This window comes from Labrus mixtus, chromosome 7, assembly GCF_963584025.1.
Source record: "Labrus mixtus chromosome 7, fLabMix1.1, whole genome shotgun sequence".
Lineage (NCBI taxonomy): Eukaryota > Metazoa > Chordata > Actinopteri > Labriformes > Labridae > Labrus > Labrus mixtus.
In genome coordinates this window covers 15,509,781-15,561,010 of record NC_083618.1, presented here as the reverse complement: position 1 = coordinate 15,561,010, position 51,230 = coordinate 15,509,781, and the positions used below count along the sequence as shown (strand labels likewise).

At 39.3% G+C, this 51,230-nt stretch overlaps 2 protein-coding genes across 3 annotated transcripts; one reads left to right on the top strand and one right to left on the bottom strand.

Moving 5' to 3' along the window:
- Nucleotides 1-11,217: 11,217 nt before the first annotated feature.
- LOC132977330 (cytochrome c oxidase subunit NDUFA4) lies at nt 11,218-17,795 on the top strand. 2 transcript variants are annotated; one of them, XM_061041861.1, is made up of 5 exons: nt 11,218-11,412; nt 15,040-15,125; nt 16,530-16,593; nt 17,003-17,077; nt 17,541-17,795. In XM_061041861.1, the coding sequence occupies exons 1-5, from the start codon at nt 11,371-11,373 to the stop codon at nt 17,595-17,597; spliced, it is 324 nt and encodes a 107-aa protein (XP_060897844.1). In that variant the 5' UTR covers nt 11,218-11,370; the 3' UTR covers nt 17,598-17,795. The 2 variants fall into 2 exon arrangements, with proteins under 2 accessions (XP_060897844.1, XP_060897845.1); XM_061041862.1 differs by lacking the exon at nt 17,003-17,077 and having other exon boundaries at nt 17,541-17,793.
- An 8,795-nt stretch (nt 17,796-26,590) lies between these two features.
- On the bottom strand, nt 26,591-50,650 carry shmt2 (serine hydroxymethyltransferase 2 (mitochondrial)). Its single transcript, XM_061043256.1, has 12 exons — nt 50,492-50,650; nt 42,156-42,347; nt 38,934-39,013; nt 37,552-37,752; nt 37,275-37,356; nt 35,125-35,247; nt 32,953-33,092; nt 32,497-32,659; nt 31,882-31,981; nt 30,446-30,601; nt 28,734-28,841; nt 26,591-28,321 (listed from the first exon to the last, which is right to left on the bottom strand). Exons 1-12 carry the CDS (start codon nt 50,522-50,524, stop codon nt 28,194-28,196), a joined length of 1,506 nt encoding a protein of 501 aa, XP_060899239.1. The 5' UTR covers nt 50,525-50,650; the 3' UTR covers nt 26,591-28,193.
- Between the last annotated feature and the right edge of the window lie 580 nt (nt 50,651-51,230).

Below are 51,230 nucleotides of genomic sequence, written 5' to 3'. Positions count from 1 at the left end.
CGTTTTCAAGTGGAATTTGCCTTTAATAAGCGTTGGCAGCACATTTATTTTTTCATCTATAACAAATGTCTTTTTAGATTAAAGGTTGCAAAGATGTCTGCCAAATAAAGCTCAACATTTCCCTCTAAAATGCAGTAATATCTAAAGTGTACAGTAGTGTCAAACTTCACAATTAAAGTGAACAAGTACCTTCAGTTGATGATCTTATTTATTTCTGTCTTTAACAACTGGTTTTAGTTTAGATGAGAAGAAATAAGCATTAAGAGAATACTGGACACCACTTTTCCTCTTAGAAAACCTGACATAACAGCAATGTCAATAACAACAATAAAGATGAATGATTTGAGCTCTGTCTGCCATCACACACTGATGTATGGAGGATCCTCAGGCCACCGCTGGTTGATGAGGGAAGAAACAAAGTTGCTTTGTCATGGAGAGAAATATTAACTACAAGTGAACAGGGGGCATGGAGACATCGATTTTACAATTCAGGACTCAATCAAAGAGAATTATGGATGGCAATAGTACTGCTGTGATTTGCCTGTGCTGCTCATTAAGCTTAACATCCATAGAGTATGTCTCCACCGCAGGCGATGTAGGAATAAGATTTACAGAGGCAGGTTAAACACAGTTCAATACTTAAGGGAGGTGAAGTCACATGACGGCTTATAAAGGTGGGTTAGCTGGAAGAAGAAGGGAAGGAAAGGAAGAGGAAGCAGAAGGAGGAAGTGGAACAGTTAAAAAAAAAAGGAGGAAAGAGGAAAAAGGAGAGGAGGATGCACACATAAAGAGAGGCGGAAAGGAAGGGAACAAGAGAGAGAAATGCCATTATTACAGCCAGGGCAGATAAACTGTGCATCAAAGTGTAGCGTTTATTGAAAAACCATTTTTATGTGTGCTTTGAGGGCATGAAAATGAGAGCCCTATGTTAAAACACATCAATACAACGCTGCAGCGGCCAATGTATTTTCCCCCCTTTTTTCTTTTTTTTAACTCCCTAAGATTCCCAATCAGATCTTAAGGCTCCCTGCAGGCTTTTATGCCAGCCACAAATGGTGCGACTGCCAGCCTGACAAGCACGCAATCACTCAGAGTGACGAGGAAAGAAAAAAATAAAAGGAAGAAAAAAAAACACACACAGCCTCTCTCCTACTCAGCCTCCTATCTCAAAGGCCCTTTTAATAAGCCCATGAAAAAGAGCAAGTAATCCTTTGTAATGATTTCATTAAATGCCCTCATCACACCTGGAGATAATTCCATTATGATTGTGGCAATAAAATGAGGTTTTCATCAAGACGGGCAGACAGAGGGAGGAAAAGCTATTATTCCTCTCATATTCAGATATGACGTCCCCTCTAATATTATGATATGAGGCTATTTGGCAGAATTTATGACACTCAAGTCAATCCATAATGCTTGTGGAGAGTTTCCCCACTGATAATACCAGACACTTCCTACGTGCGGTGTGCTGCGTCCATGGATGAGGAAGTATCTGTGGAGGTAGATTTCACAAACTTTTATGAAGACTTCTGTTTTTCTTGGATCCTTCTGTTCGAAGAAAGTGAAAGGTTTTATACTGGGATACCTCTTCTCAACCCCCTCCACATTGTACACATTCAGATTTGCCTTTCCTTATAACAGCTAAAGCAGGTGTGACATTCCTGCTAGCAAGGAATTTGCAAGCAAATAATGTACCTGCAGAAGTGTGCAAAGGTGTTTGTTTTTTTTTCAAGAATATTAAAACTTGCTGTTCAAAACATAACTTCTGACTTGCAATGGATTGCAGCATTCTTACCAAGGAGATGAAGTCACCATTTCTAAACACACTGGAAAAAAAAGACTTGAATGGTTGTTTTCCTCTTAGAAGCAAAGCAGATTACACAACTCTTGTTTTGTTTGATATGTGTTATTTTTGGAGGAAAACAGCGGTCTGTGACTGAGCACAGAAAACCTTTTGGAACTGCTGGAAAAAGGATCCTTTACTGTAAATTATATAGTTTGGTTCTTCACTAAGAGTGTCAACTTTTAAAGAGCCCATATTATGCCCTTTTTGGGGTTCGTATATTTAATCTATGTACCTACTTTTGTACGTTCACAATAGCTAAAGTTCCTTGCTCCCTCTACGCTCTGAGTCCGTCAGCTACACTCTGCTGAGCCCACACTGTTAGACCCCACGTGGGCCAAGTCTGCTCTGATTGGTCTGCCGATCCGCTCTGTCGTTATTGGTCAGTTGCTCAGCACGCTTCTTGGAAATTTCAACATGAGCTGCAGGGCTTGCCACAACGAGCCAATGGGCTTAGATCAGTGATCTCACACTGACAATGACGTTGGACTGACAAATTTTTATCAAGGGGGGCTAGAACCGAGCGTTACATGCAGCTAATGCTACAGCTAACAGGAGGACGTAGGAGAAGCCGCGTTTCCGCGGACTTTGAATTTTTGCACATAGATGTGCCTAAACATGCACAGGACACATGGAAAACACACTAAAGGGCATATAAAACCAGAAAAAGCATAATATAGGACCTTTAAATAAACATTTATAGTCCAAAAGCCATCAAGCTACCAAGCTGTGGTAGTAGAGCAATAAAAAAAATGCAATAAATCACAAGGGAATTTAAAATCGTTCTCCTTACGCTCTTAATGGTCAGACATCATCTTATCTTAAAGAGCTGATATTTTTTTTTTACTCTTCGAGGACATTACGCTCCCAGAATGCAGGCCTGCTCGTGGTACCTACAGTCTCTAAATGTACTATGTGAGGTAGAGCCTTGGGTTATGAGGGTTCCTCTCCTTTGGTATCATCTACCAGTCAGGGTCCGGGAGGCAGACACTCTCTTTAATACTTTTAGGAAGAGACTTAAAACATTCCTTTTTCATAAAGCTTATAGTTAGGGCTGGCGCAGGTTTCGGACCAGCTCCTAGTTATGCTGCTATACAGTAGGCTTAGACTACGAATTTCCTCTCGCGGGATCAATAAAGTATAAATTATTATTATTATTGTTATTATTATTATTATTACCACCAGGGGAACAGGCACCTATCTCTCCCTCTCCCTGTGCATTCACATCATATTACTGCATGTCGCTATCTGTAAATCTTAGACAACTGCAGCTGATCCAGAACGCTGCTGCTAGAGTCCTCACCAAAACCAAGAAAATGGATCACATTAGTCCAGTTCTGAGGTCTTTACACTGGCTCCCAGTCTGTCAGAAAATAGATTTTAAAATCCTGCTGCTGGTTTATAAAGCGCTTAATGGTTTAGGGCCAAAATACATTAGTGACCTCCTGATTAATTACGAACCATCCAGAACGTTCAGGTCGTCTGGGACAGGTCTGCTCTCTGTCCCCAGAGTCAGAACCAAACATGGAGAAGCAGCGTTCAGTTTTCTATGCTCCTTATATCTGGAACAAACTCCCAGAAAACTGCAGGTCTGCTGAAACTCTCAGCTCTTTTAAATCGAGGTTGAAGAAAGGCGGCTGTTTACAGCTGTCTTTAATGAAACAGCTTTAATAGATTTTAAACATTAACTCTGCACTGTAATTATTATTTTATTTTTTTAACTCTTTTAATTTCTTTACTTTAATTATTATTTTTTTTTAATTTAAATTAATTTCATTTTAATTATTTTTATTTTAACATATTTTCAGATTTAATAATTTCAGTGATTTTTAAATTTTCTATTTGAATGTTTCTTTTCTTTCCTTTCCTCATGATGCTTTTGTCTTGTGTGAAGCACTTTGAATTGCCTTGTTGTGGAAATGTGCTATATAAATAAACTTGCCTTGCCTTAGATACTAACCACATATTTTCCTGGGAGCTCCTGAGCTCTCAGGTCTTGTAGGTTCTTCTGGATTGTTGGTGGGGACGGCCTGCTGCTATGGACCACTGCTTTTTGTAAAGTGTCTCGAGATAACATTTGTTATGAATTGGAGCTATACAAAAAAAAATTATTGATAAACCCTTATATACTACTGTAAATAAACATGGATATTGTGAAGTATCCAGGTATTCCAGCTGTATTTCTGTCTGGTCCTGGATCAAAACCATCCTAGAAAATAAGGTCTAACCTACAAAACATTATAGAGTCAGAGATAAAGAGAAAAGCAGAGCAGGAGGAGAGAGAGAGAGTGCCATTACAAAGTGTACCAAAACAGAACTCCAGCACATCTACTGTTCTGCCGGCTGGCAGTGTGTGGAGGTAAAGTATAGGGCTTTCTCTAAAGAACTTATATTACTGTTACAACAATTCCAGTATTGCAAAGAAAATGTGACAAAGGAGGAATGGGGAGGATACTGTGTGCTTGTCTGGAGGAATTGGGAGCTGTGTGTGTTTTTTGGCATTCATGTCACAGCCCTTTTAAAAAATGCATCAAAGCAATTGCAGAGCTCGTGGGACTGTGTTTGGGCACACAAAGTCGTGACCATCATCCAAACCTCAGTGGTGAGGATGGAAGGGAGTGGAGGGTTACAGACGCGCTACTGTGCCACTTAATAATAAAAACAAGTGCCCTGCCAGACCATGCTAACACAGATGCCTGTAATTTCTGTTGATGTGCATGTTGCTAGATGTAAAATGTGTGTATGTGTGTGTGTTGATCTGTGTGTGTGAGTGTGAGCATGTGCCGCTGTGTACAGAAACAATTTGTCGTCAGCGGTGCTTGGTGTTTTTTATTCCTCTCGAAAAACTTGGAAACAGATTGTGTTGTTTTTCATGCTTACACTCACACATGGTTATTAGCCGAAATTCCGTCTGCTTTAAGAAGAACTCTCTCTTCCACCTTCTGCTCGGAGAAATCGCAAATAAGGACGGCCACAGCATGACTATGACTTTTATTTATTTCTTTTACATGTGCACTGATGGTTAGGAATTGAAATGAAATCACTTGCAGATGGATAATTCCCCACAGAGACCGCACTCTTCACTCGTCTTCTGCTTCGTGATTCTTGGCCAAGACTTGGAAAAAAAAGTTAATTTCTAAGATTGTTTAAAGCAGCAAAGCTTATGCTGCTACTACTACAGCTACTATTATTATGCCTGCTCTCGTTTAGGTAAGCCGGCCTAATCAGACATTTTGACTGCATGCAGGACTGCAAGTATCTATATTTCATATATTTTCATGATTGATATGATAACTGTTTTTAATCATCCTGCTGGATTGTTTTTTTTAAAATCAAATTAATTAAATGTATCCCCCCTTACCCAATAAGTGCCTGACAATCCCTTTCAACTTTACAATTATATATTAGAATGAAATGAACCTTTATCCATTTATGATCTAGAAAATGTTGGATCTTTTGTATGAAAATGAATACAAACAAGTATCAATCGTCAAGTTGCTGCTAATTCCTTATGAATTACTCAACCAAACAATCGACTTATCTTGAAAGCTCTAAAGATATTTTGTTAATAAAGACAACATAAATAAACAACTTTAAGGGTTTATCACCTTTAAAGATGAAAATCTTTATTTGGTTATTAATGAATTAGGGCCAAGATGTAGTCAGCAGGAAGTAGAAAAAACAAATAAAAAAATGTGTCAGTCATCCTCAGATTGTTACCTCAATGAGCTTTCTGCATAGTTTCCTCCCCTGTGTGTTTTTTTTTAATTAGCAGCTGAATAGCCAACACCAGTGACAAGCTAAAGTTCGCTGATAATATCAGCCATGCTGGTGTATCGGCTTTAATTATAATGAACTAGTTCTTGCAGGACAATATGTCATGTCAAGCCAGCAGCCAATCACAACCATCACACCCCCTGCTCTGCTGATCTATTTAAAGACTCACTTTGCAACAACAGAGTGTGTATCGTATTTTTAATAAAGCCACAAGCTACTGCTCTGTTTATATAAATGATGTGGACTGAGTTCTGTTCTAAATCAACCTGAGCATTTTATACTTCTCTATACATGTTAGTAACATTCAAGTTCAAGAGCCAGAGATGTTAATGTTACTCTCACTCTCAAGTAGGTCATTGATTCCTACTGAGCCTCAATAAACGATGAAAAGAAAATCAAAAAGTGTTTTTGGCAAAGGGCCAGTTTGGCATGCAGGAAATAGTTTCAGTTGCATTTTTGTGACATACATATTGTGCATCTGTCTAGCTACAGATGAGGTAACAGTGCGTCATATATGTTTCAATCAAAAAAACACAAGTTATAGTAGCTTCCCATGTTGCCCTGGAGTTGTTGTTTTCATTGCTAAATAATTAAATGTGGTGATTTGAGCAGAAATAATGTTCACAAATGAGGTAATGGTGGTAATTACTTTTACTTATTTCTATTAATCTCCTTTATTCGCCTTATATTATTTTATTAGAATTAAACTGATTTTTCAACTGCAAGTCATTGCTTTGGGTGTGAAGATCGTTGTGAATATTTTAAGTTAAAGCAACAATAATATGCAACTTTTCCATGTTACAGTTAGCCTGTCTTTGTACTGTTTGATGGCTGAGACTAAGAGACAACAGAGGACGGTGACAGATGAAGCTAAGAGGAGAAAAAAGAGAGAGTGATGGAGCAAGAAGTCGAGTGTACATCTCTGCAGATATCATTCATAACATGTAACGTTGGGCTGTTTTATCAGTGTCATCATGGTCGCATGTTTAGTAGGTGCAGAAATTAATCTAACTAAAGTAATGTCTCAGGCTTGCATACAAACAAAGAAATAAAGAAATCCATCTTACATCAAGAGTTGTCTCTACAACAGGCTGTAGACTCTAGCAGTCATATTTGCCTACTGAGGAGACTGTCGTGACTGCATCTTTGTGGATAAATGAGTGAGTGTGACATCTTTTGTTTCTTTTGTTCATTTGTTCTGATGTTTTTATTTTGTTGTAAAGTAAAATGAAAGGGAGAGCAACAGCTGGAAGATATATTTTTGTTGAGAGGTGGCCTGATACACTTACCTGTATGATGTCTTTATCATCATATATTTGTTATACATCTGTGTGTGAAGTGATTTGTGCACATCTGGACTATGTATGACCTCCCTGATAAAAAAAAAATTATAAAAAAAAAAAATCTTGTAATATTACTGTACCTCGTCTGTCGACATGGGTCTTTGGCTTTTCACAACACCGCCTCTCTGCTTGTCAGAAAATGCACATCGTCTGTGAGGGGGAGTAGGGGGGAGGCAGAACAGCACTTTTTTATAACAGTGCAGTTGCACTCAGACCAAAATCCTACATATTGTTGTTTTACTGTGTACACAACTCAACTAATTCAGTAACCCAGATCTTAAAGTTTTATTTAGTTATATAAACCGTGTATTTGGATTTACTATTCCTAAGGAGACAACAAGTGTATGATCTTTAAGACTTAAGCGTAATTAGTCTGTACTGATTATATTGCAGCTTTGGGAAATGTAACACCTGAGTGAAATAAAGAAACACCACACAGTGTATAATTTCACATCTTTTTCATCAGTGGCAAGACAAAAGTAAAAATACTCCTTTGGGTGAAAATGTAAGGTGCAACTGTTCCACACTAAATTCACAGAGTGCTAAAAACATTTGGCCTCATTCACTAATGTGCGTAGAAATGTTCTCACTGCACATAAATTAAGTGCATACGCAAAATCACCTTTGGATTCATGACGGATTATAATATGTCATGCATTTAGTTAAATGAGTTATGCTAACATTTTCTGAGAAAGCTGGTCAATAATTTGTGTGTACACATGGTCAGAGGAAGTTCTATTTTGGTTCACAGAGGAAGAATAATTCAAGTAAAAACATATTGATGAATCCCAGATTTGTGTGGCAAACGTTCGTACGAACGGTTTAAGAACAGATTCATGCGTATGCACTGTTTGTGAATGAGGCCCATTGACTCTTTTCTTGAAGTTAGTGCAGGTAAAGACCCGAATTCTCTTATTGATTTCCAAGCAAGTTAATCAATTGAAAAAATAAACTTTGAAATCTTTTAATCTTTAAGATAAGTTGCCACTTCAGAAGAAAGCTATTCCTCATATTTGTATATTCAGTTCACACACATGTAGCAGAGTTGTAATTGTGTGTAGGATTCAATAGTTGAACCTGTGGTCATATGTCCTATATCTGAGGTGGAAATAGAGGTTGAAGTTCAAAATAAACACCCAAGAGTCAATCTCTGTACAATCACGAGCCAAAATTCCAAGAGACGGAAATCTGTATCACAGTCATCTATTATTCTGAAGCTATCCTGTTGGGATCACATGTCGGGTCACCACGTACATGTTAGCGGTGGCACTGTGAGCTTAGAGAACACTGCTTTACTCCCAGGATGTTTCAAAGTCATGTCACCAAAGGATCTTGGGACTGTTCACCACTCTCGAGGGAATGAAAGGAAAGCTTGTTGAAAATGTATGGGAGTCCTGAGTTTGTGTGTCCGGTCATGGGGCGGATTTCTGGGATATCAGGTATCGTGACCTAACTATAGGGAAGTGTGTAGTTATCCACATGAGTATACTTGCACTAGTGTTTGACTGTCTGTGTAACAGGAGCAAGAGAGGGACTGAAAATATCATTTTTTGTTAAATGCTCATTTAAGCTGCTCCAAGTGTACCTAAAGATGAAGAGTATACATGTGGTGCAGATTAGGGGTGGGGTCAGGACAAGGGATGGCCCAGCCTACTGTATCCGTTTTTACACTGAAAATCTCATTAAAAGCCACTCTGCCTCTTAGCTACATCACCAGAGGTAAGCAGATTTGGATGTTGCACTCTGCCTCTTCTTTTTAAACCCTCTGTCTGTGATCTTTTAGTGGGAACAATGGAAGAGATTACTGGGGGAGTGGGGGAGCATGTATTGACTTTTTCTCTCTCCTCTTTCATCTTAATGCATCTCATTCCCCCTCATCCGCTTTTGTTGAACACCTTTCCTTCCCCATCAACCTCCATCAATCTCTATCCTTGCTGGAGAAAAATGGCATCCATTACCTTTGTCATGTAGTACACAGAACTAGAATTATTTACACTGACATACATGAGGGAAAGCAAGTAAGGTTGCCCTTATGACTACAGAATGACGGTACTGAGGCATTTTCAGTCCCAAATATCAGACAGTTTTCACATTGCAAACAGAATGTAAAAGTTTGGGGAAACGTGTGCACATCCTGAACAATACAAACTGTGAAAACCGAGCCTCTACACATGGCTGAAGGATGGTTATCCTCTTTACTCTGAAGCATTCATCCCACAGGCTGCTGCTGGAGATAACGGTGTGTTTAGTGTTTGGATAGATAAATGTGGCTCATACCGAAGGTACTATAGCGGCCCTTTAAATGTCGTACCACTTAAATTATTTTAAGACAATTCACAAGAGAATCGTTTGGCTTCTCATTTTTAAATGACTTTGTGATGACTTTAAGAGTTTATCATCTCTAGGTTTAAAACACATTTGTGCAGTTGTATCCAAGAAGGCTGCTACGTTAGCTAAAAGCTATTGTTAGCATGTCCACAACACTACAATGTAAAGCAGTTTAGTTTTTCACAAATGTCAGACATGTAGTTATGACCCACGGTAGTTTGAAATGCTCTTTCTAATATAAAATAACTGGGATTCTCTTTAGAGAAATGAACTTCTTTTATCAAGGCTTCTCTTATTCTCGACAATCCAAAGTGCCCTGAGCTTGAATGCGCCTCAGATTTTGACAATTTTATAAAAGCAACATCATCTTTTCTCCAAGAAGCATGCCATATCGGCTCAGCTGATCCTGGCGATTCCTAAGGAGCCTGTGCAAAGTCTGCAAACACAATACCATCCATGTTACCTAATGACACCAGTATCTCCAAAGGTCTCAAACCCTTAACATTGGAGTACTCTAAACATTTGGGGCAAGTGTTTCCTTAAGTAGCCTGAAGGACAGGGTCTGTTTGGATTTTGAGATACTGGTATTTCTATATTTCAGAAGAAACTGAGCAGATTCAATAAATACTTTTCTTGTGATTCCGAGGTAGCGATCTTATTAATTCAGAAAAAACGAGAAGATTATTAATTTCTCAAGTAAATGCTATTTCATTTAATTTGGAATAATAATAAAAATAATAAAAACACTTGTGATTTTCTATATAATCATAGTAATCCTTTATCAGATCTAGCATTATGCCAATGCTACCAATTGCTGATGTGAAATTTCACACAATACACTATTTTAAAGTAAAACTAGAAGGAACATCATCTGGCATCGTCTACATAATTTAGTTTCGATCCACATGGTACATATTTTGATGGATATGTTTAACTTTAACACTGAGGGGGTTATGATTAGGATCCTTTATCATCTAGTTTTCTACCAAATTCCATGCCAATACTTACATGTGCTGTTGAGACATTTCACAAAATCAAAATTTAGAAGAAGACCACAAGAGTCAGAAGATCACCCTTGAATGTCAACATACAAAGTTCATGGCAATCTGTCCACTAATTGTTGAGCCATTTCAGTCCGGATCAAAGTGACATGTGGACTGATTTGCCGTCCCTGGAGCGATAACACTTTCTTTCTAAAAATGCAACCACTTTGTCTCATCCACTTAAGCATGATAAATGATGAGAACACGCAGGGCACCTTAAGTAAGGAATAGTAATGACCTCTGTTTTGCACAGCGTAGCATTTTGGTGTTAATTGCATTAGGTTGCAAAGTGCTGTTAAGGAACCTGAAAGGTCTGCAGGTGCTGCATCACTGGCTAATCAATTGCTATTATCATGTACTGTACAAAGGTCTCGACCCCAGGGACGTGTTGGACGCTGCTATTAGTTTCCTCCTATTTAGACTGAAGATGCTCTGCAGACACAGCACTGTTGAATTGCAGCTGAGGGATTATTTTAAAGATTTTAAGTGATGGTTATCTACAAAAATGGTCTTGTTGTTTAGAATCATCAATATAACATGACACAAAGGCTTCACTCTGGGTGTGAAGTCTAAATATGAAGCCATTATGGGATATTTCAAGGTTCCTCTACTGCTGCACTTTCAGGAGGAACTGTTTGAAAAATGTTAGTGTGCATCCGTTGTGGCAGCACAAAGCTGAATTTCAGCATCTACTGTTTTGTTTTAGTTGTGCAACTAAACACTTTGGGACACTGAGTACCCATTGAGCCTCAGAGGAAACATAGACTGTCCTCAACAAATGTGATTATGAGGATTAGTACTGTCTCACCCTATCTCCCCCCAATCCTCCCCGTCCCCTCTGACCCTCTCAGTCATCAGAGGGAGGGAGGGATGGAGCGGAGTGGACAGTTGGCAACAGGTTTCACTGGACAACATAATTTACTCCAGCTTACAAACAGCTCTTTCTTTATATGTGCACAGAGGTATTCATTTAATAACACTTTAGATGTCACGTTTTTCAAGTATACTCCATTGATTTCTTTGAAGAATACCAAAGATGATAAGGATGATGTTTCAACATGCAAAGAAGCATCCAGGGGTAGGTTGCATGGACTTCATTTATGTAATGTGTAATGTGAATGGATTTTGTGGTCTAGTTTTCAAAAATGTTTGTTATGTTTCCAGAGGATATAATACGAGATTGCAACTTTACTTTACTTTGTAAATTAATTTAATGTACAAACAAAACTTTTTAGAACCCCTAACCCAGACTGGCAGGTCATGAAATAATATTTTTTTAGTCAGATCAGACATTGAAAAATTATTTTAACACTTCAGGCGGACTAGCTATTGACAGTAATATAAAACTCTGTTAATTGAATGAAAACACAGAGATGGAGCTGAAAGCTTTTAAGCAAGAAAGTGGATCTTTGCGTTTTCATTTTATATACAAATTGGCAAAAAACTATAAATACTGGTTGTCTGAATCTAATACAAAAGTACCAAGCCTTCACATTATTTAATTGTATCATAGGACTGTTAATTTGCTTTGTAATGAATGAAGAAAGAAATAAAAGAAAGTCACATAAGCTGCCAGTGCTTGTTTTTCCTCTTGCCTCAGAGCTATGTGGAGGATGACCCAAATTCATGGATTGACAGAGTTGGCTTGGCAGAGCACCAGAAAAGTAATAAGGGCAGCAACAGTATTGAACTCCAGCAAGTATAAAACACCTCCTATATCGGTCAGGCTGAGTTGTAGAAGGTGAAAAACACACTTGTGTGGAGGGATATGAAGATATTCGCACCAGAGAGTAGACAGCTCCCTGCACACAGGCCTGTCCTGCTGTTTACTTAGCGTGTGTCAGTTTGTATGTGTGAGGTGTGTGATTGGGTGTGTGTGTGTGTGTGTGTGTGTGTGTGTGTATGTGTGTGTGTGTGTGTGTGTGTGTGTAGGCATGTGTCAGTCATCAAAGCTGAGTTGCTTCCAAGCTGAGTTGTTTGTGTGTGTTAAAGCTTGGCTGTTTATGGTTTCAATTAAGGAAATTGGGGGTCTGCTGTCAGGGTATAACATGTGTGTATTGTAGGTGTATGAGTGTTTATGTTAATATGTTTATGTGTGTGTATGCATTGTAAACTTTATTTTCTGAGGCTTATTTACGGAGCAATATGTAAGATATCTGACATTAAGGAAACATATAATTATGTGCTGGCTTCTCTGACAACAGTGCAGCATCAGTATGTCCTCCTTCTGAGTTAAGATACAGTACATGTCCTGAATGGTCTGTATTTGTTTTGACCAGAGAAGTAGGCGGTTTTTCTAGTCTGCACTGCTGGGGATTAGCATGCCCAGGAATTCACCTACGCCTGCCACCCGGCTTGTCATGTACCCGACACCCATGTCTCTCCCTGCGGGTGGTGGGCATTACAGGGCGGCGGCTCTATGTTGTTCCGGAGCCCCGCTTTCCCTCTCCCGGGGCGAGGGGACTGGCTCCCATTTTTCTGCTTCATATGGGGTTGTGTGAACCGCTCTTAGTCTGGTCCATTCCCCGGGACCACTTTGCCTCGGGAGAACCTACTAGGGGCTAGTGCCCCCGACAACACAGCTCCCGCAAACTCCTGCACCACGTTAAGGTGACGGTTCTTGCCAGTCTACAAGTGTTTTGTGGACTTGGAGAAGGCTTATGACCATGTCCCTCGATGGATCATGTGGGGGGTACTGCGGGAATATGGGGTCCCGGGGCTGTTTAACTGGTTCTGTCAGGATCTCAAGGAGCAGCCTGGGGAGGGGGGTTTCCAGTTTGGGGGCCTCAAAAAATGTTGACCCCGGGGTAGATCCAGACTTTGCTGGAGGGATTATATAGCCCGTGTAGCCTTGGAACGCTTCAGAATCCCCCAGGAGGAGCTGGAAAACGTTGCTATGGAGAGGGAAGTCTGCTACCCAACCTCGGATAAGCAGAAGAAAATGGATGGATGGTAGAGTAGGCGGTTTTAAGGCAACCCCCCTACAGCCGTTTTGGACGCCCCTCGGTCTGCCAGGCAAACGGCGGAGTTACAGCAATGGAAGCGGGAAAGCAAAGTGGTTCCGATACAACAGATTTAACCGACCTAAAAGGACTCAGTATTTTTCTAATAAGCTCCACAACCAGAAACGTGATAAAACTGAGATGAATATTTGAGATTCATTTGAAAAATAGAGAGAGGTTAGAACACAGAAAGGTTTCAAGACCGATGCAGAGCTGGTTAAACACTGAAGCTTCAGTGTTCGGACATGGCAACCTGCGTGCACATGGACTCTAAGCAGGAGGAGGCGGGGGGAGACAGCTCTTTCTAATGTTTCGAATTTGGACTGCAGTACCAATTTTTTCACTAGCTTTGGTTGCTGATCTCTCCAGCATGCAGCTGTAGGCTACCAGTAAGCATGATTTTGTCTTTGCTTCCTTTTTCATGTTCACAGGAAATAAATCAAGAATTCAGAGGTAAGGGGAAAAAAAACATCAATAGAAAGTACACAGGAAGTTTTTGGGGATTTGAATTTTAATTGTAAGCACCCCAGTCCGCAATCAAAAAAATGGTTAGTGGCATCCTTATTCAGAATCTTAACCAATCTGATATGAGCTGCAGCTTGCTATCAAAATGTATTTTGGCATCTGATTTTTTCAGAGTTGTCGAATAGTTGTTTTTGAGTGATATGAGTGTGTAGCAGAGGGATGAGAATTTTCTTCATCGCTCAGCAGCAGCTTTAAGATTGTGAATATCAAAGTTTTATCACAAGACGTTCTCTTAATCAACAACAAAGCAAGTGGCAACGCAATCAGACAGAAGACAGATGTCTGGATACAGCTGAGCAGTGACATCCTTCAGTTCAACCTGATCAAACTGTCATCTCTCTACAGCTTCACTGGATCTGTGTGGGCTGAGAACAGCTGTTCAGTGGTGGCATGACTCACTCTCCCCCTCTCTCTCTCTCTCTGTCTCATACACTGAGTCTCTAATAGCAAATATGTGTTGATGAATAGATGCTACGCAGTGAGAGGATTGACGCGGCTAAGCTTTGGCTGTTTAAGATGACATATCACATTATCCCCCTGTCCCCTTAATGTGCTTTTCTATTTTAATTCCTGTCATCATCACATCCCAGAACATCAAATAAAAGTGTGTCTTCATGTGTGCATGTGAGCGATTGTGCATGCTTTCAGACCTGCATGTTTGTGTGTCTCGCTTTGTGTGTGCGCGTGTGTGAGAGAGAGTGTGTGTGTGTGAGAGAGAGTGTGTGTGTGTGTGTGTGTGTGTGTGTGATGCTGTCGCTCAGTCTGACAGGTATAGTGTAGAAGAGGAGAGGCTGGCACACACACACACACACACACAAAGTCATACAGCAGCTCTTTCTTCCACCGTGTCCTTGCCCGTTCAACCCAGGCTGACAGTGAGCCGCCGCACACATGGCCTGGACCTCATGCATATGGAGGAGGGCAGGGAGAAGAAAAACAGGAATAACAACTATGTGTGTCTGTGTCTGTGTGTGTGTGTGTGTGTGTGTGTGTGTGTGTGTGGGGGGGTTCTCTCACAGGTGTATGTTCATGGTACATATCACATCCAACCACTTGATGGAATATGTTTGTTTACCTTCATGAGTCTCTGTGGTCTGGGACTAACGTATTCCACTGCTCTCTTCTCCCCCCCTCTCTCCCTTCTCTCCTCTCCTCTGCTGCTCTCTTCTTTTTCACAGTTAATCCCACAATTTTTCTTCCTGACTCTCGGCATCACAGGGGCCAGTCTTTACCTGATTCGTCTGGCAAGAGGACCTCATGTCACGTAAGATTGTCATTTGTCTACAGTTCAGAGTTATTATGGTAATCCTCCAACTTGTCAATGTTATTGTCAGATTTGACACAGTCGAATATGACGCCAAACACAAAAATGTTTTGCGACTGCAACAAACTGAACTGAACTTAATTTCTCAAAGATACATTTTCATTTGCCAAGGGTGTTGGTAGTTCATCAAGACCAGCCAAGCAGCACGCTTTTCGTTTCAGGGGCCAGAATCTCCTTGATGAACCAATCTCATATGGAGCAGAGTAGCGCTACTGGCACACTCCAGAGACGACGCATGCTGTGGATACACAATGATTGACTAGAGTGGGAACAAACAGCACTGCAGTACGCAGCGCGCACATACTATGTGGAAACTGCGGGAGACTCTTTTTAGTGAAGCAGTTTTGAATCAGGACTTACTGCCATTTTAGCACGTGTGTGAGAAGTAAGGTATACACCAAAACAAGGCTTTTATTGTGTATGAATCATCAAAGCCTTATAAGTTGATGGTCTCTTACCATTGCATACTCATTCTATATTACTGATTGAGAACATAAATTCAAGGCTGTACCATTACTGTTTTAAAGATTTTGTAAAAAAGGAAACTGAATACTGAATACTGAAAAAAATATTTCCTCATTAGGGCCATAGACTTGTTGGATTGTAGTTTGTAACAAACTTCTAAAAAATTACCATATTTCAGGAGCTGTAATACTTTAAATGAACATTGAACTCAGTGACTGAACATAAACAGTACATATGTACTGTTCATATCCTATTGTGGGCCACACAGAGGCACTTGTTCTGAGGGTCAGCCATAATGCCTGACCTCATCACCAGCTGAGGATGAGTGCTGTGGTCAGTGGTTTCCTCTCCCTCAGAGACCGGCCAGTGTTTGTGGTAATGGAGGGAGAGAGGGAGACGTGCCCGCCTCGCCATCAGCCTCCCGGTCTCTTTGTTTGTGCATTTGCTGCGTGATGTGCTGCCAGAGGGGGAGGAAGAGAGGGGGGTGGAGGGGGGAGTAGGGGGGGTGGACAGACACAGTGGAGAGCTGTGAAATCCAGACTTTGGTTAATGAACAGAGGAGCACTGCCAAGTCACTGGGCTGAGTTCACCTCCTCTCATAATCACCTCACTTTATTTTTTTTCAAACTTGAGTCTCCATCCAGCATGTATGAATTTATTTCCATTTGTCTCTGTCCTTCTGCTCCTTTGTCCTCTTTTCACTCCTAATTGGTAACATCTAACTCATTTTTTTGTTTTCACATTTTTTTGTTTGTTGTTATTTCTCTCTGTGTTGCTCTTTCCGTCATTTGACTTGCTCATCTGTATTTCTGTCTATCATTCTTTTTTTATTAATTTTTTTTCCTCTTCCTCATGTCTTTAATCTTTCCATACGTGCAGCCTCTGGGATAAAAAGAACAACCCAGAGCCTTGGACCAAACTTGATCCAACCTACCAATACAAGGTACTGTGTCTCTTTTAAACAATACATCACAGCACACGCCTGCTTACAGCAACTATGTCGGCCAGGGAAGTAATTTTCCTGTCCCTGACAATCTCACATTCATCATCAACCTTAAAACCTACCAAAATAGATTTGGACGAACAAATAGTGGAGAAATAATCTCAAATCAACATGGCTGCTATCTGGCGCCCTCCTGTCCAAACAAAAGGAAAACAAAGTGTATTTCAAAGCAAATTAAGGCAGATGGAACCAGGAGCTTTTAGAGATCTGTAATAATTTGCCGTACCTCTTGAACAAGGCCAGAGCTGCAGACAGACTAATGAAAATATTAACAACGTTGACCCAAAATAGAGCAGAAAAACAACCAACTGACAGCTCCCTGAAGAGGTGTGAATGATATGTTTTTCAGAGAAAAAGAGGATTTTCTGAGGGGTTTCAAGGCCGCCTTGCTTGCCGGTGGAATGAAAGTCGCTGCCGACAAAAGGTCAGGACACGGCATGTTTAATTCTCGATAGCAAGGCAAAGGTCTCGCATCAAAATTCCACTGAAGTCCAAACAATGATCCTAATGAGTAGGGGGAAGTAGGAGAGAGGGGTGGGAGAAGGAGGGAGGCGATGATATTAATGGAAGACCATTTAAAGAAAATACACAGGGAGGAAATAGTCACTGCCAGGGCAAAAATGTAGGATTTTCATGGTCGGAGGGCTGTCTGAAGAACACGTACATGCTGTCACAAAAAATCATTCAGTGTGCAAACTGTTCTGGAGGAAGTATAAAGAAATGAAATCATAGGCAAAAATGTTTGTGTTGCTTATGTGTATTTGTGTTTGTATTGGGAGAAATGTTAAGCCCTGCCACTTTTTTCACCATGCAGTCTTCTTAAGACAGCACTGATGAATATAATTTAAGCAAAGCAGATTTAAATGTATTCCTCCTGCTTTCCACAGTTTGTGGCCGTCAGCACTGACTACAAGAACCTGAAGAAAGAGGGCCCTGACTTCTAAAGGTCCTCCACGCAACTGCAGGGACACCAAGTTTGGAATGAACTCCTTCTGTCACCTCAGAGATGTGAAACGTCTTCCTGGACATTTTGTCTTTCTCACATAATGCAGAAAAGAAATAAATTAACATTGTAAGACAGTGAACCAAAACTATTAAAGACTGCATGAGACAAAAGACTGGTTCGTCAATGCACTACTGTCGTTAAAAAGCATAAGGGAAGTTCATTTGCTACTTACATACTGGGTATGCATTGAAATGCTTCACTTTGGGAGAATAGCCAAGTTTATTTCTGGGAATATTTGCATTTTTCCCTTTTTATTTCAATAACCCTGCCATCTGAGAGTCCATCATTCATCTACTAGATCTGAGTTATATCTGCCGTTTATTCCCTTCAATTCATTTGTTGCAGAGATATATTCTTTAGGTGTGTCTGACAGTTAAAGACGTAATATTTTAGCTGCAGACCTGACGGTAACAAACAGAGCGGTATGGAACTAATTATATAAAAAGTATAGCCTAATTAAAAGTGATGATACACTTAACGCTTTTGACCAGGGTCCAAAATGTACACCCGCCATGTGCCTAATGAAGGCAGATTTTCCCTTTTGGTGAGTAACTTTCACAGAGCTCTCTGCCATATGGCGGGTAAATGTTTATACCAAACAAGCAAGAAACACCAACATTACATTGCTTCACAAACGCACACACACCAGAACACCGCGCGCGCGCTCTCTCTCACGGTCACCCTCTCAATCTCTTGTAGTTGCGTGGGAAACACTGAAATGCTCACTTTTCAACCCTGCTACCAAACATAAGGGCTGGGCAATATGGACCAAAAATCATATTTTGGTATTTTTTAGCTGGTGATGAAAATTATATATCGCAATATTTATTTCTGTCAGATCTGAGTCAAATCTACTTGGGCTGAATGGCATAAAAAATGACATAAAAAAATAATACCTCCTTGTGAAAAAAAAAAAATAATAAAAAAAAAATCCTTCTTAAATAAAACAAAATAAATAACAAAAATACATACAGCTTTGTATTTTGTAATGCTCGCAATTTTCAAGTTTGGCTCAGAGAGGCAGAGAGAAGAGGAACAAACAGTGAGAAGAGAAAAAGTCAAACTGGCGTACTTCGGAAGGAAACTATAATATCACTTTAATGCAACATAACAACATAAACGAGATAAATAAAAATTATATTGTCTTACACTATGTCTTGTTTGAAAATATACCGATATTTATATAGAAAAACTCAATATATAACCTAGAAAAGTGAAGTTAAGATTGTCAACAAACTCAAAGAGGTGATAAAAAGACAAAATCTAGCTTTTGGATTCCAGGGTAAAAAAAAAAAAAAAACATTAACTGAGCTCATCACGTTAGAATTCAGTGCTGCAGTGACATGTAAGTTACACATACACACATCATGCAGAGATAAGTTGCACATGAAGAGGACAAAAATAGAAATCAATGGTGAGTGATGAATGTCTGCATGGGTGATAGAGCACTTTTAAACCAGACTTCAAACATGCCAAGTCCAAACAGACCAATGACTTAACGCTTTGATCAAAGCTCATATGTTGAAACCAAAATATGACTCTAACTCCAGTATAAAGCAGAATGGTGTGAAGTTGCGAAACTGGTTCTTTCTCCAAACATTCCTCAATAGTTACACTTCTCCCATGGTAGAGCTCATTGAATGATGAATGTTTGTGTCTGTTGTGCGTGTGAATTTGCTCTCACTCAGTACCAATGGACACCAGACAACATAAAATCAGTTCTAATGGCACACAAACTGTCTCAATGTTAGACCCATGGGTTCCCCTTATATGTCCCTTAATAGACAATCTATGTTCCAGACCTTGCATTGGCCCATTTATGTGTGTGTGTGTGTGTCTGTGTGCTTTTAAACAGCAACAGCAAACTGCCCAGTGGGTGTTGTCTGTTGCTGGGTGGTGATTAGTGTGTATTTGTGTGTTTGTGTCAGATGCACAAAACCTGCTGACAGGTAATCAGCCGGGCCAAAGTATCACACTGGGGTATAATCACAAGGTCACACACACACACACAGACACACACAGGGAGGGGGCAGTTATTACCCAACCTGAACAGCTTCACAGGCCGTCGTGATTGCATTGCCTCACTCTGTTAGTATCAGTGGGAAACTTTAACGTTGAGAGTGAGGCACAAAAGAGACACCACATCATAGCATTCAGGTTTTTTTTCACTTGTCGTGCACAAGAAGGATCCTGGAACACATGGACTCATAACACTACGACCAAAACAGAAAAGAGTGAAAACAGAGTCTGAGCAAAGGGGGGCGCCGAATAGCAGTTATGTATTGCGCACTGTGTTTATAGAGGCTGCAGTCCTCGTAGCAGCAGCAGGGGGTTCGAATCTGACCTCAGCCCTTTGCATCCCATGTCATCCCCCACCCTCTCTTCCCAACGTTTCCTGTCTCTCTTTGTCAACCATTTAATTTATTATCAAAAGTTCTTAACTCAAGTCCCACTTTTGAGCTTTTCTAATTGAGTTAGAATTGAGTCTCTTGTATTAGCTACCAACCAAAAATCTGTATTAATGATTTCAATGTATTCAGAAGTTGTTTTTTTTTAAACGAGTCTGCCTAACTATAAATGTATGAACTATTTTTAAATGTATATTTTCCCCACTTCTGGTGTGTCTGAAGAGTTTCCGAGCACGTGTAGCCCCTAAAGAATGCCATTCACTTTCACCCAATTTCCCAAGCAAACAGGTTCCTCTGCACTATCGGTGTATCGGTCACAATGACGGTGATGATGTGACAAAAAAATGTTTTTAGAGAGTTGTCATCTAGAAATGTTTTAAAGACCAGTCAAAAGCTAAGTGCTTATGAAAAATAAGTTTTAGGAGATCTAGGAGTTTGGTGACCCTGAACTGAGAAAATGAACAAATGGTTGACGCTTTGTATTAAAGAAACCAAATAAGATTTAAGTGACAAACTTGTCAGAATGTGCACAGCCATAAATAGAGCTGAGTGATAAATTCATATGGCTTCAGTTTGTGAGTGTGTCAACAAACACACAGTCCTTTTTAAAAATGGCAAACATTAAGTGGGACATGCAATCTCAGTCAGGGCCTCAGTAAGCAACAAAGTATGGCAGTGTGTGATTAAGATCTCAGTTTAACAAACACAGGTTCTCTCTGTCGTTTTTCTGCCTCAGAAGTTAAAGCAGAAGTACTTTCTCAGCAGATACTTGAGCACTTGTCAATGAGAGCGAGGCAGATTGAGAGAGGCCATCTCCTCCTCGATTACATCCTGACGAGGAAGAGTAGATATTTTTAGACGAGGATTAATTTTAATGGGTGAGATAAGAAGTGAGTGGTGGGTTGGAGGAGGGACGAATAAATAAGTAAATAGGACATGCTGAAAAACAGGAGGCGACAGTGGCAGAGTTGGGTATAGTGTGGTTGCTGTCGGGAGGCCCTGGGCAGATCCACTGATCCGCTGGAGATAGCGAGGCCTTTAATGTTTTCTCCCAGAGGTGCAACGGGAAAATCAAAGCACAAACTAGAGTTTGTCCATTACCCCAATGGAGCAACAGTTCTTAAAGGTTGAGAGAGGTTGTTAGGTTTGATTGTGCTTTTGTTCAGACTCTAATAGATCTAAGAATCTAGGAAGAGAAAAAGTCCATGTGCTCACCTGATGGTGACAGATGTTAGCTCTACCATAACACAACTAGTCAATGAAAATTAAATTCAAAGTTGACACCTTTTTAAAATTCTTAACAACCATCAGTTTTGTGCAACTCTTTGTCAGTTATGATTCCATTTCATTCAGTCCTTCAGTTCTCAGTCCTCATTTTTATCAAAAAATAATCAGAATCAGAATAAAGACTTTGGGGATTTTGGACATAGGTGTTACTGTGACTTTTTAGCAAAAGTTTTAAACATGTTATAAAGCAATTATTGATCTGAAATGAACTGAAAGATCAAACCTACATTATTCAATTACAAAAGATGCTTTTTACTGCAGAATGACTTTCTTGCTCAAATTATGATTGGCTTACTGATTTGCGCACACATTTAGTCTCATTTGCTAACTTCACGTCAGCCACAATACATTCATGTATATTCATTAAGTCTTCAAAAGATCGGATTACAGAGATGTTCAAATATTGCTCTGCAACACTTTTCTATAATTCACCGCTCTGCTAGCATCAGACCAAATTCCCTGATCATGCTTAAGGGTGTTTGAAAATGAACTTGTACTTAACTCAGGTTAGGGAGTTCCAATCATGTTATTTATAACCACAGCTTCTTGTTAAAGTATACTGTCCAGTGTCCACAGGGCAAAGTTGTTTCACAGCCACAAGAGGTTAGCCCACGAGTCATTTCTGCTCACAATGCCCCATTAGAGATGTTAAAAATAACAATTTAAGGGCTAATTTAGGAAACACTGACAGTTAAATGTCTTCCAAAAGTATAAAAATTTAAATAATAAATGTGTTATTGCAAGAATCCAACAAATTGCATCTTTGATAGAGAACATCTGCTAGTTTAACAATCTCTTATAAGTCTTGGTTTATAACACAAATATTGACCTTGTATCCGACTCATCACTCACCCGTCAGCTACTGAATGGTGCATGGTTTCGTATCCAGCTTTTCTGTTTGCTAATAATACTGCCAAACATCAACAACAAAAAAGCCCAACACAAATCACTAACCCAGAACACAACTGAGCCACTCGTGCACACAGCTGCAGTGAGCAAACAGACAACATCACATCTCACTAAAAATATCACAGCGCACAAGGTAACACATCCTGCCTGCGTGAACTCCTAAAGATGCCAGCGGCATGTTTTAATACACAGCATGAGAATAGCTCACACAGTGTGATAAACAGGACAAAGAATTATGCTGCATCGACAGTCTTGTTCTTTGAGTCCCTCATCGTTTCAGGAGTGAAGAGAGTTTCCATCGAGTTAGAGGAGGTGGAAAAATAAAAAAGCTCCAATTATTGGCTCCCTGATGCAGGTTTACTGCAGGTGTGACAAAATGTTTGTTTAACTGACGGTACAGTGTAGGTAGAAAAAATATAGGTATGAACATATATACTGATATAACAGGTATGAACCATTTTACTGCCTATTAACACACACACACACACACGCACACACACACACACACACACACACACTTCACTGTATTGCAGGGAGTGTCAGGTGGTTTTCTTTACACAGATCACTCTACTTATTCAGATGATTAATTGTCTCTACCTCCTGAGCACGATTTAAATGCAGGGTTGCATGATTTTGAAAGTAGCATTCCCTCAGTGCTCCGTCAACACCCGCCCCCTCCCCTCTGTGCTCCCTCAAAAGGCCACGCCCCTCACTTACATGCACGAGCGCATTGCTCCAGAAGCGGACCTCAGCTCATCGCTTGCATTGAGTAAAAACTACGTCATCTCATGTCTCATTCAGTTGTAAGTAAACACTAATGAAAGAAACACATACTTTGATCTAATGGAAACACTATACTTGTTTAATCGGAATCATATCAAACAGAAAGCCTTCAGGACATTAAAAGCAAAGCCAACAACATTCTTTTAAAACCCTTGGAAAAGAGACTTTCATTGACAGCAGGTATTTTGCAAGGTAAAAGTAAGAGAGGCAAACTATGACGAGTAAACCAGAAAGCCATGACAGTGATAGTGACTGAGCATGCACAATACCATGACGTTAAACAAAGCAGCAGCAGTAAATGGATTTCAGTTATAATTATTGTTTTCTACAGTTGTTTTTTCCTACTGTGGCATTATATATTGCTTTTAGTGGTTTGTTTAGTAGAGCTTCCAATTATCCCATTTTTATGACATCTCTTGTTACTGTGGAGTTTGGATGCACTTACAGCAAGTCGCTCTGGACAAAAGCTCCTGCCATGAGGATTTAATGTGTCAAACACACAAAAACAGTTCCTAGCTCGCAACTTGCAATTTATTTTTCACCTTGAAGGAAGAAATAAGATGTTTGTGTTGAATCAAGGAAGCGATCCGCACTTGTATCAATTATAAACCGGCCTTTCCAAGAGAGACGGCTGACGGCAAACTAGTCACTTAATTACAGTCGGCTACTTTTCCTTTTGTTCATTCTAATACGATAGTTTGACTCGGAGGAGCAGCTTGCCAACAGGCAGGGCAAGGCAACTATTGGCCCAAAATGTTCAAAGGCGATTCCAAAGTTTTTTTTGATTGGGGTGCATGGCCCAACTGGGGCCCTGACTCTAGTCAGGGCTGGCATAAAGTTTGTGTGGAAACTAAGCCTCATCATTTTACCCTTACTGCCCCCACTTATCACATCTACTTCTAACATAAATAATCAAAAAATTGTTATGGTATAATTTTTTACTTTATGAAATCACTGTTACTTTTGGAAACAAATAAACAAATAAAAAAAATAGAACAGCATATGTAGAATAAAATGTCTTCCCTGCTTGTGCTGCCTTTGCCCTGCACATTTTTAACAAAAAGAGACAGAATTAGTGAAAACGCCTGTGTGGATGCACGGGGTATTTATTCATTTATTGTATTGCATTGATCTTTTTTTAACAAATCCTGTTTTTTTATACCAGATCACGGCAAAGAATGAGAAGAATATCTGTTTTCTTCTTGATATCAGTGGCATTAACAGCAGGTGCGGTAGTATGCAAGGATTAGGAGGACAGGGATTAGGATTATTTTAGAGACAGAAACCTCCGGTATGCACACTGAAATGATGCGTTTTAAGCAATGAGGAGCACTCATGTTTCATTACGGCATAATTACAGCGCATTAGTGTGGCTTGGATGTCTAAATATGATTTGGAACATCATTACACCCAGACAGTTCTTCCTATCTATTTTTAGATCGTTTTACTATCATATCAACTTCTGCCAGGTTTAATTATGACAGGCATTGAAGTGACAGAGGTACAGTCACGCATAGTGTGTCTACACACACACACACACACGACAAACTGAAGATACATTTCTAATTAATTGCTGACATTGTCATTTATCCCTCTCCTCATTACACAGACATGATTTATTGTCAGATCAGCTACCAAGGGAACTGAATTTTATCATCTTTTCATTTTATATTTCACACACTTTGCAGCGTTCATGAGTGTGTGTGTTTCTAGACAACAGAGGGCACATTAGAGCTGAGTTTTAAGGCTTTGATATATGACCCACATTATGAGGAAATATAGCAGATGGGTAATACTGTGTACAATTATGACAATTACAACTGAAGAGTACTTTTTCATCGCACTTTTTCTCTTGGTATGGACCTATTCATTTTACAGAGTGATTTTACGATCAGTTCTGCTGCTAAAAGATATCGCTCATCTGTGCTGCTTCTCAGGAACAGCAAATTGTGTTAAAACCCCAACAGGGTGAGGAGACGCTTCATAATGAACCAACAAAAACTGTAAGGAGCCTTAAAATCCCCCACCGCAGTAAATTACTACTGCATGTTAACATTACTTGCATTTTTATATATATATAAAGGAAGCTTCTTGCAGCAGTTTCCATTATCTGCATAAGACAAAAAAAAAACACAACTGTCTCCTAATGCACAGAACAGTAATGGATTTTGCAGGCATTGTTAACAGATCTTAAAAACTGGACAAAAAAAATATAGTGCTTGTTTTGTCCCTCTTAATTGTCATGTCTTCTTATAGCTGTAAGCACAGCAGACAAGAGTTGATTAAGTACTGCTGAATGATAACTAAGTTGGCTAACATATCAGTGCTTGCAGGATACTGATGCTGGACTACTTAAGATGAAATGGCCTGTTGTGAATTGAGCTGGACCCTATTCATCAAAGACTCCAACCGCATAAGAACAGTGTGTGTGGGATTTAGTGACATCTAGTGGTGAGGTAGCACACTGCAACCAGAGCTGACAACCACTCCCCCTCACCATCCTCTTACAAGTGTGTAGGAGAGCTTGCGATGACCACAATACTTGTGAAAAATGCAAAAAGCCCGCTCTAGAGACAGAATTTCTAAGTTTTAAGCTACTGTGGAGAAACATGGCAACCTCCTAATGAAAGGCTTCTGATACATCTAGAAGGTGTGTACAATTTATTGCTAAAATGTCAAGACATTCATTTGAAAGTAGGTTCATATTTTTAACAATGTAGCCCAATGGACTGTTGCTATCAACCACTCTTGTAAAAAAGGAAACAAAATATTTATGACTTAGGTAAAGGTAACACATTGAAAAATCTAATTAGTCCTCACTGAAGTCACTTAAGTCCTTCCGGCTTGAGATGGTGGTTAAATCCGGAAGCAGGGAGCCTACACACCGGCAACCGCTGCTAACCGCGGCTAGACAAAGAAAACAGAACAACCCTAAACATTTCCAAGTTCAAACGTGTTTATCTACTTGAAACTAACTAAATAATATAGAATGCTTCATTATAAGTTGTCATGTTGAAAGCAGTGGTGGTAAGCTATTTTCATTACAGCGTTTCAGATATTTTGAAGCCAGTTAAATTAGTGAGAATAGGGGCGGGGCATAAGGTATGTTTGGCGCGCGATATCAGAAAGGTGTGTTTGATTTATGTTACAGACAGGAGATGGAAGTCATGTGTTTAATGAAAGCTAGTACTGAACTCACTCTCACCTTGTTTTACAGTCCTCTGCATAGACAAAAAAAATACAGAATACAATTCGGATAAGATGAGTAAAATGATATGAAATGGAAATTGTCAAGTCCCATTAAAATATTCTCTTTCGTTTACAAGGCTTAGGCCTTAATGTTCTTTGCTAGCTAGCCTCGGATTGTATCCATTGATTGATTCTTGTAATCAGTACTGTAGAATATCGAGTTGAATGTCAGATTTTCCTTAAAATGCAAATACAAACGAGCAAACAGACCAAAGTGGTAGTTATCTGACTGATCCTTCCTTAAAACAAGAGTGTTCTTGTTGAAATGTAACATTCATACCAAACAAAACACAAATCATTTTGCATTACATCATATTTTATTAAGACTCAACTCGTACTAATTCAATGTTAATCAATAAAAATGTTCTGTAAAACAAAGTAAGCTCAAACTTGTGCTGATGTTAAATGGCTGGTAATATATCTGAAGAGACAACAGGTAGGCATGGATAGTTTTAAAGAACACTGAATGTAATAAAACAAACTGGATACTTTTTTTTTGGCAAAGTCTAGACCTCTAGTTATCAGCATGTTGTGATAAGTAGATTTGATATGATTTGGTTCACGTCAGAAGCTGTGTTTAGTGACAAGTTAGAAAGAAACCACAGCATTTCTCACAGCCTTTGTCGATGGAGCCATACAACAAACAGAAACCTTACTTTGACACTGATGCAGTGACAATGAAAACAGTTCTAGTCTGTGTACCATATGGAAAACTAAACAATCTGAAAAGGTTTTAACAAATTAAGCTGCTTTACAGTTCCCATCATTGAACACCATGAACAAATTAACAACACTCAAATCGATTCGGGCACATCTAAGCTTACTAGCTTATAGTGAGACCTTCAGGTTTATGTGACATGATGACAGACACAATAGTTCACTCTTTTTAAATAACATACAGAAAAGTAAATACTCTTTGTAAACTCTAACATTTTTTTAATAGTCCAGGCTGAGGTTTCTGTTAATTAATTTGGTTATCTGTCTTAACGAAATACCAAGCAATTAAAAACTGACATCTGTGGAAAAAAGATCGTCCATTCATAACAGCGTAAACCGAAAACACCATTCAAAAATAGATTTATACACAAGGCGAACCAATTTATTCTAACGCAATCTAAGACAAAAATACTCTTTCAGTTCTTATTTGTTAGAGGGGATTTACTGACTAGTTTGCAGTGTTGCTTTACTAGACTAAATTGAACCACGAGGCGTTACAATGATTTAGTCCAGCACCCGGTACAATCTGACATGGAGCCTGCCACTAGAGACAAGCTGCAGAAAACTCTCCTCAGTTAAAGGGCTTAGAATGATACACCCGACAACATTTTGAGTTAATTTCAAAAAGACATCCAAGGTGGAATATGCTTTCACCTCGTAAACGCCTTTGTGTACCTAGTTTTAAGGACAAGAGAAAGTGTATGTGTATCTAAAAATCTACATGTGACATTAATTAAGACAGTTTACAGCATTAAGACTCATCTGTGTAGCGTACGAGAATATCTGTTTAGACACTAATCAAGTCACAGAGTGTGAAAAAAAGAGCAGTTGGTCGTCGTTGTCTGATGAACTGACATGTTGGTACAGAAATGGTATTAAGACAACTGAGGACGACCTACAATAGAAAATAAAATAGTTTCTTCAGCTCTAAAAAAAAACCTGTCAAATTTGATTGTTTATTTACCTCAAAGTGGAGGCCATGTTTTTACAAGAATATATTGATGAATGACTGCGAAGGTACAAAAAGATTGGGTTTCCCAGATTTTAGTGGAAAAAGGAAAGTTTTGTGTCTTCAACCACATTTCACTGCAATGATATTTCCCCCTCTCCGTGCATGCTTCTGGCCAGCCAGCTTTCTGCCACCTGGCTGCTAAGCCCCCCCTGACTCTTTATTGGCTTTCCTAATGGTCGTGGAAGCCTGGCATGGGGAAGGGCCTGGCAAAAGCTTCAACGCGATGCCGCAGGTCGGCAATGCGAGCCACTGTCTCTGGGTCCTGAAGAAGGAAGTTCTTGAAGTCCTGAAGCTTTCCTGGGGAAGACAACAGAGAAGAGAAGGGGATGCTTTAACTTTCCTTATTCATGTTCCTTGGGCTTTTTTTATAGCCTTTATTTTGACAGGACCGGTATAGAGATGAGAGTATAGACCTGGTGGATGACATGCACCAAACAGCATAAGGATCAGGACTTGAACCTGTGACCAGTGCGAAGGGGATTGAGCTCCACCGAGCTATACCGACAACCTGATTAGCTTGGTTTTTGCTTTCTCTCATGTTTCAGTATCTAACAATTTAACATTCCTACAATCCAATTATGTAACATACATCATGTTGTTTATTTTTTGTCTTTTATTTAATACACATTATTAAAGTACAGTTTAAAAATATTAAACAAAAAAGGTGAGGCACAACTTATTTTTATACCCATCTCCCTTCTTACAGTACCTGTCTTTTTCTTTACATCCAAGGCGATCTTGAAGCCCTCATCCATGAACTCCACAACTTTCACAAAGTCACCTTCTTTGAACTGTCTGGAGGTCAAGGCAGGGGCACCTGGGACAGCAAGAAACAAAACAAAATGTAAACATGCAGTTTAGATGAACCAGGTGAGGAAATGTTTATATGAAAGTAGCTTATAGAAACTCAATAAAGATTTAATATTGAGTAGTTTAGTATTGGAACATTAATCTGTCAGTAGCTGCTAGATGTTTAGATCAACATTTTAATTTCCCACTCAGCTAATGACTGATATTTACCTGTTTTCATTTTTACAGGTCCAACTGTCTAATCATTTTTTTTTCCTATTAGGGGGCATATGGTCTTTGGAAGAAAAGAGAAAACGCACCCTGCAGCTTTTTGACATTTCAGTAATGAATCTACACAGCTGTGTCATAACTACATCAATGCTTATGGGTCACTAAGGTGTAGTTCAAATCTCAACATATTCATAAACAATTTAAAAGAAAATGAGTGCAGTACTCGGTTGTGCAGATGAAGTAGTACCTTGCCTTAAGACAATGCTAAATGTGGCAGAGGAGATGTGGAGCTTGTGAACTTCCTGAGAGATGATTAAAAAGCCAAACAAGCTTAATTAATCATGATGTGCTGAGTGCTTGTGGCTTAACTAGTAGCTGACTAATTTCCATATGCAGAGCTACATTTGGAAAAGCTAGTAAAAACCAATTAAGTGAAGAGCATGTGGTGTTTTTATAATGTTCTGATCATGCTCTCAATAATTAGGACAAGACCTTGTCTCAGTCAGGTTATATGTCATGTAATTAGGGCTGAATGATATATTGTTTTACTATTGAAATAGCGACATGCGCATGTGCAGTAGTCACATTGCAGGAGGTGTGATGCCAAGTATTCAACCAAAGGCACGTCATGCTGCCACTTCCCTGCTGTTTGATACAAACTGAAACCACCAGTTCACTTGTTTTTCACAACTTATATACAAATACTTATAACAATAAAAGTCTGACATCCCCTTCAGTGATCTCAGAACTGACCGTTGTGCATGCAGTCTGTTTTTCTCCTGCATGTAGAGAGCAGATATAAAGAAGACGCTGCTGCTGTCACAGACACACAGGCATGACGCTTGAGGCAGACGCTCATTAACAGGATTTAAAATGTGAATATTCCCACTACCATATATCTGCTTGTTAATGCTGTGGCCGTATTTATGGACCGTTAACAGAGCGGATGTGCAGCTGATTGTTTACTTTTAGCAGCTACACCTGAAGCACACACTGAAGTGTTTTGTGAGTCAGAGGCAGCACAAGATGGTGAGCTTTCATTCCATCAGAAGATCCAATCAGTGTGCTCGTCATGCAAACTAAACACGACTTTGAACATCGTTAAAATGGTTGATGACATACAAGTAACACAATAAAGTTTATGAAGTAACGTGTCGCTCCACATGTTGTCTCTACTTCTCCATGTGTGTATCAGAGTCGCTTTCAGAGGGCTGCAACCAGTGTGTGATCAAAGCAGGAGGAGATTTAGATTGGAAATCAGAAAATGACTTGTGTGATTGTTTTATCTAAATTTAAAAAAAATTATATTTTTTATCTCCAAAATTGCAGAAACAAAAAATATTGCATTGTCAGTTTTTACCATGAATGTGTAGCCCAACGTGAAATGTAAAGTTTCCTCACCCAGCCGGAGGCCACCAGGAGTCAGGGCACTCTTGTCCCCGGGGCAGGTGTTCTTATTGGCAGTGATTGACACGAGCTCCAGCACCCTCTCCGCACGAGCCCCATCAATGCCCTTAGGCCGGAGGTCCACCAGGACCAGGTGGTTATCGGTCCCCCCTAAAAGATTCAGCATAAGTTTAACTTCTAAAGAAAAGTAAACGTCTTGGTATTTAGACCCATACTTCAGTTTACAGCTTTTACTCAGACTCAACTTTTCAACATGAGGTCACCTTACTACATGTATGCAGTTTCTGTAAGGGCCATTTAAGTGTCAGGCCTCTAATCCTGCCCATCTTCATCTTTCTAGTACATTTGTCCATGTTTATCAGAACAACAGCTTCATGTTACTCTGCGACACTTTTACATTCTTATTCACTTTATTTAAGGAGACAAAAGTACAATGTACTGATGTGGATTTAAACTGCAGGAAAACATGTGTGTTTAAAACACCATAAAAAGGCCAGAGCAAAAAACAGGCAGCATCATGCTTAAAACCACTGACCATAGGATTGTCTTTGGATAAGCACGTCATAAAACTCTTCTTCAAACATCCAGAAATATCCCTGTGAAACACTGACTTAACAAATGGAATTATTTGTTCTGATCAAACTGTGCTCATGTCTAGTTGCTTGACCCATTTAATCAGCTAGGGCAGCTTTTATAACAGAAAGACCTTTACAATTGCACCAAAAACTACATCCTCCCAAATCACTTCTATCAAATCCACTTTAAAGCAGATTCACTAAGTGAAAGTTGTAACCTTCATAAGTTTTAGCACAACTGTTGTAGAAGACTGCATTTGTTTATAAAAAAGAAGATTTAGTGTAAATTACTTCTCTCAAAAGTTACATACTCGAGAACGTCAAATTTAATAGTATAATAATCCTAATTGATTAGATAGTACATAGCAGAGTGTGAAAATACAATACAGCCACTTTCGTCTTTATTTCTTTCTTTGAGACTGTCTATAACAGGATTGAAAAAAGAAAGCATGCACACTGTGCAGTGTAAGCACAGGAAAAGTGCATGTTTTTAGGGTATCAATTGAAGGCTATACATCATAAAAGAGCTGAGGCCAGAAAATGTAATGAAGTACAAGACTCAAACATCTGCTCACAACCAGAAAGTGACCACTTTAATCTTGTTTTTTTATTTTCTTGACTGACAGGACAGTCACACTGACATTAGGCTATTTGCACATCATGAATTTAAATGCTTTTCTGCTTTTATTCTGTTGTGCAATTTGCATTTTGTGACAGGACGTTTCTCTTCATTGACTGTGTGGCCGTGTGGTGTGATGTGTTTTTTTTTCTTCATTGTTTTTTTCCCCAGCCGTTTGCTGAGCCAGCGTCTCACAGAGAATCAAAAGAAGATTGCTTAAATATAAGTTTGATTACCTGATACCAGGGTGTAGCCTTTGCTGAGGAGAGCTGTAGCCATGGATTTAGAGTTTTTAAGTACTTGGTTGATATATTCCTTGAACATGGGAGACTGGGCCTGGACACACAAACACACACATATTAAAGATAGAAAGGTTGAGTGACATAAATTTACTTAAGTCAGAGTACGTGTCTTAAAAAGTAATTATCAAGACACCATAGAACCACAGAATTTTTATGTATTTGTCTAACTGAAGAGTCTGCATCCAGTGAGAAACGTTTTTAATACTTTCAACTTATAACTTTAACAATTTCCTTGAAAGGAAAAACATTATTTGGTCCAGTGTTGACCGCTGATGGACAAAGTACAGTAAGAGTCACAGCAGATATTTTTCTTCTATTGTGCAGATGAGACATTTCATTCCAGGCAACACAATGAGAAGTGTCCTACAGTATTTAGAATATTCCCCCAGAGAGCATACAGCAGCCTGTGCTAGAGCATCTCAGCAGTAAGATTTTGTTTCACTGTTAAATTTGATTCCCCAGTTATCACCTCCTTATTTGGAAATCAAAAACCAGAGTAATAAAGTGTTACATCATTGCACTTCAATGTGTGTTGTGTACTGTCCTGACCTGTCTCAGTGCCACAGCCACACCGGCAATGGCGTGGTTATGAGGTCCACCCTGCAGGGAGGGGAAGACAGAGAAGTTGACCTTGTCCTCCAGGTCGTACATGACTTCCTTGCCCTTCTTGTCCACTGAACGAACACCTTTGCGGTAAAAGATGAGGCCAGCCCTGGACAGGAAAGAAATAATTGGCATACAAAGTTTTGATTGACCATTTTTATATAAAACCCAGATAGATTCCAGTCTTAGTAATTGAGTTTTCCCCTCAAGTGTCACCACAACACCACAAAATACAACTTCTACTTAAATATGACAAATAATTTCCATGACACTGAAAAGGTCTGTGATAAAGAGAATTTAAAATGCTTTGCCACGAGGATGCCTCTTAGAATGCTCTTCAGCGCAATACAGAAAAGTGAAGTGCTACTATTGAGACTGTATCAAAATCTCTCATGTTCTTACCTGGCTCCTCTCAGGGATTTGTGTGTGGTGGTGGTAACCAGGTCAGCATATTCAAAGGGAGAGGGGACGGCTTTTCCTGCCACCAGACCACTGATATGGGCCATATCAGCTAGCATGTAGGCCTTAATGTCGGTGCAGAGCTAAGAGTAAAAACAGGACAGAATGAATAAAAACAACATTTAGAATTGTATTTATTTCCATTGGGGGATAGCAATTGATGTAAAATTATATTAAACTCGAATTTGCTGTCATATGGGTTTAAGATTGAAAATACTGACATCCCTCTTTGATATCTGTGAAATGAAGTGCAGTCATCACTTATTATAGTGTGACATGTACTAGGAAAGATGTTTATGTGCTGTTTTCAGCTTAATTTGAATACTTAAATCCATGCAGGACAAACAGTGTAGGAATGATAGTCCTCTCCTCCTTTCAGGTCAAAGAGTTATTAGTTAAAGCTGGAATAAAAGTTTGATCAAGTGATTATAGATTTGTTTGCAAAACCACTGCACTCAAACTTATGTCATCAGTCTTCAGGATACTTCTTATGTACTTCTCACTTGTTTCAGTGAGTTACTGCCAACAGGTCAATTACCAATTAAGTGTTTTGTTAGGATGGGGTGGGGTCCTAAACAGCAAACTCAGTATGGATACACTCAAACTCCCATTAGACTGAAAGTCAAAACTGAGACATAGATTCAAGTTTAAGTGTTGTGCTGTGTTGTGTTGTGCAACCCAGGGAGAAGGTCTACACTGTCTAAAGACGTCACCTTACTTTGTTTGCATACATGTACCCTCAATATAGAGAGTGTTCTTAATGTTAGTATAAAGGCAATATGCATGTTTAACCTGCCTCATCAGTGACCATACTGTGTAGTGTAATCTGTGCCACAGTGCTGTGAATATAAAGAAATGTGAGATATAATCTCTTGGTGCTCATATATTAACATTTTCCCCTAGAGTTAAGATTTGATGAGTACCTCTACATTTGTTAGCAGTATCTTCACTTTCAGAGGTTAGATATTTCAGAACAGAGCTGTTGTTATTAAACTCTGTCTACAGAGGCTTGTTACACTGCAGTGTAATTCAATAAATCCTCTGTCTCTAGCCAGCATTTATCGAAAAGGCACAAACAAAAAATAGCTTGCTAACATTCAAATGAGCTGCTGGCGAATGATGAGAGCAGTAAGCAATCTTTTTAGTGCTCCAATTAATATGCATTATCATGACAATACCCCTTCCTCTCATATCTAAACTGGATCAGCACATGTTTATTAGATTAAAAGCCAGGATAGATGGCAGGGTTACTGGAGGGGGTAAAGAACACAACGGGGTGATCTGCGCTAGCTGATGAACAGCGATAGTGAAACAGATTTCAGATAGAAAAAAAGAAACATGCTCCAATCTAGGTAACACAACAGTGAAATTCTGGAGAGGAGCCTGGGCCAGTAGAGTTTGCCATAAAACAGTGAACAGTTCTGTAGAGACATGCCAGGGGGAAAAGATGGCCCCACTTCAGGCCTAGTGGCTAAGTAGTTATGGTGCTTAATAAAATCACAGCTCTGTAATGGTGGGACACTCCATCTGATGGTGTAAGCTAAAGTGGAGCTCTGCAACAAAGGGAGGCAGTCATGGAGTGAATGAAGTGAACCAGCGGGTGGGTATAACAAAACAGATAAAGGGGCCTCTTGTGCACTGTCAAAGAGAGCAGTGAAGTGTTCTGTTAAAAGTTGCTGTGTACTAGTGAGTCAGTATGTTTAGTTTGTTTGAGTGGACAAGGGAGGAAGAAAGCATCTGTGTCATTGAGTTCAAGTGTGAAAGACCCTAGAAAACCAGTTTGAGTTGGAAACGCTCAAGTTCAAAAGGGAATGTTGGGTATTTAAAGCAAAAAGATCTCCGACAGGGGAAAAAAAAAAATCAGATCTGGTCAGGAGTGATCCTGGCTAGGTCTTACTTACAACCAAGAGAAACAGGTGTGTGTGACAGTTCAATGGAAAAGGTTGAACGAGTTTTGAATTAGAGAAGGAAACTGTTCTGACCTTCCTAATGCATGAGCAGAAAACAAACAGGTAGCAGGAGAGGAAGAGTGAAACACAGACAAACACACAGACAGAAAGAAAGACGGGATGAAAGCTCAGTGAGTTTTGAACACAGAGAGAGTTTTTCATGCACCTTCTTGATGCGGTCGTAGTCAATGAGGCGGGCATAGGCGCTGGTGCCAGCGATGATGAGCTTGGGCCGGAACAGCTTGGCCGTCATTTCCATCTGGTCGTAGTCTATGAGTCCTGTTGCAGTCTGCAAAGAGACGGAGAGGGAGACAGATTGAACAGAGTAGAAAGAGGTAGAGGAGGAGGGGGAGGAGAGAAGTGGAGAATGAATAAATGAGAATATAAGAGGGAGAGTCAGGGTCAGGGGGAGGGGAACAAGGAACATGAAAGAATGAAAAAAAGTTGTTAGATATCTTGAGGATCAAGAGCAAACATATCAACACGGAAGAGAGATGTTTTTTCCATTTGAAAATCATTTGATGCTGCTGCATTTGAGGTACTCCAGCTACCTTAAAAGGGGAAGGAATTTATCTAAGAGAGGCATATGAACATATAATCTCAAGGAAGATTGAGAAATTGCACTAATGCACCCTACTTATCCTAATTCAACCTTTCTGACATCTACTCAACTGGTGAAGATGCTCAACAGATGAGATCAGACTTTCCTGCTCTTTACAATAAGATGAGCAATTTCATAAACATGTTGAACAATCCATTGGGTAGGGGGGGGGGGGGATGTACTTCAGAGACATGGGAAATGGAGTCAGACTGGGCCTGCAAAATGACCAGTGCGTTTTTGAGCCTGATTCTCCATGTTTAGCTTTCTACTCCTGCTGCAAGCATCAGAGGGGAGAGACAACAGGGGGAGGAGAAAGAGAGTGGGATAGAGCAGAATAACAAAGTGAGGGACAGAAAGGATGGGAGAATAAGCAGGAGACATTGAGGAAAAAGGAGAGAAGAAAGGAGGATGGAGAGCTTTATTTAGACAACCTGATAATCTCCCATCTCCAGAGCACATCTATGGATGCCCCCTCACTCCATCAAGCTGCTCATTGTGAAGACAGAGCCAGTGGTGCTGGCCAGCCTGTCGATTTCCCATTATCTCTCTCGCAGAGGGGTCCTGCCTGCCCATACATCAGCAGGTCTGGACATGCAGACGCTCATGGCTATCCATCAGCCGCTTCCAAAAGTACCACATGACTATGACCCCAGAAATGAAATACTGCACACCAAAAACTGATGCACTGATCATATCTACATGCTAACTTAAATACATGCTTGTTGAATCTGAGTGAGGGGCCCGTGTAGCACATATCTCAATTCTGGTGGAAAACATTTTATGGGTTATACTTTGCTAATTTTACTGTATGGTTGCATTGAGAGTAACAAGGTCCCTCTCTTTTTTGAGTTGCACACTGAATCCCTAACCACAAACACTTTGTCATCCTTTGGGGTTTCACAAGAGAAAACAGGATTTCTCACAATGCCTCAGATATTCGTTTTCATTTAATTCAAAATTCTAACATCGGATTTATAGTTTGATATATATATGTTTATGTTAATGTCATGCAGCATGTTATGGCCTGTTCAAATGGGATTACTGAACTGTAATTAAACAGTTTTTAAGTACAGATTCATTGATAAAATTACAGTTATAAAAACTCAGTGTATAAAAATGTCCAGTGTGTTTCTACACCAATTATTCACTGACAGGATTATAAATAAGCTCATTTATTGTACGGACATTTTTGGCCCTGTGGTACAGCTACAAACTAGTATTCATATTTTTATTTTTCTCTTATTGACTTTTAAAGTGAATTCAGTTTAAAAGGAAGGTACAAAATGCTCTGTAAAAAAATGCTGTACAATATGTAAATATTGTCTTTAGATAATGGCAGGATTTCTTTACAGTTTTGGAGTGGAACGCAATTCTTTGTATCAGACATATGAAGACTACAGACCTTACACACCAGCATTGCAACTGAACTGGTCCATGTGGTTATCAGTTTTAGATATCAACTTTGTGAGAAACTTATGTACATCTCTGAACATTACAAAATGTTATTATTGGAGTCCTTTCATCTGACTTTGTAAGTATGACTAAACTTCCATCTGCCTAACTGTTTTTTTTATAACAATACAACATGTTCTAACATCTGTTGTCCCATTTCCACAGATTTTACTGTTGAAACTGCTTCTCACCATGACACAAAAAGCTGTTTAGGAGAGGACAGTCCATAACTTGTTAGTTGATATCAGATGCTCTCTACTTACATTTAGTTTGTAGGGCATGGACTCAAAATAGATTGAGGTCGCTGAGATCCTCTTCACATCAGACATGTAGCCATGGGTCAGACTGAGGTGACAACAAACAAAATATAAACAGACTTAAAAACAGCCTTTTCAGTTAAAGAAATGTGCAGGAAAAACTCATATCACACGAGTGTTGACCGATATGTAACTGGGTCAGCTTTAAAAAGTGTTAGGGGAAGAGAAGATAAGTGACATATTGAGGACTAAGAATAGAAAGAAAGCAGCAGTGATTACTGACTGTCCTCCATCGGGCAGGTCCAGGCCCATGATGCGGTCGTGGGGGTTCAGCACAGCGGTGTAGACGGCAAAGTTAGCGGGGGAACCAGAGTACGGCTGGACATTCACTCCCCACAGAGCAGGGTCCAGGTCGAAGGCCTCAAGGGCTCGCTTCTGACACAGCAGCTCGATTTGGTCGACCACTTCGGCTCCACCATAGTATCTGAGGGCAGGGGTAAAAGAAACACAGCATAAGGTCATTTGCTAGAAGACACAAAACTACTGCAAATAACACAGAAAAGGGTAAAATGTCAGTCACCAGAGTTGGAGCTGAGTGACATTTTAACACCTCTGAAATTGGGAACAATTTTGTTTGCAAATAGTTGCTTTGTCAATGTTCAGCAGTTAGAGAAAAAATATGTTCATTTGGAGTTCTGTCTCGGTTTACTCTTAAATACTTTAGTTTTCTTCACCATCAAACCCCTAAGGAAAATAGTTGACTGTTTGGTTGATAAATGTTCTGCTATGTTCACAAGCTGTGGGTTTTTGATGGAAACATCTACCAGCTGTGGCTGAAAATGAAACAGGTTTAAGAGTGAGCCAAATCCATAAAAAGTAATTTAAAAGTAATTTAAAGTGACTACTTACATGTTGTCACATTCTAATTTGACGCATTTTTTATTCTAAAACTTTAAGTTATAGCTGCTTTACAATAATTTAATATCATTTATCAATGCATTTATAAATCATAGATATGCAACAAAGAGCCCTGTTGATCAAAAAATGAAGAGTAATCAAGACAAATGTTAACTGGAAACAACCGCAGCAGGTCTGGGACATCTCAGGTGAAAATGCTCAACAAACCTTTTCAGCGTAATTACAGATGAAGGAGCAACAGATGGCCTCTGAACAAACCACTCATTGAACGAGATCACCCTTTTGTTTCATTACATTAAAGTGTAAAACAGCTGATGAGTAGGATGAAGGAGGGGGGGGGGGGATAGCACATTCAGTTGGAGGGAGATTTATGGTAGGCTTGTATTCCAGGAATCAAAGGGATCAAATGAGAAACATGTAAAACATGTCAGCTCTCTGTTTGCTGCAGATAACTGTGAATTATCCAAGGGAAATAACAGAAATAAGGAAACTGAACACAGTAAATGTTCAACTGTTAGCCTTTGCACTAAATTCTTCCAGTGTTACCCCTCAGGTAACTTCTTCTGAAAGGCAGAGCTGTGTGATTGTTTGCCGTGCGGTTGGCATCTACTATCAGAGGGCAGACAGGATAACGCCAGACAAATCTGTGAGTGTCTACAGTATGTGTGCATTTGTGTAACAAATATCCTACAGCAGTGAATATCAGCAGAGTTAATAAGCTGGGTGGGACTGAATAAACACCCTCACCTTCTCCCTGGGTAGCCTTCAGAGTATTTGTTGTTTAGACAGGAACCCTGAGCCTCCAGAGCTGCTCGACTGCAGAAATTCTGTGGTGAGAACACACACACACACACACACACACACACACACACACACACACACACACAAACACACACACCCTTGGATCAATGGCTCGAGTGGACAGAAGGGACAAGGACTGCAAATTAAAGTCTGTTAAGTGATAGTGAGAAATCCCCCCTCCAGCTAAAGGCAATCATTACAGTATTGAACCTCTGGACTTCCATAGACTAACACTCTGCACTTCACAATGCTGATTGCCTCACTGCTGGAAGATACAAGATAATGCAAGAAACTTTTCTGCACATCCTTGGAAAAATAGGTGTGGCCTTTTTTTTGTTTGCAAAACATTTTTGGAAGTAAACTTTGCTGCAAAATTGTACTTTTATCCCCCAAAGTTCTCTTTCTTGTCATGTATGTGGCCCCTTTTTTCTTCTTCTAATGAATTACAATCCTACTCTGGGATTTCTACTACAATTGCCTCAACCGCATGAATAATCAGTGAGTTTATCAATCTTTTTTATCAAGCCTACAAATAAACTCTGCTTGACTACTAGTACATAACTACTATTACTCAAACTGAGAAACTGACAATGCTCATAAGGAAGTTTATCACATTGATGATCCAGTAATAAGGTTGGACAGAAAAACCCCACAGTTCTCCACTCTCTTCTTTAGTGGTGTGTGTGTGTTTGTGTGTGTGTGTGTGTGTGTGTGTGTGTGTGTGTGGTTATGCTAATGATTCACCTAGAAGCCAAAAGGAGATAAAAATATAACAGCTCTCTGCTGCGTATGTCATGCAGAAGATTTGTGAATATAGTAGAAAATGAAATGCATTTACGTCTCATCGTCTTTAAGTGAGAGGAGCGGCGTCTGTATGTTTGTTGAATTATGTAGAAAACATGTCTTTTCATTCAAGGAATGCCTCCCTAAGCTGTAGAGTGATGTGCCTTGCTGAGAGTACGTTGGGGAGGAGGCAGGATGAAGATATCAGCTTTATCTCGCACTAGAGCGGTCAGGCTTTGTGTAGAGAGGGGGCCGATATACTCCACTGAACAACTACTGTGGTGAAGAAAAACAGGAGAGGAGAGAAAGAGCAGAACAAGATAAAACCCTGTCTGCTCTTTTGAATAGTGAAGATTTTTGAGGGAGGAGAAACACAGACTTCCTGAATGATCCTGTAAACACTAGGGGTGTGATTATACACTGATCTTGAGATGAGAATATGCACAATATCAGGTACAAAATAAAGAGATGACACACTATTTTAACCCTTTTTTTTTTCTTTAGACACATGAATTGATATGTAGTATTTTATTTGAATGAAAGTGACAAAATGCAAAACAAAGCAGGTCCGTTTTGGAATGTTTTAGCAAGTAATCATCTTGTAATGAATGTCATCGTTACATATTTTTCTATCTTGTTTGTTTCTGTCGCAGTTTATTGTTTCCTCTGGGTACCCAAAATGCTACCACTAGTTATAATTCTACTCCTTAGCTATCCATGACTCAAATTGTGCACTTTAAAATGCATTTTGATAAAGTGTCTAATCCTCCTTTTCTTCACTATATACTCATTGTTACAATTCAGTTCGATAAAGCTGAACTCTTTTTTTTATTTAAAAAATGCTATATATGTGCTATGTATATTTGTGTATGCTGGTGTAAGCTGATTGATGTTACACGACGCAGCTACAAGATAGCTGCATGATGAATACAGACCAGATGTGTCTTAGTGCATGTATAGGCCACGAAGATGTACATATTAAATGCTGGATTCTTTTCACTGGGACTCTGCACAGGGTTTTAGAAGCAGTAAATTTTTTTTAAAACATGGTGATACCTTACATTTTCTACCAATCCTCGGATCATGTTCAACCGGACAGTGAGAGGTTATACAAACGGACCACAGATCAGCTGTGATCTCCTTAAAAGAGGCGAGGGCATCTCTCATGGTCTAGGTAGCGCTACATCTAAACAAGAAATACTGTCATGTTTTAATATCACAAGAGACACCCCTAGTAAACACTGAACTGTTATTGCTTAGAGAAACTATATCCTGTTGTGACCATTTTAATAATTAAAAGCCAAGTGTGAATCACTTTGTATAAATTTGCTCTTTAAAATTACAACACTTATCAGAGTTCATATCTCTTTCAACATTTGTATGTTGAAGCCAGAAAGTCAGTGATCTTGGCCTAGCAGACAGGTAACATAAAACACATCAAATGTGCTGCTATACAATGCAACATGCATAGCAAACGTGCAACAGCAGGATGATTTAGGAAAGAAATTAGTAGTTAATAAATCCATATTTTCAGGTTATGAATTTAGAATGCAAACCTTTAATCACTTGTTGTAATGGACATGCTGTACATTGTGTTTTTATCTACACCAGGGGGCCCTGATCAACTCTTATAATACCTTTTCTGCCAATGCTAGTAGCAGTAAAAATTAAAAACAAAAAACAGAAAAGACTCCATGAAGCAAGCAGGTCTATTCATTCTTCCAATTTGTCAGAAGACTAATCAGAGGTGATGAGGCATTCTCATCTCCCTGCACTGCCAACGTACAGGGGACATGCTGCCAGCTCCTCCAGGCATTGAATAAGTGTTTCAATTGGCTTTCTTTAGAAATGAGTCAAAAGGCGTGAAATATATAACTGTACTGAAGATGACAATGATTTTCTTTTTCCATCACAATGCCTTAAGAATGAAAAGTCTTCTTCCCGTTACTTCAAAGTAACAGCCAGCACGTCTCAATGCCAACTTTAACATCAGGATGTTAAAGTTTGTTTTCTAAATAATCATGGACTATTAACTAAAAACATCTTGAGTTTATTTTTCTCTTTCACTGAGCTGCACACAAAAGCTATCCTGGCATTTCAGATAAGTTTATCACCGGACTTAAGAGCTGAAGAAGGTGATAAACTGTTTTAAGTAGACATGAAATAGGCTACAGTGTTTAGGCATATAACATAAATTGTGATCAACTTTGACAGTTTATTTGGGTGCTTTCTTCTCTTAGACCTCTATTTTTATATCTAACGTTTCAATGAACACCCTTACTAGGCCAATGAGTGGCCAGGAAGTGTTCAATAAAAAAGCCACATTGTAAAACACAAAGTCAAAAAATAAAAAAACATCTTTTGTATCTGTGAAATATGTTTTACCTCTGAAGCAATGAGCTCCAATCCACGGCACTGCCTGTCCTTCTCCTTTAGCAGCAGATCCCACATCTCAGGGTCGTCCTGAGCCAGACTCTCGTGGCCTGTCCATGGTCGATCTTCATCCACTGCACGGGTAGCAGCATGGGACTGCTGCCCACGTACACTGAGACGAACTGGGGCTCGCTGGCACAATGGCTGTGGGCAGAAGAGAAGTGGCAAAGATGATGAGACATCGTGAGAAAATGGTTCACTTCAACACAACGTCACTGCAGAAAACTCTGTCTGAGGTCGTGGCGATAGATAGGGGAGTGAAAGGCAGGGAAACTATCGATACACAATATATGGCCCACGATAAAAATAACATCACGATACAACAAATATTTAATCAATTATATATTGCAAGACAATTATATACGTAATACCATGACAACTGTTTAACATAAGAATATTAAACGCCAGTTAAACGTAAAGTGACGGTAATAATTTACTACTAAATGGAGTCAATTTCACCTCTTACCGTGCTTCTTCTCCTAACCTCTTTTTACCTCTGATATTATTCTACCAATGTTATCCCATTGTTTTCTTTTCCTCATCTTTGGCCGATTAACTTCAGTTCACGTTACCCTTATTCAAGTCATAAGCACCACCGTGAGGAGTTATGAAGTAATGAGATGGTGAGTCAAACTACCAGTGAAAACTTTAGTTTTGTTTCTAAAATCATAATTAAAATATTGATATTTGGCACAAGCGATTTGATAATTGTATCACACCAGTTAGGGCCTTACAGACATTTGTTCCACCCCTAATTTTTATCACTACCAAGTTTTAGCAATGTAATCAAAACTGCAACATCACACATCAAATAACAATACAGAGAGTGTCAAGTTGTGTTGCAGCTAAATCAATATTTTCTTTTTATGAGGTTGTATCAAGGGGGGTTAACTTTAAGCACATGTATCATTTTTTGAGTTAAAAAAACAAAAAAAACAAACATATCTTCATAATGTATTTGATTATTTTACATATTTGTGGCAGCACTCAGAAGATTTCTCCTATATAAATTAGGAGACATTGCAGGGCTCTTTCTACAGTCCAAGGGTTAGCCTGGTATAATTAAAAACTGGCGTGTTTGCATGATATCAATAATCAGCATGGTTGTTCAGAAATGCGTCAATCAGCACTTCTACAAACTGAGGGACTGACTTTTACAGCCTCAGTGTACCAAAGGAGGCATGTAGAGAAACGATTCAGCACTTCCTGCTTATCTAATCTGGACTGGAGCTGGCGAGGTCTCATGCTGCTGCTGCAATGCCTGATCATGTGTGTATGGAGTCTACACAATTTTCTGTCTTTTTTTTTTCTAGTTTAAACAAGTATCCTACAGCTCAGCCAACTGGGTTTAATGCTGGGTTTTTTCCAAGTCAATGGTTCTCGAAAAATGTTTGGAATAATTTACCAACTTTGATATAAATATTTCAATCAATCAAATACACACTGAGCAGTACAAAATCTTTCAGGCAAAAAATATTTAAAAAAATACAATAGAGTTGTGCAGTCAGTATCTGATTTACTTAACAATCTTGTAACTTCTCTAAAAATTAGAATTATTTATTGCTTATCTGTAATGAATCATTTGTAATGGCTTACTAGCTTCAATCACTCACTACTCTTTGATTGCACTTTGGATGTCGATATGTGATGTGTGTGTTTGTGTGTGGTTTGTTTTTGTGCTGTGCTGTAATTCATGTGAGCTGTGTGTGCACTGATGCTTTTTAACATGACTTAAGTTCCTAACCGATAAATAAAGTTATGTGAATTGAATAAAGCACAAAGCCTAGGGGGATTTCATACAAATATTCAAATGTCTGTATTTTATAGGCATTTTAACTTGTTTTTCTAAAAAGTTTCATAAATAAGAATGATTGTTTTTGATTCGTCTGATATTCTGTTGGCTTGGGGCAGAGGTGAATAACTTAGCAGACAAACATGTCCTTGTACATGATAGTGATTGTTGCGTCAGTTGAATGATAATAGCAGTAAACGAATGCACTGAAAAGGGAATAATACATTTAAAATATGGTTTATCGAACATATATTTTGTATTCAGATTTGTATAGTGTTACTGTTGTAGTTATCATATTGTTGTATATGTGACAGATTATTTTACCACCAAAATTATTGTTTAGCTGTGCAAACAAAACATGATTTGAGATTATAATATACATAAACACTTGTCATCAAACGACTTCCACTATGTTGGATAACACTGAGGTAAAAAAAAAATCCTTTACAGGTTGATTACACTCATAACAAATGTGGTCTCCCCCATCATTTAATCAACAATATGATGATTACTCAGTGTTGAGATCAATCCCACCACTGCCTACCTATAGTTATCATTTGTACAGGTGTGCTGGGGTGTGAGGGACAACCTCCCTTTTAATAGCATCATTAAAAAGCAATTAACACAATACTTAGAACTGGTTGAGGACACCCACATGAAATAAACGCAATTTACGCCATCTCCATGTGGTGTAGAAAATATTTTGGCTCTTAATCTTTTGTTGTATATTTATTGCACTGTAAATCTAGCAACAATACCAACTCTGTATTTTTTGACACATTGTAAGACAAACTTCAAACGATTTTAACCATGGACGTAAATACCAGTAATAAAAACGGTTCAACTGGGGAATCTTCTTAACAATGCCAAAATAGTCTTATAATGCAACATCCATAGTAAAAAAAACTAAATGACAGTTAAAGAGAAGTCTATATCCTGGGGAAACAGCCTACAGATAGTTTATCTACTCCATCGTTGGCCCACCCTCTCTACTCCGCCTCTTCATCTGCTCCCTGGGGTGGCAAGAGGGGACAGGGGTGCATACTAGGGGAGGCGTTTGGCACATTAATAACGGATTTCTAAGAGTCTCTACTCTGACCCTCTGTCACCGATGGCAGTGGAGATTGTGGAAAAGAGGATAGGGCCCCCCCTCTGGGTTCTGGAGTAGATGAAGGCCTGGGGAGACAGGTTGGGCTGCCTCTGAGGACACGTTTCACGCAGAGAAATCACACGGGTCATTAAATCTTGACGGGAACTGTCCTTTGCTGTCTGCATTTCTGCTGGGACACACCAGTGCCATGGAAAACTGTGGCAGAAAACCCACCACAAGCCAAGACTGCTGTGGTTATAGCGCTACTGACGACTCCAAAACAGACAAGGGTGCCTATTCCCCCTCCTCTTGCTCCTCCTTCTCTTCCTCGCCTTCACCTTTATCCTTGCTTTCCTTTTTCCATCCTCATCCTGTCACAGTCATGTCAACCTTTGTGACATAATGGCTAACATGCTCAGAATAGTAGCACACAAGTCTCATTTTATTAGTCTGTAATGTTATGGATAATATCATTACCATGTTGTCCAAACAAGGACATCACAGGCTTAACATAAAATTCACAGGTGGGTCCCTGTGGTCCCCTGCTCCGCTTTCCTGCCTCATTTGTCAGCATTGATCATTAAGGGAGATTAATTAATAAACACAAGGTAAACTGATCCAAGAAAGTTAGAGCCAAGATACAAGCACCAAATATGTCACAGCAGGACTATTTTTAGGCGACAGATGACGCTGTTGTTTGAAGGTGAACTTGATGAAAACCCTGCTGTGAGAAAAAGGGGCGGATGGGCCACATCAACACGCACTCAAAATAATGGCAGAGTCACAGATGCACTGGATCTGCGTGACAATGATAAGGTAAATGTTGGCAGTTTACCTTTCCCGTCAAACATCTGTGTCCAAAGACCAAGAGCACAGAAGAACAAAGGGGAAGAAAAAAAATCATTTCATTAATCCTTGTTCTGTATTATTTTTGCCCATTTCCTGCAGCAGCTCCTGAGGCGAGTCAATTTTACAGATGACTGCTGTCCATCAGTAGCTGTACCAAACAACAATCAACCCAGTAACAGAAGAAAACAGAGGGGACTAAGAAGAGGTACTGCAGAAAAAACAGATACATAAGGTTAGAGAGAAGAAGTGTCAACAGGGCAGTAGCATCCTTCAGTCTGACACACAGTTGCCTCTTTCCCTGTCACTGACTAATAGCAGGGCTGTCCGTTACAAATTGCCCTGTGATTCCGTCTGGATAACACTAGACTGAGAACTCTGGATGGGGTGAAGAGGCGTGAAGGGACGGATGGAGGCAGAGTCCAGAGCAACTCCACTGTATTCGGGTCAAAGGGTTGTCAGAGTGACAATCATAGACTTAAGCAATGACTGCAACAAAGCCCATCTTCAAGAGGTGTAGGCAGTGGAATGATACATTTATGTTGAAATCTTTCCACACCAGCGCTTCTGATCAAGATGGTGATAGTGAAAAAAGTCTAAGCTGGGCTTTCTGATGCCACAAGGCATCCATGTGCAAGCTGTGTGGACTAGGTCTGAGTATTGGCAATGACCTCACAATAGTGGTGGGCGATATAACGATCTTGATCGTGAAGGATTTTAACGTTCTGACGATCTGCCAAAGCAGAGAGATCGTAGAACCGGGCTAATGTGTTTACTCAATCATGCTGCAGTTTATGCTCCGACACAGACTCGTCTCACCCCCTCCTTTTTTGCTCCGCAGTGGTGAAAACGAAAACGATACTTAAAAGTAAAGTCCGCAAAAACAACTCCATCCCGGTTATATGCAACTGTTCTGATATTTTTTTCAAACTAACACACCGTGAGCAACAGTTAACTTATCTGTATAGTTTGCACAGTTAAGTTTACATCTCTGATAGCGACACAAGAAAGCATTTAACGAGCCGGAGAGACGTTAACAGTCTGCAGAGAGACAGACAGGGCGGAGCTCAGACAGTCAGTGATGAGAGATATAACCCCGGTGTTTAAAATGTTGCTGTCTGTGTTTTCTGCTCTGTCTCGGTTTCTGAAAGTTACTATCAAAATTCTCCACCCGAATCCCCGAATTTATAGGGATTATGCTAAACGACGTTACACGTTGTGTGCAGCGGCAGGCAGGTGAGAGTGAGTAACCATGGTGACTGTCTGTCTGTCAATCAACGATATCCCGCCCCCTCTATGAATTAAACTGTTCTGTCAGTAAAACTTATTTTGATCATGTGTCACAGAATGAACACATTCTGTTTTATGTTTAATTATATATAAACAAAACTAAAGTTAGTCCAATGATGTCATAAAAAAACAACAAAGCCTATGAACAAATGCTGCAGAGCCTGTATGAAGCTACAGCTGTAGGAACTCTGCAGGGCTAAATAGAACAGAAACACAAGAACTCGAAGTCTACATGTTCTTAAATGAATGCATCACTGCGTGAAAATGCTCCTGATGAACATAAAAAGAGGACACATAACTAAATCATAATTTCAAAGTGGTGAGGAAAACCTTCAAATTGTTCATAAATATTGATCAAATTTAGGGAAAGACATTTCTGTTTCTAAAGATGTTCTGGGTGAGACCTCCTACAAAGATTTTTTTCAAATAGATTAAACTTGTCAGCTCAGTTTTTGTGCATTTAAAAACATTATACAGGGAACTAAGTTTGGTTGAACTGGTCAGTAACTTACAAATTTGTCTAAAGATCAGTATGAAAAAAATTGTGATAAAATCATGATCGTGATTGTGCAAAAAAAAGACGTGATATGATATTTTTCCCATATCGCCCACTTCTACCTCACGATATAGGTAGGTACCACAATTCATGGGTTAGGATAAATGCTTTGCAATACTTTAAAAGTGGTGCTGAGAACAAAGCTTTGCTGCGTTAATGAGATTTTTCAATTTATTAGAACATGAGGGTTTCTAAACTTCAAAATGAAACTAGTATAGGTAAACCATATTTGGTTACCCCAGCCACAAAAACATAAGCCCTGCTTTTTTGGCAGTTGTGTATGTGCCTTCTGGTGTTCCTGCAGCCAGCCTCAAACGGACACTCAAGGAACTGCAGGATTTTGCACTTCTCCATTGGCTTAATTTTTCAAGACCGGAGGTTGTCGGTTGTTGTTCACACATGCATCTCATAGTTTGAGACTATCCCTGTTGGGCAAGATGGGGGTTGAGGGGTCTCCTGAGGCAAGAAATTACGTAAAAAGAACCATGTGAAAGTGGCTGACGAAGCAACAGAGTCCACTATACAATGCTATAATTAGAATATTTAGCTTTATATCAAATGGTATGTGTAGTTTGACAGAATCCCAACATCAAAAAAGAGAAGATCATGCTGTAGAACAAAAACGTAATGAAGCATCCTCATAACATGCAGAGAGATTGCAGGTCGTGGACCGATTGCATGGGATGAATGTCAACACCTCCTCCAACCCGCGTGAGGTGAATTTTCCTGATTATAACCTGCTGCTTTCTCCCATCAGCTAATTCAGACTTTCTGAGGAAAAAGTACAAGGGGGCTGGCAGGAGAAACTCCATATAAAGTCAGAGTGAAAAATTATGTTGTTTGCGCTCACGCATGCAGCTCAGTCCAAAAACTTCAGGAGTCTTTCAGGAGTTTTGTGCAAGTGCAAACAAGACTTCGCTCTCACAGGTCCTATGCGGTCACAGCATGACTTAACCCAAAGAAAGATGGAGTCATGTGAGTTGCTTAATAGGTCAATGAAGATGCACACTTACACAATTACCCGATTAGAACCAATTGGAACCACATGCATGCATGTGAACCAGTCCGTACAGTATTAAAGTTCAAACAAACCGACAGTGACTTCTAAAACTAGGTCTGAATACATGCCACATAATTTTGGCACATACTTGCAATAGCCTAGTTGTTTCTGAACTACTGCATGAAATTCACATCATCTTAAAAGTGGGTCACTTCATGAAGTTCAAAATTAGGCTATTAATATCCTTCAATCATGTTTTTTTCTCTCCGACACCTCCATCACTCTGATGTCTCTTCTATTTAAACAACATGACTTGATAAAAGACTGTCAAATTATAAAACTTTAAACGAACTAACTCGTCAATTAGATCACTGGCTGACCAATTTGTCACAAAAACATGTGATTCAAGAGAGCTTCAGTTACTACAGAAAAATCAGGAAATTAAAATTCCCTGTGAAATGTGAGGTTGTTACTTACAGTGATGTTCCTCATTTATATATATTTTTTCCATTTTCCTGCGTACATTTTTAAATAAGGTTTTTTTTTTTTTTTAACACTTTTAGTGATTCTTTTAATTTGACAATCAATGTTGTGTACTAATGATTAACAAACCTACTATGGACGACATCAGTGTTATGTTACCCTGATTTTGTTTTAAGTTGTATACAGATGAGTTAATTATGTTCATTGTGGTCACTGCTAATTGTAATACAATTAATATGTTTTATACTAAAAATTGTTAAAAAAAAAAAAAGTTGTCCAACGAGATTTAAGCTTTACCATTTGTTTAAGGCAAGCTTATTTATAACGCACATTTCAGCAACAAGAAAATTCTGCTTAAAATGTGTGCTGCTTAACATTTGTTTAAATGAAGTGTACCTCATAAACTGAGTAGTAAGTGTATATGTATGACATTTGATAACTATCTAGTTCAGATACAACATAAAGATAGGATTAGAATCATATCAGGACAATAACATTTGCCCATACAGCTTCACCAGAGTAATAAATACTCCAACTTTCAACTGTCTGCTGACTGCTATACAGACTTATATGTTACATTGTTATCTCAAAGCAAGAGGTTAATATTTGCTTGGACCTTCAGCCTCATTTTGTACTTTGAACGTTATTAGGGGCTGGACCCTCACCTAGTACACAGATCATTGTATAATACTTTTGTTGGACTTTTAACTTGACTTCAAGTCACCCCTGTGTGTTCAAAACAATGAGTGCCGAATAACTATAAAATAGTTTAACAAAAGTACAAACATTTATTTCATCATACTGTATTCATATAAAGTAGAGATTTAGCTGAATAGCGGTGGACAGAGGAGCATGTTGACTCGTGTTATTTCCTGCACTCCTCCACATGATGAAACTGAGCAGTCGCTGTTGCATCATTATGTGAACACAGGAGCAGCTATGTAACATTGGCAGCTAGCCTGCTAGCTTAACAGCTAACAAACTAGTATTTCAAAATACATTATCGACAGGACAGAAAATCCCGTAAACGAGAAATAAACTCTTGTTAAGTGAAAACTGCACATTTCACGAAAGCCGAGGGCAACTTTAATCTCCACGCGACTATACATTGGTTGTGGGCAACACTGGCGTTAAGCTAGCTCACAGTTCCCCCTGTACATAAACGCCAGGTAAATCACGCAAATCATGAGAGAATATGTGACACAAAAACTGCGCTTTATCATAAACTTACCCGTGTCAGTTGTCTCAAAGCGAAGGAAAGCATGTTTCCAGTTGTCAGGCCACAGGGAGAAGCAGCACAGCCAGGCGACACACACGGCTGCCAGGCTCCGGAAAGGCTGTTTGAAGTTGATGGAAACGGCTGGTTACGTGAAACCCACCGCAAGGGTTGATGGGAATTGTAGTGCGATGTGAGGAATTTTCGCAAGTCGCTGATTCCCAAATTACATTACAACTTTATTAGTAAATCAATAACTCGTGCTACCAGGGTAACTGAATCTTTTACAGACTACAGTGAGTGAAAGCAGCCTTCACTTCTGCTTCACTTTTAGAATATGACAAGTCACATTCATACAATGAAAACATGGACGTATCAACCTAAGAAGGCATGTAAAACAGAACATATATTTAATGCATTTAAAGAAAATTAATTAAATTCAGAAGAAAAGTCACTTTAATATTCTTATTTATTAATGATTGTATATGTGCTTAAATGTAGGAGATTTATTTTACTCTTTTAGTTGTGCTACTACACAATTGCCTATTTTTATTGTGAACAAAATAAGTTTTTTTTCAAAAAGTCAAATTAACACTTGACACTTTGCTTTTCAGTTAATTTAAAAGTATATTAGAAAGGCTCTCACAATTACACAGAGCGCAAAGTGGCACATTATTGTTTTGCCCTACCTTTAGATTTTTTAACCACTTTACTTTATAACTAAAGGCGCTGCTTGTCAACAGGCTTGTCAATT

Bases quoted from the DNA above. Each gene is read 5' to 3' on its own strand.
- LOC132977330 (XM_061041861.1), top strand. From the start codon at position 11,371: ATGATAAGGATGATGTTTCAACATGCAAAGAAGCATCCAGGG. The intron at 11,413-15,039 runs GTAGGTTGCATG...TCTTTTTCACAG, and splicing joins ATGCAAAGAAGCATCCAGGG to TTAATCCCACAATTTTTCTT. The intron at 15,126-16,529 runs GTAAGATTGTCA...CCATACGTGCAG, and splicing joins GCAAGAGGACCTCATGTCAC to CCTCTGGGATAAAAAGAACA.
- shmt2 (XM_061043256.1), bottom strand. From the start codon at position 50,524: ATGCTTTCCTTCGCTTTGAGACAACTGACACGG. The intron at 30,602-31,881 runs GTAATCAAACTT...TGAATCTTTTAG, and splicing joins AGGCTACACCCTGGTATCAG to GGGGGACCGATAACCACCTG. The intron at 28,322-28,733 runs GTACTGTAAGAA...TGTCTTCCCCAG, and splicing joins GGATGTAAAGAAAAAGACAG to GAAAGCTTCAGGACTTCAAG.